The 62,707-nt window shown below is 40.4% G+C and overlaps 1 protein-coding gene across 2 annotated transcripts; it reads right to left on the bottom strand.

Annotated features, from left to right (window-relative positions):
* Positions 1 to 1,959: 1,959 nt before the first annotated feature.
* PPP4R3A (protein phosphatase 4 regulatory subunit 3A) lies at positions 1,960 to 53,292 on the bottom strand. Of its 2 annotated transcripts, none has more exons than XM_023205480.3 (15): positions 52,260 to 53,035; positions 34,626 to 34,681; positions 29,524 to 29,622; positions 25,426 to 26,043; positions 20,766 to 20,843; positions 20,254 to 20,370; positions 19,650 to 19,805; positions 17,042 to 17,173; positions 16,836 to 16,938; positions 14,716 to 14,874; positions 9,162 to 9,331; positions 6,600 to 6,742; positions 5,918 to 6,108; positions 5,249 to 5,475; positions 1,960 to 3,210 (listed from the first exon to the last, which is right to left on the bottom strand). In XM_023205480.3, exons 1-15 carry the CDS (start codon positions 52,399 to 52,401, stop codon positions 3,100 to 3,102), a joined length of 2,502 nt encoding a protein of 833 aa, XP_023061248.1. In that variant the 5' UTR covers positions 52,402 to 53,035; the 3' UTR covers positions 1,960 to 3,099. The 2 variants fall into 2 exon arrangements, with proteins under 2 accessions (XP_023061248.1, XP_023061249.1); XM_023205481.3 differs by having other exon boundaries at positions 1,962 to 3,210; positions 19,689 to 19,805; positions 52,260 to 53,292.
* Positions 53,293 to 62,707: the final 9,415 nt, after the last annotated feature.

The raw sequence follows: 62,707 nt of genomic DNA, 5'->3' as shown, positions 1-62,707 counted from the left end.
GGCCGACCAATTGTTAAATTAATTAAGAACAAATAGTAGGGAATGTTTTCCCCTGCTCCATGCCTCCCCTGTGTTTCCAAATTCAAAAAGATTGACTTGCGAATTCGAGTTCTGGGAAAAATTAGATGCAAGATCTGAGTATAATTGGGCAGAAAAAAAAAAAAGGCACATCATTCTATTAAAAAGATGTCAAAGTGTTTCCTGCAATAATTATAAATCCTTTTCAGAAACTGTGGAGTTCACTCTGGGAGGTGAAAATGTTTTCATTTTAAATACTGCAAAATGACCAAAAGTACCAATTGGTGTCATTAAGGTGGAGAATAAACTACATTCATGTCAGTTACCAAGAGAGTATCTATGATTAAGGGTTTAGACTTTTGGTCAGGCACGATGGCTCACACCTGTAATCTGAGCACTTTGGGAGGCCAAGGCAAGGAGGACCACTTGAGACCAGGACAACATAGGGAGATCCTGTTTCTACCAAAAAAAACCAGTTAGCTAGGCGTGGTGGTGTCCCTTTGGTCCCAGCTACTTGGGAGGCTGAGACAGGAGGATCAGTTAAGCCTGGGACATCAAAACTGCAGTGAGCCATGGTCATACCACTGCACTCCAGACTGAGTGACAGAGTAAAACAAAGTATGGACTTTTAAATTATATGGGACTGTGTGAAGTGTTGTATTTCTAGCAATTTCTTTCTAACAGTATTCCTTCATGAGATGACAAGCTATTTCTAACCTCATTTCTCCTTGTGTCAGGTTTCTATTCCAGTAACCATAATCACTAATAACTAAGGGAACACAAAAGTCCATCAATGAAAAGTCATCTCTTAACTATGGAAGGCCAGCAGTTAATATACTGGACCACAAAGTGAAAGCAAGTGATGCTTCTTCCCTCAATCTAAGAACCTGCAGAATACCAAGGTAAGTGTTTCAAGAATCCCAGAAAGGTCAGTTTTAAACTGTATGTTTAAGGCAGAAACATTACTTGACATGGGGCTTTCTAGGTAAAAAAGGAAGACATAATATAATTGGCTTAGATCCTAAGAGTTTTTCTTCTCTTTATTTGCAAGATAAGTTGATTAGGCCGGGCGTGGTGGCTCAAGCCTGTAATCCCAGCACTTTGGGAGGCCGAGACGGGTGGATCACGAGGTCAGGAGATCGAGACCATCTTGGCTAATACGGTGAAACCCCGTCTCTACTAAAAAATACAAAAAACTAGCCGGGCGACGAGGCGGGCGCCTGTAGTCCCAGCTACTCGGGAGGCTGAGGCAGGAGAATGGCGTGAACCCGGGAGGCGGAGGTTGCAGTGAGCTGAGATCCGGCCACTGCACTCCAGCCTGGGCAGCAGAGCAAGACTCCGTCTCAAAAAAAAAAAAAAAAAAAAAAAAGATACGTTGATTAACTTCAATTATTAATAACCAAAACTTGCACCTCTGAATTAGATCTATACTCTAGTGAGATATCTCATAATTATGCACCCAACGTTTTTGTTGTTAAAAAAAATTAGCCAATAATAAAACTTTTAATGACTGTAGCAAGTTGACACTTTCTGGTTTTCTATCCAACTATTCAATATAGTCTTGTTTTTGGTACCACCATTAGAATTTACTGAGGAATAAACAAGACAAGATAGAGAAGCACACAGTGCTTGCTAGATACTCAGTTTTAAAGTATATGATACTTAAAATAGCATCCTTTCCAGGATATGAAGTTTTACTCACATTTGAAAATATATTCTTAAGTTCTAAACTCTTTACTTTAAAAAGTGAGGGTAAGTAGAGTTATTTTCATTTTCCTTGAAAGAATTTGATCAAATCTAAGACAACAAAAAGAACCTATTTAAAGGGTGATGGTCCTCTGGCCAGGTATTTATTTAGAAACCACCACTTACAAGTCAAACTGGTATTCCAAAGGGAGTAGTTAAAAACAAAAACAAGAAACATACAACTAATACAATTTCTCTTACTCTTCACTTTTCTTTTTATTATTCAAAAGTCAAATGTTTTTAAATCATCCATCCTCAATTTTGATTTAATGTACCGTCATTTCCCCAAGAAAAGAAATTTCAGAATCTCTTTGGAATACTAATTTCATGTTTCTAGATTTAACAAAACTGTTGAAGTTTTAAATTCCACTCTATTTCCCTGAATTCTCAAGACAGCTGCTGATGTAAATTTTAATATAAAATATTTAGTCACAAAATAGTATTGCTTTTGTATGCACATAGTTGTAAGATTACTTTGCTTTTGTCAATAAAAACTATACCATCTTTCATAAAACTCTAAACAAATTAAGAACTGTGATGTAGAACAAAAATTACACATGGTAAAACAGGTACCAGCACAACGTTAGGTTATATTACATCAAAAAAAGTTTTAATGGTCCCAAATATATATACTCAACAACTAAGCATACACTCAGGGGAGGAAAAAAAAATCAAGAACAAAACAAAAAAATTATGACACAAATGACCACATCTAGAATTCCACTCAATCTTTAATCAAGTAGGGAGAAATCCCCACTTAAAAAAAAAAAAAAATCTGCAGTTTGAAGGGCAAAGGGAACAGATAAAAAAGAGGAAAACTTTATATTTGCCCCTCCCCCACAGAGGTTTTCCAAACCTGTTGTAGTTTGACTAAAATGTTCAGAATGTATGATTTTAAAGGCAGGTCTCTTTATACAAAGAAACTGCTGGCATTCTTAACTAGTGAAGAATTATGGCAGAAAAGCCCATTCTTCTGAGTCTCAAACATGGTCCAAGAAAGCGTATTCTGATTGTAGCAACTGACCAGTCAATCCAGAGTTCCACTTACAAAACCCCTGCCCTGTTGGCTTTTTGTTTCCATTTCCTTCCCTGAGAAAAGGGCAATGTGTGGTCCAAGCTGGAGAGCTCAAAGGCTTAAGTCTTTCCCCTAAATGTATGATATCCCCTCCTCCTGCTCCATTGAATTGGCACTTGATGAGCAGAAGTCAAGTGTAAGAGGCTGATCTGTGTCAGTCATTCACAAGAGACCACTGCGCGTTGTTGTGGATTTTGTATGGGGGAGGGGTGGAGAATCAGTTTTTTTCAACAGGTACTGATCCTAGGCCGTTGCCATTATTATGAATCAAATTTTGCTTTCTTTGACAATGGTAACGTATCTTCCTTATCTTCATCCTCATCATCATCTTCATCATCATCAGGATAATCTACCAGACCCACGAGGCCTCCCTGTTCAGAAATAAGGATTAAAGAACAGAAAACAAAACATTAAAAACACCGGTGTTTTATGGCTGGAGAAAGAAAACAGATCCTACCAACACAGTATTTTTTTTTTTTCAAAGTCGGAGTCTCGCTTTGTCGCCCAGGCTGGAGTGCAGTGAAGTGCAGGAATCCACCTCCTGGGTTCAAGCAATTCTCCCTGCCTCAGCCTCCCGAGTAGCTGGGATTACAGGCACCCACAACCACGCCTGGCTGATTTTTGTATTTTTACTAGAGACAAGGTTTTGTCATGTTGGCCAGCCCGGTCTTGAACTCCTGACCTTGGGTGATCCACCCGCCTTGGCCTCCCAAAGTGCTGGGATTACAGGTATGAGCCACTGCACCCAACCTAAAGCCAAAACATTTAAGTAGTTTATAATCCTAGCAAATTACCCAGGAGTTAGAAAATGAATGAAAAATATTTCAAGACTTAATAGCACATTAAAAATTTTTTGAACATAAAGTCTAAAATAGTATAAAAATGAGACTGAGCGTGGTGATGCATGCCTATAATTCCAGCACTTTGGGAGGCTGAGGCAGAGGGATCACATGAGGACAGGAGTTCGAGACCAGCCTGGCCTGTTAATTAATATGCTGGAACTCTGTCTCTAATAAAATTACAAAAATTAGCCAGGCATGGTGGTGCACATCTGTAATCCCAGCTACTTGGGAGGCTGAAGCACAAGAATCGCTTTAATCCGGAAGGTGAAGATTGCAGTGAGCCAAGATCACGCCACTGCACTCCAGCCTGGGTGACAGACAGAGACTCTGTCTCAAGAAAAGGAGAAAAAAAAAAGTACTAAAATGAAAGCTGCAGCAGATAAAGAGACCACCAGAAATGAGGGTAGACAGGCCATTCTATTAGAAGTTAGGAAAGCAGTTCTACCTTGACTCTTCCTCATCATTTCATCTGGGTGTCCTTTTGGCCCTGCTCCTTCACCAGAAACCACTGCCCCTTGCTTTATTTAGATGCTAAGGGAAAAATTCACATTGCTCTGCTCTCAAGCATGTCTCAGATTCACTTCTTAGCCATTAGGACTCTACAGCTCACGCCAGAAAAAAAAAGACTGAATGGGCATTACATGTCTGATTTAGATCAGTGATTCCCAAATGCCAGTCTTTTAACTGATAGTCTGCTAGCCCAATATCAATATATTATGGTCTCAAAAGAAAAGGGTGGTTGGCATAAGGAGCCCCCAAAACTGGTTTTATTCGGAGACTGCATGTTCTCTACATTTTTCTTATTAAGATTTTGTTCTTTTTTTTTGAGACGGAGTCTCTTTCTGTTGCACAGGCTGGAGTTCCATGGCGCTGATCTCAGCTCACTGCAAGCTCCGCCTCCCAGGTTCACTCCATTCTTCTGCCTCAGCCTCCAGAGTAGCTGGGACTACAAGAGCCCGCCACCACGCCCTGCTAAATTTTTGTATTTTTAGTAGAGACGGGGTTTCACTGTGTTAGCCAAAATTGTCTTGATCTCCTGACCTCGTGACCCGCCCGCCTCGGCCTCCCAAAGTGCTGGGCCCTTATGAGCCACAGCACCTGGCCTTGTTCTTTTCTTATATGAAATGTTAGTGACAGTAAATGTTTAAGTTTTCTTAAAAAAATAAACCATAACTGTCAAGTCAGAAGTATTCAGATACTTAGATTATTATTTCCCCACAAAGGCTTTATCTCGGTATTAGTTAGGAAAATTTATTCAAGAATAACTGAAAACCTTAAACATTTCTGTAAATGTTCTGACATACAAATTTGAAGTTGCAGTTCTAAAATGCAAAATACCCAAGTGAGAATTCACACTATATTCAGACTTTTGCATTGGTCATAAAAAAGCTTTCAGAAATTTCTCAACATTTATGTAAGTTCAAGTGGTGGGGGGGACTCATCCTCTAGTTCACAAATGTTAAATCAGTTCTAGGTGGCAGTAACCAAAGGGAATCTTAGTAAAAATTATTGTTGAGAAAGCTTAAATTGGGGAAAAAAGGGGGCAAAATGGGAGTCAAAAATGTACCTTTGTAGTAATAGCTGCCGTCTGAGATGTACTTTTAGGTACGGATCCAGGAGAGCCTGGAGATCCTGGGGATCCAGGTGATCCCGGAGAACCAGGCAGATTTGTTGTAGATGACTGGCTGGTGAGGTTAGTCTTCGTTCCACTGGACAGGGAAAGCTTGAAACTTGGGCTCTGCCGTCCAGAAAGATTTGTTTTCAGAAGCACTTCCTTTTCCTCACTTTCTTTTACTAAAAATGAGAATACTGTCAATAGTTGTCCCCCATACTCATTTTTTTTAAAAATTTCCCCAAAAGAGGTAACACTAAAATACATTTAACTAGCTTACTCCACTGGGTAGAAACACTGAAGTTCAATTTATAAATGAAGCTCACCAAAACACTAAACAAAATTCCATTCACTGGATCTTACTCCAGAGAAACCCTCAGAATCATATTCAGTATCGCTACCCTTCCTGAAATAGTATATTCCTTATTCAACTCAAATTAAGAAAACTTAGTCTATGTCTGCACAACACTGCCATTCAGTCACATCCCATAAAGCAATGGAGTCTTTAAAACTTATGCCATCACACATTCCAAGCAAATATTAACTAATCATTTTGTCAAGAAGTAAGAATAAATCTAGAGTGAGAAAGCCTTAATTTTCTCTTGCCCATTTTTTTCAACATACATTTCTTCCTTTCCATGAATTTACTTATTGGATCCATAATATCATCATCATTTTTAGTTTTGTCAGATGGAGACACTACAGCTTCTCCATCTTCCATGTCATCTTCATCTGTGTTAAACCACATCTCTTCTTCATCTTCTAGTGTTCTGGCATCTCTTCGATATCTATGATTCCTCAAAATGGAACGCATACTACGAGCAGAGAAGAAAGAGTAAATACAATCATATATGGACTTAATTGTACTGTTACAGATCACTTATTAAACTTAACATAGGGATTAACAAGAAATTTACAAATATTAAAATATCAATGTAAATCCAGGTATTTAGATTAATGTACACAATTTTAAAGAATAATTTGTAACCTTAGTAACTTGTAAATTCAAAGCAAGTAATATAATGCTCTGATTTTATTTTGAACACATGAAGCCTCACTGCCACTGTCTGGTCTTTTTGTTTTTTTTTTCATTATCTAGCTTGATACATGCCTGAGGTATTATACTAACAACCAGCTAAATCTTCAGGGAAACATTTATGCTGACCCTTACAGGAAGCTACAATTTCTATTTGCTATCTGCTGATTTCCCAGTTCCTTGTCAAGCCAAATAATATCAAATAAACAATAAAGCCACTACCACACAACTTGATGTTGAACGAATATGTTTAAATGTATGGTAATTTACCTGTCAAGTTTGGGATTATCTTGCCTTTCTCTTTGTTGTTCAAATCTCAGTTTTAATCCTTTAAATGTCTGTACATAATCTACATCTTCCAGTGCTTTCCAGTAATTTTCAATTACATGAGCAGTTAATGATTTTATATCTTCCTACAGAAAAGAATAGTAATGAAAAAATGATAGGAAAATGTCATTTTAGCAAGATGAGGCTTAAATTCATACCCACCAAAAGTAGCTTAATTTCAAAAAATTACATAATCTTAGAGATAGCCAAACAATAAAAAATGGGAATAACATACATTGGCTACTATAATAGTCCCCAATTTATCTATGGGTCTTTTTTTTTTTTTTTTAGATGGAGTTTTGCTCTTGTTGCCCAGGCTGGAGTGCGATGGTGTGATCTCGGCTCACTGCAACCTCTGCCTCCTAGATTCAAGCGATTCTCCTGCCTCAGCCTCCCAAGTAGCTGGGATTACATGCATGCACCACCATGCCTGGCTAATTTTGTGTTTTTAGTAGAGATGGGGTTTCTCCATGTTGGTCAGGCTGATCTCAAACTCCTGACCTCAGGTGATCCACCCGCCTCTGCCTCCCAAAGTGCTAGGATTACAGGTGTGAGCCACTGCGCCCAGCTATCTATGGGTCTTTACAAAGTAAATGCCCAGGTCTTGCCCTAGGTGATTCTGATTCTGATGTGTAGGCTGGGTATGTGTATTTTATTTTTTTAAGAGATGGGGTCTCGCTCTGGCACCCAGGTTGAGATATAGTGGTATGATCATAGCTCACTGCAGCCTTGAACTCCTGGGCTCAAGCAATCCTTCCACCTCAGCCTCCCGAGCAGCTAGGACTATAGACATGCACCACTATACAGGGCTAAGTTTTAAAGAAAAAATTTTGTAGAGATGGGGCCTTGATATGTTGCCCAAGTTAGTCTCTAACTCCTGGCCTCAAGCAATCTGCCTTGGCCTACCAAAGTGCTGGGATTACAGGCATAAGCCACTATCCCTGGCCATGGACATTTATGTTTTATTAATCAATTTTATTTTAGGTTCAGGGGTCCATGTGTGTATTTGTTATATGGGTAAACTGCCTGTCACAGGGGTTTGGTGTATAGGTTATTTCATCACCCAGGTAGTAAGCACAGTACCCAATAGGTAGTTTTTCTATGCTCACCTTCTCCCACTCTCTACCCTCAAGTGGCCCTAGTATCTGCTGTTGTTCCCTTCTTTACTTCCATGTGTACTCAAAGTTTAGTTCCCACTTCCAAGTAAGCACACACAGTAGCCATGCGTATTTTAAAAGCATGTCACAGGCTGGGTGAAGAGGCTCATGCCTGTAATCCCAGCACTTTGGGAGGCCGAGGTGGGCAGATCACCTGAGGTCAGGAGGTCAAGACCAGCCTGGCCAACATAGTGAAACCCTATCTCTATTAAAAATACAAAAATTAGCCAGGTGTGGTGGTGCATGTCTGTAATCCCAGCTACTCGAGAGGCTGAAGCACAAGAATCGCATGAACCTGGGAGGTGGAACGTGCAGTGAGTCACGATCATGGCACTGCACTTCAGCCTGGGTAATAGAGACTCTGTCCCCACGCCCCAAAAAGAGCAAGTTACAGAAAAGTTCTGGAGACGGATAATAGTGATGGCTGCACAACAATGTGAATGTATACTTTAAAATGGTTAAAATAGCAAGTTTAATGTTATGTATTATTTTATCCCAACTTTTAAAAAAGCATGACATCCACGTACTATGGTATGCATCTACAGTCTCAAATTACTTGTGAGGCTGAGATGGGAGGATCATTTGAGCCCAGCTGGGCAACATAGCAAAACCCTGTCTCTAAAAAAAACAAAACAAAAACCCATGCCAGATAAATTTGCACAGCATCAATGAGAACCACTAGCTGATTACATTACTAGAGAATAAGGAGCATTATGAAATTGGTCTTTAGAAATGTGTAAGCTAAGAAAAATACCAAATGCTTATCTGTCAAGTGTAGTTTTGCTTTCTTAAAATGATTACTGAGACCATCCTACAAAGCAGCAGTCCCTAACATTTTTGGTTTCATGAAAGACAATTTTTCCACAAACTGGGGTCAGGGTGGGGGGCGCATGGTTTCGGAGATGAAATTGTTCCACCTCACAGTTAACCACAGGGTTCATGCTCCGAGGAGAATCTAATGCTGTTGCTGATCTGACAGGAGGTGGAACTCAGGCAGTAATGCCTGCTTGCCTGCAGCTTACTTCCTGCTGTGCAGCCTGGTTCCTAACAGGTTATGGACTGGTCCACCGCCAAGCGGTTGAGGACCCCTGCTATAAAAGATTTGTAGCTGCTGAGAGGTAAGACGTAGCTTGAATCAAATCTCTCACAGGCTGTTGGTACTGTTGTTTTTTTTAAAAAAAACTCTCCAAATATTATATAAGGAAGCTTATATATTATATGAGGAAAATTATTATAAGGAAGCAAATATTATATAAGGAATATTATATAAATAAGCCAAAATACTAGGTAATGCATATTCAATTTTCTCAATTAAAACGAAAATTCTAATTAAAAATACAGAACCTACCACTCTAATAAATTCAAACATCTCTATTATGGCAGAGTTCATCAGATTGTAGCGGGATCCATTGTTGAGAAATGCTTTGACTACTGGTTCAAACAAAAAACTTTTCATTATATAGCGGTTGTAAAACTCATCTTTTAATCCAATAATCTTTCTCTTAAAACGAAGGGCACCTGAAACACAGAGGCATTGGTGTTTAAATCACATACCACGCTTCCATACTTTAGACTTACCAAACAAAACAAACCATCAAACCAAGAAAAACTATTTAACACTATCAACAATTATTTGTGATGTTTGTACGTCTGGAACTGTGAACCTGAAGATAAGGATTATGAAAGTGTTATCAGAAAAATGTCTTCTAAAAGTAGTATATGTCATCATAGAACACAAGTCTTAGAAAGCCAGAAAAATCCTGAAAATAAACCAGTTACTAATGACCAAAATGTAATTTACATCTAAAATAAGAGCTAAGACAAACGAATGAACCTATCACACTACTTAAGATGAAAAAATTCAACATGACCTTTTATATCCACCTTAATAGAAAAAACCAGTGTTTTATTAGGGCAATCCACTAATAATTTGATCTTCAATATTTCTGGACACTCTTATTATTTTGCATCGTAGTTCATGGAAATTTTATTTATTTGTAGATGTGGCTGTCGAAAGGCCATAAACCCACAAAAATCTGCATGACCCAAAATTTAAAATTTGCCTTGCCATAGTTTAGAAATAAATTTAGAGGATATTATTTAAAATGTGGTCCTCTATGCTTATTGTAGCGAGTATGCTTTTTAATTTTTTTCTAGTTTTCATTTTCATAATTAATTAGGCTTTAACTTACAGATTAAAAGGTATATTTACATCTTGAGGTATGGGGAGTTACTTAAGTCACCATTCGTCAAGACACAAATATACTCAGACAGCTAGACTTCAACAAAGCCCTCTTTACCTAAATGGAATTATCAGTAAGTTAATGCCCCAGTTATTGTAAACAGTGCAAAAAAGCATACTCACTTCATGCAGTCACATCGTCTTCGGTTGGCAAGATTAAATATTGTGTTTGTATTTTGGTTTCTTTGGAGATCATGGAAGTGGCTCGTTAAATTGCCAATTTGCTATTAATCAAGTCCTTCATGAGCAGGTAGCCAGGCAACCATGCTGACACGGTTTCTGGGTGGGAAGGCAGAGGAGTAAAGCAGCTCAATTTTTCTTTAGTTGGCAGAAAAGAGGTCCACAAGTGAATGCCCAATTAGGTACAGTTATTAACTGCCTTAACAATGCAACTTATTTAAGAGTGTATCTTTCTTAAGAAACACTCTGGGCAGGGAGTTTCTAAATAGTTTATAGAATAATAATTGCATTTTATTTTTTAAACTACTGAATATTTTTAAAAACATAATCATGGTGAACTAAGACATTTTAAACACTAAGAGGCATCTTTCTGTGTGATAAGTCAAAGCCGAACAAGGGTTTATTTTCCCAAAACAATATTTTCAGTTTGTATTTTTAAGTTTATTTGACAAAGGAACTTACTGAGGCATTTTCATTTGTTAGGAATAAAAATCAGTACTTTAGAGCTCATGCTAACAGACCACATTTTAAACTTGTAGTAACTGAGGCAGGAGTATTACTATTTTAAGAATTTGTACTCCAACTTTGCGGGCTTTGTGGAGACTTGTGTCCTACCATAACACACACACAAACGCACACACTGATCCCTCTTGTCTGATTGTAATTCCTAGGTGACTGAAAAACTCTTTTCCTGAAATTCACTAAGACAAGGGAATGCAGATGGGCACCACCGCACTTCTTTAAGAGCACTTCTATCCAGAAACTGCTGGTGTAGATAGAATGAGGTTCTAGTGGTCTTTTTGTTTTGGTCCTTATTTCCATTTGCGCTTACATTTTTATATCAAGAAGTTTGTATTATTACCACTCAAATCCATCCCTTAAACCTGCATCAAAAATATCCAACCACTATTCTTTGCTGTTGAGTAAAAAGCTGCTTTCAAAATTTTACCAGTAAGATCTAGGAAGTCAAGTCACTCCAAGTAGAGTGGAGAAAGCTTTCAGGACAGGCCAAGTTGGCATTGCCACTGGATTTTCAATGTAAAGCACATTCTGCTTCCACTCACATCTCTAACCTTCATTAACATTTCCAGGAACCTCATGTGCTTAGTTTCAACCATCTCAAAAAAACATTATTTATCTGTACTTTATAAAACGTGAGATTCCATGTAATGAATTTGTGACTTTTTACTTTGTAACTAACGATAGAATAAATGCCTCTACAATAAAGCTTTATTTCATTCCTTTTTAAGATTTCCATGTTTTTAATAAGAACAACAAAACACCCTCAAACAACATAAAAGTATGAGCTAAAGGGCTATAATGTAAGATCCAAGGAACTTAATAAGGCCAAGGAAATTGACAGATCTGATACTTAGCCTATAAAGACTGAGTTTAGAAAGGATTGCTAGACACACCCACATACTTAAGTAGCTGTCTTCAAATATGACAAAGTATACTAATTAAGCAGGAGCAAATATAAAAAAAATTAAAAGCTCCCTAAATTCCCAAACTGTTACATTTAACTGCTCATTACTGTCTGCATTTATGTATGTGCATCTAAACTTAAATATCAATAAACTCTCCCTTAAAAAATACTACACCTAATACTTCAAAGTACACTTTTTTCAGAAGAACCACAAATATCTTAAATTTTCTCAAATTTATTTTAGTTCTTAGATAGCTTTGATAAAAACTCCTATTGCATACTATAAAGCCAGTTCTAAAAAGCTTGTTCCTAATGACAGGCATCTCTGTTAGGAAGATACTTATGTATCAACCCTGGGAAGAGAGGTACACCAAGAAGTCATTTCAAAGAGTTAGGTTTAACGATAACCTGACTTGGTTTGGAAAATATCAACAATGAAACGTAACTAAGATTTTGCTAACATAGTTTCGAACAATAAACTTTCATTTACTTAAAAGATTCTCTCCATAGTTCTCATTAGATTATGAGAAATTTTCTTTGTAATACTGCAAGCAGAATAATGAAATGAGGAACTGAACTAAGAAAAGTTCTTTCCTTTCAGCTGCATTGTCCTGACTCTCTTTAAAAATGACCAAGTAGGCTAGGCGCGGTGGCTCACGCCTGAATCCCAGCACTTTGGGAGGCCGAGGCAGGCGGATCACGAAGTCAGGAGTTCAAGACCAGCCTGACCAACATGGTGAAACCCCATCTCTATTAAAAATACAAAAATTAGCTGGGCGTGGTGGTGTGCTTCTGTAATCCCAGCTACTCAAGAGGCTGAGGCAGGAGAATCGCTTGAACCTGGGGGGCGGAGGTTGCAGTGAGCTGAGATCGTGCCATTGCACTCCAGCCAAGACGACAGAGTGAGACTCTGTCTCAAAAATAAAAAGAAAAAAGAAAAAAAAAGACCAAATATACTTTGTCCACACTTTTTTTATCCAACTAACGTCTTAACTGTGTATTCAACCAAGAATGCAACACTCTCCCATGACCAAGACACAACTCAAGTTACCACTTGGGTGAAATTTTTCATCTGCCTCATTAAATTATAACGAATTATTTCCACTATGCATCCAAACACCCTCAATATAGTGCTTATTACTGTTGCATTTTGATTTTCACATGACTCTCTCCTCCTAATGAACTGATTCCGTTGATGGCCAAGTCCAGGTCATAACCATCTTCATTTTCCTAGTACACCAGATGTAAGACAGTAATCAAATCTAAGATGCCACTGATTGAGCTACCAATTATAATGACATGCCATGAACCCATTTATGCTAGAGGTTGCAAATTTTTTTTTTTTGTAAAAAAAAAAAAAAAAATCAGACCTGGGTGATGACCTTGAGCAGGATATAAGTAACTCCCACAAGCTTAGCATTCCAATAATGGAACACTAGGCATAAATAGGTTAATTGTAAGACTCATCTTGATTTCAGAAATAACATGTAAAAATGCACATTTTTTGAATCAATGAAATATAGTAGTGTTTAATATGTTCGGTAAAATGAAACTAAATTTATTCATTTATTCAGTTTTTCCCATTCTGTTCTCAAATTCCCTTTTCCACACTTGAACAAAACTCTACTGTCAACATAAAAGAACAAGTCAAAGAGCTATAAGCTCCCCCTATAACCTTGGCCTTGGTGTTCTCACTTTTTCTGTGATAGGTATATGAGAAAAATGAATATAATATTGCCCTGATAGGAAGTTTAATGCATTTTAAAAGAAATCAACGTTGCTTTTATAAAATTTATTATTATTTTTCTTGGGTAGGGGGACAGTCTCTCTCTCTTGCCCAGACTGGAGTGCAATGGCGCAATCTCAGCTCACCGCCACATCCGCCTCCCAGGTTCAAGCGATCCTCCTGCCTCAGCCTCCCGAGTAGTTGGGACTACAGGCATGCACCACCACACCCAGCTTTGTATTTTTAGTAGAGACGGGGTTTCACCATGTTACCCAGGCGGGCCTCGAACTCCTGACCTCAGGTGATCTGCCAGCCTCGTCCTCCCAAAGTGCTGAGATTAGACATGAGCCACTGCGCCTGGCCATTTATTTATTTATATATTTTAAATACATTTTAATTTATAATTATTTTAATAATATGTAATTATATGATTTAAGGATTTTAAAAAAATCAATTAAGCAAAACAATTAGAAATGAAGATTAGCAAAAACGGATATATATTCAGGCCTCTAATTAGTGCATGACTATGACTGCTTAAAACAATAACAAAAAACACTCAAACTTACCTTTAAAAACCAAAAGGCAAAAATTAAATTACCAGCAGAAATCTCTTACAGAATCTCTAGGGTGCCCCTAAATTTGGTCTAACAACTTACCAATAAGGACCACTTACATACGGAAACTCATTACCTGAGATGTCTGACTGCTGCTTGATAAAGAACATTCTGAATTAACCTATTTTCAATTCAGAAACATAGTTTTCTCTAACAAACTAGGGTCTTAAGAACACTGTGAAAGTCAATTTTTGAAAAATTTATGTCTAAGAACAATCTTATTATGAGACTATATTGCTCTAAAAGAGTCTACAAATGTTTTCACAAATGTCCACCTAGTACATATTTTAGGCTTTGTGGGCCACATATGGTCTCTGTAGCATATTCATTTCCCTCTTCTCAGGTCACCTTTTAAAAACATAAACATGTTTCAGCTTGTAGGCCGTACAATCATAGGCCACAGCTGCATCTGGCCTCAGCTGTAGTCTGCCACCCCTGCTACAAAATATCCAAGGTAAAATGATCAATGGTACTGTTTTAGTAATGGAATATAACACTGTAGATACATTCTACTCCCTTACTGTATACTGAGTAAGAAGAGAGTCAAGAAAAACACCTGCTCAGTGTGGCAAACCTGCATAATCAGCAGCAGAGCTAGTATTACGACCCAGATCTCCTGACTTGTAATCAGTGGTCTTTTCATTTGGGCAATAAGATGTAAAAATACCAACAACATGACAATATACAAAGATGATAAATAATTCTAACACTTACATAATGCCAAGAAAGCATGCTTCGAGGCCATAAGAACTAGCACTCTCCGGAGGATATCCTTATTAATAATGTAGTTCTTTATGTGGTAGGTGTGGTGCTCCACACAAAATGTTAACAATTCCAATACAAGTGCCAATAGTTGGGCAGTCTGAAAATCATCTAAAAGAAACCAAACACAACTAATTATATTTAATGACTAACATTTTTCCTTTTAAAATATAAGAACTCAAATTCTAATCAAGTAAAATCCCTTCTATTAACCAAAATATATTAATTTTAGGGAGGAGGAAATCAGCATTTACCAAATTCCTAACATGTGCCAGGAATGGTGCTTTACTTTTTTTTATTTAATTTTAACAACCCTACAGGGAATTGGTTTCACATTATGAGCCTATTAAACTACCTAGACCCAAGTTGGAAAAGTTAGTAAGGCAGAGTTAGGATACACATCTAGAGTATCTGCCTTATTTCAAAATTCAAGGACCCTCTACCAAGTATCTCAGCATGTTCTCCAACAGATACACTATATGAGGTTCTGCCAGACACCGTGTCATCTTTGGTGCAATGACTCTGTCTCCCTGTTCCCTTGATTCCACAGTGTGTTTTGTGCCTCCTTTACTACTTGTAATGAGTCTATACTGAACTATAATAATTGAATTATCTTTACTCCTCACCAGGCAGCAAGCCTCTGAAAGGCTTTTTGTTCATTCCCCCACATTTGGATTATAACACAGTCCTTCCACAAAATCACCATGAGTTCTCATCTTAATAAAGGTTGGAGGAATAGAACATGTGGTTTGGAAAGAAGCCTCAAGCTTTACCCTAATATGAATAGAACAGGTAAGAAAAATGGACATTCACATTTCATGAACTTGATTCTGGAGTTACACAAAAAGTAAATTTAACATGTATTTTATGTGAGTGCTATAAGTTAATTATGCTATATTAAGAATTCAAGGCTGGGCGTGGTGGCTCACACCCATAATCCCAGCACTTTGGGAGGCCAAGGCAGGCAGATCACTTGAGGCCAGGAGTTTGAGACCAGCTTGGTCAACATGGTGATAACCCCGCCTCTACTAAAAATACAAAAAATTAGCCAGGCATGTAATCCCAACTACTCAGAAGGCTGGGGCAGGAGAATTGCTTGAACCTGGGAGGCAGAGGCTGCAGTGAGCCGAGATCACGCCACCGCACTCCAGCCTGGGCAGCAAGATTCGGCTCCAAAAAAAAAAAAAAAAAAATTTCAAACAACAAAATAATATCTTTATTCCTAAAGCTTAACTAACCAATTTCCGAATGAAGACCTAAAACTACCTCCTAAATTAAACACACACATATATGCGTTAAAGCTCTAATGAATAAAATGCAAAAATAACAAACCTTAACATATCTTTAATATAAATAAAAGTAGCTTAATACTGTGCAAAAATCCTAGCTCTGTCTATACATCTGGAATATAATTTAAAATGAATTTTTTCATACCTACTGCCTTCTATTTCACCAGTGTAGATGCAAACTGAATACAAATATTGTTCAACAAAAAATTATCTTATTTCTTTTACATGTTTCTGTTACCTGATTACAGTACTTTTAGGGAAAAAATTTTTTTTTTGAGACGGAGTCTCGCTCTGTCGCCCAGGCTGGAGTGCAGTGGCGCGATCTCGGCTCACTGCAAGCTCCATCTCCCAGGTTCACGCCATTCTCCTGGGACTACAGGTGCCCACCACCACGCCTACCTAATTTTTTTTTGTATTTTTTTAGTAGAGATGGGGTTTCACCATGTTAGCCAGGATGGTCTCAACCTCCTGACCTCATGATCCATCTGCCTAGGTCTCCCAAAGTGCTGGAATTACAGGCCTTTTAGGGAAATTTTTATCATGAACCTTTCTTTTCAAAATACATTATTAACACTCCAGGTTGTTTTTGATAAAAACAAACAAATTATTAAGACCTCTATGTTAACCTGATGGTTTGAACTTTTAAAGACTACGACTTTTTAAAAGGTGTGTCCTCCCAGCCTCTACCTCCCGCTAACTGCCTCCTAACAAGATTACTTAACACCAATTTTGAATTCAGCATTCAAGAACAGAGAACTTAACTACCAACCTGAATTATCTTACCTTTACTAGGTTTGTCTTCTGTTGTATTCGCTAGTAAAGGAGCAGTGAGAACATGCATACAGTGCTTGTAGAAGAAACCCAGAAATTCAGTCTTTTCTGTTTTCTAAGGAATCAAAAACATTTCCATGAACTTCAACCGCACTGGTTCCCACCAGCAATACACAACATACTAGCTATGGAAAAGAAGAAAAATGCTCATGGCTTACATTGGCAGTGGCTAGCATATTCTCCGGGTCAACTAAAGTTCGAAGCAGGCCCATAAGTTGGACTGCTCCTCCAAGTTCAGGATCTGTATCACAAATCATATGTTCTATAATGAGGTTGATGAGCAAAATATCCTGGAGAGAAAAAACAGATATACTCAGAATCACTTATTATGAGAGACTGGAAAAAGCAAAAACTAAGACACATACCACAGCATTATACCTAGGCTCAAGGTGTTTTGTTAATTGGAAAGTGAAATATTTAACTCAGTTACCTGATAGGACATATGACTGTTTCATTCCCCAAAGTGTGGTACAGGGACATAGCCCTAAATATAAATTTCTTGTCTATTATCTTTAAATTCCTCTGATTAAAGCAAAAGCAAGGTTTTAGTTTGGTGATAACAGATCTTTATAACTTTTTAATAACGTAATCTACCTTTTGAAGAAAGCCAGTGGGTTTTATGACCATAGCTTTAACAGTAAGAATATTTAGGTAGGATTTACAACATCATTCTACTTTCATTGCTTTTATTTTTATTTTATCTTATTTTATTTTGAGACGGAGTTTCGCTCTTATTGCCTAGGTTGGTGTGCAATGGCTCAATCTCGGCTCACTACAACCTCCACCTCCTGGGTTCAAGCGATTCTCCTGCCTCAGCCCCCCTAGTGGCTGAGATTACAGGCATGCGCCACCACGCCCAGCTAATTTTGTACTTTTAGTAGGGACGGGGTTTCTCCATGTTGGTCAGGCTGGTCTTGAACTCCCTACCTCAGGTGATCCACCCACCTGGGCCTCCCAAAGTGCTGGGATTACAGGCGTGAGCCACCGTGCCCAGTCTATTGCTTTTATCTTTATAGAGTCCTTCTATTTATGGCCAATGATATATGTTCTCCATTTGTAAAAGTGACATAAAATTTCCTTTTAAAATAAATTTAGGAAAAAATTATCTGAATGTCTGAAATTGGAGAAAATGAGACTATGGTATTTAGAGAGTGCAGAGAACAAATGGATTATACACATTCTAAATATCAAAGAAAATAGATGGCTGGTTTTCCTGAGGTCCTATTATGACTGGTATTCCTCACCTAAGTAGTAAGTAAGCTCGAGAGGGATTCAGTGAGAAAATCCCTGCTCCTGCCTATGTGTATGCAAAGGCAGGATGGACAAGGGATAGAGAAAATGGAGACAGTAGACTGAAATGATGATCAAGAAGAGTGGGAATCAAGAGTCCTATTGACTGAAATGTTATTCTGCTGCAAAACAGAAAAAAAAAAAGAGTCCTACTGTGTGTAAGTATTTTGAGGTATATCCATATATGTTCCCATGTTCAGCTCATGGGTTAAGGGGACCAACAAAAGCCTTTATTTTCAATAATAGAGATACTTTGGTTCTAGCACAATTTTTTTTTTTTTTTTTTGAGATGGGGTCTGGCTTTGTCACCCAGACTGGAGTACAGTGGAGCAATCATGGCTCACTGCAGTCAAACTCCTGGTCTTAAGAGACCCTTCCTTCTCATCTTCCTGAGTATCTGGGACTATAGGTGCATGCCACCATACCTAAGTTTTAAAAATTACTTTTGTAGTAAAGGAGGGTCTTGCTATGTTGCTGAGGCTGACATTAATATTTTATAAAAGAAAAACATGACATAACATTCAACAGTTCGAACTGGTGCTTTTTTGCACCTATCCTGCACTATGCTTTAAAAATAAAAATTTAAACGTAACAGTTACATGGCATTCCATTTTTTTGACATCACAATACATAAAATAGGATCTTTTCAAAAAGTAAGACAGTCTATTTTCTTATTTTGTAAAAATACCACAGGCTGGAATTCTAAACAGATTTTTTTTTTCCTTAAGGGTGCTTTTTTCCCCTCCTCCCTTAAGAAGGACCTAAAGGCAGAATATCTTATTCATTCTTATGTAAAAAGTTGCTTCCAAATTGTTACAGGGGAAGCAGAAAAACAGCAGAATCATTGGTTCAATTATTTTAAAATAAAGGAGAAGAACACACACATTTAGTGCTCCGAAATGTCATGCACTACGTGATCCAGGTGCTCCCTTCACATTACCAGGATATATTCTCTATCACTTTAAAATATGGTATATCTCAGATGCTAACATGTGAGTGTTTGTGAACAACTAACAGCTTGTTCTCTATGGCAAGGCAGTAAAGAAACAGCACCCTACACATTTTAAGGGACTGTGTTACATTTCTTCATTCTTGATGATTTTGAGAATCTACCCTAAAGTCCATGTTTTCCTAGGTAACTTACTCATAATTCCCCAGATACAAGAACTGATTGACTAAATGATTTAAGTAAGACAACATAGCAAGTTGACTTCAGAATTAAAAAAAAAAAAAAAAAAAAAAACCAAAAAAAAGGTGACATTAACATTTTAAAAGGCAATTTAAACGAACATAAATAATTTCTGTAGGACAAATTGATAAACTGAGACAGGAACAAATTTAGGGGAACAATAACTCATCTGATATTATGGCTACACTTTTCCCAAACAGCAACAATTTAAATCTTAAAAGTGAAGAATAAAAACAGTTATAGCTTCCTATGTATAAATACTTACTATTAGTACAAATAATATTTACCTTGCTGGTTATTTTTTGCTCTGTTAACTTCTTACTTACATCATCATTCTGTTGTGCCTCCTGCATGACAAACTCTCGTACCATGGATGGATTATATTCAACCAAGTATGAGAATATATCAGTAGCAGCACTTCGCACCTGTGTATCATCCATGCCCTGTAGACAAAAAGCATTTATTTCTCCTATAATTATAAAAATATGGAACCTATAGCTATGTAAATATCTAAACCTAACAAAACATACGAAAAAACTGCAATGTAAAAGAAAGGTCAAAGAAATTCTTCTGCATATAAAACTCTTATCGTATGGATAAAACTGTATTTTCTAAATCATGTATTTTTGTTTGCCTTTCTATTTTAACATTTCAGCTAATAAGCTGCAAAGCTGACAAATTATCATTAAATTATGGAAAATTCCTTTAACTGCATTCTTTTAATACTGTGTGAAAACTGTCTAACATTGCAATTTTATAGCTTCATTAACATAATGAACTACCCAGCTAACATTAAATATTGGCTATAATAGAATATTTGCATGTTACATTAAAAATATTAATTTTGGGATTAAAAAACGGTAATTAAAAATGAGGAGACACAAAACTTACAAGGATGACTTCTAAAGCTGGTAATATGCCCATATTTGACAAAGTCTTGAAAAAAGCATCTCTGTTTTGAGGCTGTAGCGTTTGGGAAAACGCACAAAATTCTTTTAAAAAGTTAACCTGAAATTAGAAAAAAGGATAAGTGACATAAAAAGTTTTATTTATATATATATATATATATTTATTTATTTAGACGGAGTCTTGCTCTTGTCGCCCACACTGGAGTACAACGGCACGACCTTTGCTCACTGCAACCTCTGCCTACCAGGTTCAAGTGATTCTCCTGCCTCAGCCTTCTGAGTAGCTAGGACTACAGGCGCCTGCCACCATTCTTGGCTAATTTTTGTACTTTTTAGTAGAGACGGGGTTTTGCCATGTTCGCCAGGCTGGTCTCAAACTCCTGACCTCGTGATCCACCCACCTTGGCCTCCCAAAGTGCTGGGATCACAGGCGTGAGCCATCAAACCCGGCCAGTGGTTTTATTTTTATGCCTTTCATATTATCTAGTTTCTTACCAATTCCTGTCTTTTTTCCTCATCTGTTGCTTCATCTGTTAGTTGTGCAAACAAATCCGTCAAAAATTTCTCATCTTCCTGTGAAACAAAGGACAAATGCAATTATGTTAATGCTAAGATTGTACTAAAATATAATTTCAGGACACTTTAATATAAATGGCAATAACTGAAAAAAGGAAGGTATTGGCAATGCTGTCTTTTTATTTTCTAAAAAGAAAGAAAAACCACACTATTAAAGTACAAAATTCTGTCAAGGTTCTATTTTCTAAGCCTATTTAAAGGCCAGGTAGTAAATATTTTGAGCTTTGTGGCCCATGTGATCTCTACTACGAGTACTCAAACCCTGGTCCAGTAGTACGAAAGTAGTCACAGACAACTGTAAATGAATGGATATGGCTGTATTGCAATAAAATATTATTTACAAAAATAGCAGGATGAACACTTGCTGACTAATTTTCATAGGTTTTATAACGTTAACTTTTAAAGGGTAGGTTCTACAACCTCTCAAATGAGAATGAAAATGAAGACAAAGCTACTTTAGTGTTTTAAAGATACAGAGAATGACTCAATTATTTAAAAAGCAAAATTTAGAACTTTTTGTTTTACTTCATTTTATAATTGAGACTTGGATTTTAAAATTTACCCAAGCCCAGTTAAGGTGGTAGAGCCTTCATGATTGCCCGGTCAATGCTTCTCACCTCTATTTTTTCATCGAGATCCTGGCTTTTGTTTTGTTTTGCTTTTTGAGACAAAGTCTTGCTCTGTCACCCAGGCAGAGCACAGTGGTGCCATCTCGGCTCACTGCAACCTCCGCCTCCCAGGTTTAAGCAATTCTCCTGTCTCAGACTCCTTAGTAGCTGGCACTACAGGCACACACCACTATGCCCAGATAATTTTTGTATTTGTAGCAGAGGCGGGGTTCTGTCATGTTGGCCAGTCTGGTCTTGAACTCCTGGCCTCAAGCAATCCGCTGGCCTGGGCCTCCTGAAGTGCTGGGATTACAGACATGAACCACCATGCTCGACTAAGATTTTATTTAAATTACATACTACCTCAGCTAGTGGAAGTAGATTCAATACCACTCTATCCCTAGAAATGCCTCACTCTAAATACACATACACATGGATGTGTATAGAAGCTCCCACTAGATTACTAGCTCCGGAATTCACTGTTGTGAGTGCTCCAGAAAAACCTTCTGTGGCACTAAGTTAGTTTGGTTATTCCCACCTTTACTTTTTCTAAAATGTCGAAACAGGTCATACCTCACTAAATGATCCTGACCATGTTTGTTACCCAAATGGCATCCAATTTCAAGACACATCCCCAATACACTATATTCTACCAAATGGATATCAAATGGTTAAAAAAGATATTCTCTGAACTGCTGCAGTTGGGGGTACAGAAGTAGAGAAAATAAGAATGTTTATGGTACTACAAAGGAAGCAGTCAATGTTAAGAGGGCGTGATATTATGTGTGCATGGGGCTACACAAAGTGGGCAGGAACCTGCATTAAACTATACCTCAATCACTTCTTGCCAAAACATTTGTAAAATGCTACAGCCTTCACAGCAGCACTTTGGATAGAAATGTCCAGCATCAAGAGAAACAGACGTATTGGCAGCCAATATTTTACAGAGCATATTGCAGGGAAGCAAAGATTTAACAACTTGAAATTATTCATACTTAATGATAAAACTGGCATTTTACATGTACGAAGACCAAGAAAACACAGAAGTGACAAATCCCCACATAACAAAAACAGAACCATATGGAGATGAAGAAAAGGATCAGGAGAACTCAGTATTTTAATTCATACTTTTCCTTTTTTTGGCTATCACTAGCTAATACTTTAGAAATACAAAATTTTCTAAACTGGAACAGACATATGATTAAACATACTGCCTTATATGTAATGTGTGCTATCAAGCAGCTCTTACTACATTTATTGTCTTCCTTTCTATACTTAACAAATGCAGGTTTCAAATAATTATTTTACTTATACACCTGAGGTAAAGTCTTAAAAGATCTTCCAAGTCATATTACACTTATCTGCAGCGGTGCGACCTTGGCTCAATGCAACCTCTGCCTCCCAGGTGCAAGTGATTCTCCTGTCTTAGCCTCTGGAGTAACGGGGATTATAGGCATGTGCCTCTGCATCCCAGATTCAAGCAATTCTCCTGCCTCATTCTCCTGAGCAGCTGGGATTACAGGTGTCCACCACCACGCCTGGCTAATTTTTGTTTAGTAGAGATGAGATTTCGCCATATTGGTCAGGCTGGTCTCGAGCCTCCCGACCTCAAGTGATCTGCCCATCTCAGCCTCCCAAAGATCTGTTATTCTTACAATATCATAGGCATCAAAGAATAAAAAACAACATGGGTGTGTGTGTGTGTGTACGCATGCAAATAACAATTCTTTCTTTGTACTACATAAACTTATTGCTTTGTTGAGATAGGGTCTCACTCTGTTGCCCAGGCTTGAGTGCGGTGGCATGATCATTGCTCACTGCAGACTCAAACTCCTGGGCTCAAGCGATTCTCCCAACTCAGCTCCCCAAGTGGCTAGGATTATAGGCATGCACCACCATATCTGGCTAATTAAAAAAAAAAACAAAAACTTTTTTTTTGAGACAGAATTTCACTCCTGTTGCCCAGGCTAGAGTGCAATGGCACGATCTCAGCTCACTGCAACCTCTGCCTCCCAGATTCAAATGATTCTCCTGCCTCAGCCTCCTGAGTAGCTGGGATTACAGGTGCCCACCATCACGTCTAGCTAACTGTTGTACTTTACTATTAGTAGAGACGGGTTTTCGCCATGTTGGCCAGGCTGGTCTTGAACTCTTGACCTCAGGTGACCCACCCACCTTGGCCTCTGAAAGTGCTGGGATTATAGGCGTGAGTCACCACACCCAGACCCAGGCTAGTCTTTAACTTCCAGGTTCAATCGGATCCTCCTGCCTTGGCTTCCCAAAGTGGTGGGATTACAGGTGTGAGCCACTAGGCCCAGCCTATGTAAACTTCTATTTCAGTTAGAATAGACCGATTCACACACTGGGATGACACAGTAAGAGGTTTTCTAACTTTGAGGGTGTTACAAATGCAAATTATTGTCTAGCTCTCAGAGACTTCCACTCTGTTTTGTGCGGAATTCACCACACTGCACCCTAGGGGATTGTGATGCAAACACCCTAAAACACCAGATCAGAGAGACTGGGCATACGATAAGAAAAAAAATCTACATTTTAATAAGCAATTATCAACAGATACTTTAAAAAATTCCCATGAATCTTACAATAAACACTTTCTTTACATGCCTGACCTCAGTTAATTTTCAGACAACTTTACAGGGTAGGCATTAATGTTACCATCCTTCAGATGGGGAAACTGAAGCTTTAAGAAGTTAAGGCTGCCCAATTCATATAGCTACTGAGAGTTTTAAGTGACAGACGGAGCTGAAACTCAAATTCACATGGGTTTAACTCACCCACAGGCACACTCCTTAGCAAAACGTGGCTTTTGGTAGGGATACATGCAGTTATAATTTGCCTCCTCTGCTACATTCCCTAGACCCTGAAACTGGACCTTTACTGTATCATTTTGTGGGATTTTTACAAATTCGCCTTAAATTTTATTTATTTGGTAGAGACAGGCCACAGCGCCTGGCCCACAATTCTCATTAGAATTTATATTCTGTATTTAGTGACATTTCTCTTGGCTTTGTGCTTCACTCTTTCCTCTTCCAATCTGTTCTATTCTATGCATAATTCATAGAGTAATAATCCCAAAGTTCAGCATTCAACCATTTCATTAATGTTATCCTCCTGTAGTTGAGTATGGTGGCTCACACCTGTAATCCCAACACTACGGGAGGCTAAGGTGGGAGAATTGCTTGAAGCCAGGAGTTTGAGACCAGCCTGGGCAACAAAGTGAGATCCATTCTTTACAAAAAAAAGTTAAAAGGTGGGTATGGTGGCATGCATCTGTAGTCTTAGCTAATTGGAAGGCTGAGGTGGGAGAATGACTCAATCCCAGGAGTTCAAGGTTGCAATGAGCTATGGCTGTGGCACTGTACTCCAGCTGGGCAACAGAGCAAGACCCCAACTTTATTTAAAAAAAAAAAAAGAAAGAAAGAAAAAAGTCAGGCTGGGTCCAGTGGCTCACATCTGTAATCCCAGCACTTTGGGAGGCTGGGTCAGGCAGACTGCTTGAACTCAGAAGTTTGGGGCCATCCTGGGCAAGTATGACAAATTCCATCTCTACAAAAAATACAAAAATTGGCTGGGGGTGGTGGTGCACACCTATGGTCTCAGCTACTCAGGAGGCTGAGGTGGGAGAATTGTTTCAGCCAGGGAAGCGGAGGTGGAGGTTGCAGTGCGCTGTACTGCCCTACAGCCTGGGCAACAGAGCAAGACCCAGTATCTAAAAAATCATCCCGTTGTACCATTTCTTCAAACTACATTTATCATACTTACCTCTCCTATCCCAGATACAGTAACCTTCTGGTCTCATAGTATTATTATATATTATAATCTCTTAAAATATCTCACAAATACTTAACTTTATACATTAACAAAATTAAAACTTAATATATGTATTTAAAAGGAGCAAATTGTTTTTGCTGCATCTCTTGAAGTATGAAAAAAGGAATGATCTAACTCACCTGCAACATACCAACAATCTCTACCTTATTGAAAAAGATAAAAGAGTGAAGTGTTGATAACATGTTTTCTTCAAAGACTGAAGGAGTTGGTAGAACCATATCTTGTATATACTGAACTCTGTATGTCTGATGAATTTTTTGTTTCAGCTCAGGATCTGATATGGGAATCACTTCTTTAAACTTGGCTGTTTTCGTTAGAAATTCCCTGTGTTTTCGTGGTTGTGATAAAGCAGGATCATATTCTAAACATCCAATGACGTCCATTATACATTCTTCAGAGAACATAACTTCAAAAAGAGCAGTTCGATTCAAGAGGAAGATGCCTTTGATAATTTCATACAAGTGGTGCAGTCCTTCAATATTTTCCAAATCCTCACACACATGAAAAAGCTCCAGGAGCTTTTTAATATAACCCTCATTTTCTAGTGCCAGTGCAAGTTTTTCACGACGAAGAGGTGAAGGTAAAGATGATGCCACAAGTTCTGCAATTTCTTCAAGGCGACTTAATTCACAAGATGGCAATTCTAAGCCTGGCGATGACATATCATCAAAACGCTCCTCTTCAGATTCATCCACAAGGTCCTGAGTGATGTCCACGGAAGGGTCCTTTCCTTGAACCTATGGAAAAAAAATTTAATTGCTGACTAAATATATAACAACTGACCAGCAAACCTAAATGATATTCTAAGATGAATACAAGAGATGTTGTAAGAAACCTATAATGATAATTTTCAAGACAAAACTCCCTATTTTTCTACATTACATTTCTCCAAATAACGTATACTTTCAATTTTAAGGAAGTTAGTCAAAGTTCAAAAACAGACTGAGCTTCCTTATAAAGCATGAGGTCTGCTGGCAAGAACAACTTTCTAGGACAGGCTAAACTAAGTGAGACTGTTATGAAACAGACCTCTGCAGACTCACAACAGAAGCCTGATACTAAAACAGCCACTAACATCTCATATCCCTGGCCCTTTTTTCCAGTAGACCAGGGCAAGTCTCAGAAACAGTCCTAGGACTGTGCTAAAGGATAGCTGCCACCACCAAGCTCTTCAATATTTAACTCTGAGGTGAAGACCAAACAAACACCAAATATCATAATGTTACGATCACAGAAAATATATATAATTATAAGCAAAAAGTAAAATACTTAACATCAATTGACTGTAGAAACCAAGGGCCAAAGAGCATGAACAAACTGGCTTTGGACCAAAGTGAGTCACTGATTTGCTATAAATACTGACAGCCCAAAAATAGGATTTAAAAAACACTAGGCAGAATACAAGAGTACCCACATAAAAATGAAGCCACGTATAAAGTAAATACAACCTATATGTATGTAGTAGGAGTTACCCCCAAAAAAGGTCTGCTGAAGGTTAAGTAACCAAACCACGAAAATATTTTCCTTTCTACACACCCTAACCTGTAGCCTTCAGGATCCCTCTAGGAGCCCGAAAATCTGTCATAAAACCCAATTTTATGCCACTGGAGGGGCTCTTATTATAAAAAGGTAACTTACATTGACTACATTTTAAAGTAAGGCATTTTTTTGTAACAAAAGGTCAAGGATAAACTTTGAAAGGAAAGAAATTTTGTTATCGTGGCACTACAATTTGAGACAGTGACCACTAAAGCAAGTAGAAGGCCAAGTAGAATGTAAAGGGATGAAAAAAATTAGACCTTGTATGAAAAAGCCAAGAAGTTTAAATTGCTTAGTGTAATGAACAGATGCATTGATAGATACTAGAAGAGATGATGACCTGGAATACTTTTCTTGAAATGTGCTGCAAGGTGATATGGTCTTGACCTCAACCAAGTGGACAGCAGCACTGAAAGGAGGCAAGTCAAGTCACATTCATGGCTTGTACCTGGCAAGGTCTCACATTGGCTCTGAATTTGTTAATTATGTAAGCTCTCATTATAATTTTAAGTTCCTAATACCCAAACTATGATTTTACCACAGAAAAATGTTAGATTTTGATTAGCAAACTGAATGAAAAGAGAGAAGTGCCCTTATTATATTAAAAATGCCATCTTTTTGAGTTCAGACAAAAATTGGTGAACATGGTTCAAGAAACAGAAAAACATTTAACATCTCAGAGACCAAAATGTAATGACTTTCTTGGATCTAGAAAATGATTGAGAAGTTCAGACAGAACCCATAGTGACTGAGAAATGACACCTTGAAAATAAACTATGTAAATGTTGAAAGGGAATACCAGAAAAGAAGATAACGCAGCTAGTGATAAAATTATTATAGAGAAAGCATGCAAGTACTACTATCTGTGCCCCAACTTTAGATGACGGAAAACTTTATGGCATTGAAGACCGAACAAAGGTAAAGATCAGACAATATTAAAGGAGAGACAGGCATGACAATGACAGATCGAGTTCAGGTTTGAGTTGCACATTGGCATAGAGGAAGACTGCATCCAGAGCGGGACTGTTTGATTCAGAAAGATGAAACAGAGGAGAACAACATTTGTCTGAATAACAGATGCTATTAACATAGCCTGAACTCATTGATGTCACCTCTCTCTCTTTGGGAGAACTCTACAAAACAAAATCTAGAGAAATGTGCTATAAATAGAATTGTTGGACAGAAAGCAAAGAAAAACTAAAAAGATGGATGGCATTCAGATATAAATGTTAGTCCTTTCATGTTTCAGAGAAGGAAAGGGACAGCTTAACAGCTTAATTTATGAAAAGCACAGCTAAGTATATAGTTGAAATAAATTCCACAAGTTAAGAAAAAACTATGCTAAGGGCACTATATCTTCTATGAATGCTATGGCTGTCAAACTTCAGGGTGCATCAGAATCACCAAAAGCAGGGGGCGACAAACTACAGCCGAATTTGGTCTGTACCTGTTTTTGTAAATAGAAGTTTTATAGAAGACGGCCCATCCATTCATTAATGTGCTGTCTACGGCTACTTCCGAACTACAATACCAGAGTTGACCTAGCTGTGACAGAGACTATATGGCCTGCAAAGCCTTAAATATTTGCCATCTTGTCCTTTAAAGAGAAAAGTCTGGCCTATAGGGCTTGTGAAAACAGAATTCCTAAGAAAGGATTTTAAAAAAACAATTCTTGGACACTACTTGCAGTTTTTGATACAGTAGGTCTAGGGTCGGCGGGAGGGGGGCTGGTCTCAGAATTTCCATTTCTGTCAGTTCCCAGGTCATGCTCGTGTAGCTGGTTTGAGGGCCACACTCAAAGGAATTAAGGAATCTGGTGAAAATTATTCTCCAGATAAAGTAAACATGGAGATGGAGAAACCTTCTCTGGAAAGAAATGGCCTAAACGAGTGTATAACAAGAGCCAATGGCTTTAGCAACGAGAGCACATACAAATGCAAATTCACAAAAGGTTGCGATTATGTCACTAAGAAACTCCAGAATAAATTAAGAACATTCAAGCCTAGAGGCAGAGTAAGGCTGAATCGTCAGCCAAGAGCCATACTGCTCAAGACAAGTACAAGGGTGGGTTTTCTTTCAAGAGTCACAAGAAGTTATAAACAAAAAAGTGATGTGATCAGACTTGCATTTTTCAAAAGATAACCTAATCACTGTAGCTAAAATGTTGATTTAGGAAGATCAATCAAGACAAAACCAATAAACCAGGCAAGAAATGATGGTGGCTTGGAAAACTACAATAGTAAAAATTAAGATAAACTAATGGATCAAGATTTATTATCGAGATAATAAATGGGGGGATTGAATGGGTAAAAGCGACGATGGAAGGATAAACATGATCCAAAGTTTCTGATTTCAGCAACTGGATGGCACTTAGAAGAAGATGGGACAGATGTATGTGGGAAGATTATGTTTGGTTTTGGAGTACTAAATTTGAGATGCTAGTGAACACACAAGGAGAAAGTTTCAAAAAGGCAGGTGGATATAAAACACTGGAGTTCAGCAAAAGTATGAGCTAGGGAGTTTAGTGTCAATAAATTATATCTTCCTTTAAATCAAGTTCAAAGCAGCAGTGAATTTAAAAGATCAATTTGAAATTTAAACTCTTGGGCATTAGTTGAAAGCATGGCGAAAAACAAACACTTAAAGAAAGCATGCTGATTTTTTATTTAAAAAATTACCTGACATATTTTCTCCCAAATTTCATCACATCCAGCTTTTTCTTGAAAGCTAAGGGCCAAGTCATAATTTTCTGCTTCAGACCACACAATCAGAGTGTCCTTGGGAAACATAAAAGGAGTCTGAATGATTAACATACACACTATCACAAACGAAAATGAACAAACAAAAGGAAATAAAACTGTGCTCATTTTTACTTCTTGCAACACTAATACTGGCAATTACCAATGTTCTTCTTTTTCAAAACAATGACTTTTTACACTTCACTTCCCCCAATCTATAAAACAAAAATAATGTTTCCTTAAGGACAACTTAAACCAATATATGGAATATATTCTTTTCATGCACTGCAAAAGATAAAAACATTGTACCAATTACACCAACACTATCCAAGCACACTGACTTGTATTTTATGCTGTCAATAAAATGTCCAAAGAGGAAATCTAAGTATAAAATAGCTAGGACATGTTAGGACGATAGGGTTAAAACAACTCTTTCTCTCTTCCCTCTATTGTCAGCAGGTGTTTTTCACCAGGGGCTTCTGAGATCCACGAAGCCCTTGAAATTATTGGCTAAATTTGTAGTATGTTAGCATTTACCTGTACATAGGTTCAAAAAAAACTTAGCGAAGTGCTATGGTTCAAGAAGCAGCAAACTCCTAGCACCTACCACACTTTCATTCCTATTCAGAACTTCTTAGTTTTTTGATGGAGGTCTTGTCATGTTGCCTAGGCTGGTCTTGAACTCCTGGCCTCAGGCCCTCCTGCCTTGGCCTCCCAAAGCACTGGGATTACAGGCATAAGCCACAGTGCCTGGCCATCTAGACAGAACTTTAATGAAAATTTAATGAATAGTTCGACAGTTTTTATTAAGATGTAATCTCAGCAAAACACTGCACATACAATACTGAGACCATTTTATATTCCTCACAGTACCAACAGCATATATTCTACGATATGCATGGTATGATAAAAATATATGGCTGGACGTGGTGGCTCACGCCTGTAATCCCAGCATTTTGGGAGGCCGAGGTGGGTGGACCACCTGAGGTCAGGAGTTTGAGGCCAGCCTGGCTAACACGGTGAAACCCCATCTCTACTAAAAATACAAAAATTAGCCGGGTGTGGTGACATGTGCCTGTAATCCCAGCTACTTGGGAGGCTGAGGCAGGAAAATTGCTTGAATCCAGGAGGCAGAGGTTGCAGTGAGCTGAGACAGCGCCACTGCAATCCAGCCTAGGCAACAGGAGCAAAACTCTGTCTCAAAAAAAATAACAAAATTAAAAAATTTAAAAAATTAAAGAGTCAAAATATTTATTAAGGCCTAATATATCCTTTTGACGCCTCTAATCCCAGCACTTTGGGAGGCCAAGGCAGGTGGATCACCTGAGGTCAGGAGTTCAAGACCAGCCTGGCCAACATGGTAAAGCCCCATTTCTACTAAAAATACAAAAAAATTTTAGCCGGGGATGATGGCGGATGCCTGTAATCCCAGCTACATGGGAGGCTGACATGGGAGAGTCACTTGAACCCAGGAGGCGGAGGTTGCAGTGATCCAAGATTGTGCCGCTGCACTCCAGCCTGGGTGACAGAGTGAGAGTCTGTCTCAAAAAAAAAAATTCCTTTCAAATCGTACTGGCAATAAATAAATATACATACTCTTTGATAGCAATCAACCATTTCAAAAAAGGGCCCTCTCATTGACAGCAATCTATAAATCATCTCATACAAGAAATTGAATGGTACTAGGGAGAGTCACATTTAATGGCTAACTTCCAAATCTGAAGGGCTATGCCACTCGGTGTTTTTTCAAGCTGGTACAAAGAGAATTTAGAAGAGTAAAGTTAGACGGATTGGAGTATGGTATAAAGAAAAAATAATTCAATCTTACTAGTAAGTAACCAAAAACAGACATGCAAAAGCTGACTGGGCATCCATCGGGATGACAATGGTTCCTGTATTGAGGAGGAAACAGGACTAGCTTAAGGTACTTTTAAGGACCTATGAATCTACTGTAGCAGTTTCTAACCTTTCTCATTAGCAAGGACTTCTGCTTTTTTTTTTTTTTGAGATGCTGTCTCCATCACTCAGGCTGCAGTGTAGTGGTACCATCATGGCTCACTGCAGCCTCTACTTCCCTGGGCTCAGGTGGTCCTTCCACCTCAGCCTCCCAATAGCTGGAACTACAGGCATGTGCCACCATGCCCAATGTTTGTATTTTCTGTAGAGGAGGAGTTATGCCATGTTGCCCAGGGTGGTCTCAAACTCCTGGGCTCTAAAAGTGCTAGTATTACAAGTGTGAGCCACCACTTCTAGCCGAGAACACTTCTCAATATAACACAAATGGATTCCATGTTTAAAAATGTGTCTAAGCGAGGCACAATGGTGTATACCTGTAGTCCCAGCTAGTTAGGAGGCTGAGGAGGGAGGATTGCTTGAGGCCAGGAGTTGGAAGCCGCAGTGCACTAAGATCACACCTGTGAACCAGTACTCCAGCCTGGGCAACATATTAAGACCCCACCTCTAAAAGAATAAAAATGAAAAATTTATCTGCTAAACTACATATTAACTCTGTTCAGTCATTTATACAACTGTCAATCAAGAGACCAGTAGTCTCAATGGACTAAAGTGCTGCCAGTCAGAAATAAATAAATGAGAATCTGATTTGGTTGTGCAGTATTACTAAGTCTATAATTTTTATTCAGAATTTTGGAAAATACCTCAAACTCCCCTTTTTACACTATCTTAAAGGACTTCCAGCTATCACAGACCCCAGGCAGGCAATCTGATCCAGACTGAGTAGCAGTTCAGGCTCAAAACTATTAACATTCTAAGATCAACATGCCAAAAATTAGTAAGGTTTCATTTTTAGTTTACCTTTATAATTCACCAGAACAGAACAACGGGTAGAAGAATTTGCAGTTGATCTATAATTCTGGCAGCCTAAATACTTTACAAGGTTATCTGCTCAATAGATACTGAGCATTTATTATAAGTCTCCATGTAAGACAAAATTAAATTACATTATTTTCCCTCAAAATAGCATGGAATGAAAATACTAAGAAATTTAGGAGGTACAGAGGCCACAGTATAAATTCTAATACCACCATCTATGTAGCAGGTGATGCTTAGAAAGTTAGGTAACCTTTCTGAGCCTCAGTTTCCTCATGATCAGGATGGGAAAGATACATCCTGTTATGAAAACTAGTCATAATATAGATACTACTTTTTTTTTGAGTCGGAGTCTTGCTCTGTCACCCAGGCGGGAGTGCAGTGGCACCATCTAGGCTCACTGCAAGCTCCGCCTCCCAGGTTCCCGCCATTCTCCTGCCTCAGCCTCCCAAGTAGCTGGTACTACAGGTGCCCGCCACCATGCCCAGCTAATTTTTTTTGTATTTTTAGTAGAGTCGGGGTTTCACTGTGTTAGCCAGGATGGTCTCGATCCCCTGACCTTGTGACCTGCCCGCCTCGGCCTCCCAAAGTGATGGGATTACAGGCATGAGCCACCGTGCCCAGTTGGTACTACTTCTTAGTGATGAAAACAAAGCTGGGGGAAAATAACAATCATCTTGGGGGTGCGGGGAACAACTTGCCCAAATTAGATGGCTCCTAAAACTCTGATAAATACTTAAGATTATCAGCTCAATAAAGACTACTAGGATAAGCATAAAGCTAATAACACATTCTGCTGTAATATATTCAGAATCATTTGGAGGCTGATGCTTAAGTCAGGGTATAGCCAGACATATGCTCTTAATTACCCATTTGACAAATCTAGCAAGTTTATAAAATTTTAGAAACTGCTCGTTTTCCTTGAAGATTCCAAATATTACAGCAACTTTTCTCCAAATTATCTTATCACCCAACAACCTATAGGCTGAGACACATGAATTTGTTCACTAATTCTCAAAAGTTTCAATCTTTCCTTTTTCTTAAAATGTGCTTTTACTCTTCAGCTGAATACAACTTCAAAATTGCATTTTGTATTGTATTTTGTATTTCAAAATACATTCAAAATATGAATTTAATGTATTTAAGTATGGAAGATGAAAACCAAAGATTCCAGGCTCTCAATTTTTCCATCAAACTTAAGTTTTCTTAAGAACACTAAATGCAACACAGTATTATATCAGACTATCAAATTATCAAGAAAATATATTGTATGAATGTTTGGTGGACAAATAAATCACAACTAAAGATATTTAGGAGTTGATACCAGCATTCCTATCCACTATTTGGGTGACGTCAAACAAGTCACGACCTTTACACATCACCTAATGGGAAAAATAAAAACAATTCCAACTTCTTTCTAGTATTTTCAAGATCAATGATGAAGCAAAGCACTTTATGAACAAGCTGGTAATCTTCTTTCTTTTAAATTAACTATTTTGTATCTGCATTTTCTGGGCAATGAGGGAACTGATTTTGACTTCATTGGCTATATAGAGCACTCATCTTGTATGTGTGTGGGTGGACATGAAGCGCAGGTGCGTGTGTACTGAATGAATACCATTTAATAACAGCACTAGTTGATACTAAGTGAAAGATTTACTTTCTGATATTTCATTGCATATCAGAAAGGCTTAAGAAACAGTGTATTTTGAGTACACTGTACTGTTAAGTACAGTTATCTTCAAAACTGTAATATCATAAGACTCTATTCAGGAATCTGTAAAAGAAATCAGATAATCAGATTCATATGACAGAGTCTTATCTACACAGTACTGCTGTAGAGAGAGATACTAATGTTCTTTCTGCATTATCATCTACAACAGCAAAAGAAGGAATTTTCGCACTTAACTGTGTTAGTAGCAGCCTATCACATCAATGGTCACCTTTTTATTAAGGTAAAAACAAGTAAATTTTAGGGCTCAGTTGCTATAATAGGTGGAACACAAACTCCATTTTAACTTGTGGCAAGCTTTTTAAATTTAAAATTATTGTGTTAAACACTATAGGAACTGGCAGAAATCCTATTTTAGAATTTCACTGGCAAACTGTTGTAATCTGTTCTAAATTTTTCACTATAAGCAATCAGATTATAAACTTTCATTTACTCAAAAGGAAAATACGCAAGATAAAACACAACATCTTCAAAATTGTACCTGTTGTTTCTGGTATGCGGTGTTAGGATTTATTTTGGACTCTAAAAGTAGAGAACCTAGGAAATAGAAAAAGACATTCCATTATGTTACTATAAAACAGCAAAATTATATTCCCTTACATACATACATATTTCCTCAAATTTTTTTTTTTGTTTTTGAGATAAGCCTTCCCCCCAGACTGGAGTGCAGTGGAACGATCTCAGCTCACTGCAACCTCCGCCTCCCATGCTCAAGCGATTCTCCTGCCTCACCCTCCCAAGGAGCTGGGATTACAGGTGTGTGCCATCACACCAGGCTAATGTTTTGTATTTTTGGTAGAGATGGGGTTTCACCATGTTAGTCAGGCTGGTCTCGAACTCCTGACCTCAGGTGATCCACCAGCCTTGGCCTCCCAAGGTGCTGGCATTACACCTGTGAGCCACTGCGCTTGGCCTCAAAAAATATTTTTTAAATTTTTTTCATTTTTTGTAGAGACAGAGTCTCGCTACGTTGCCTAGGCTGGTCTCCAACTCCTGGGCTCAAGTGATCTTCCCACTGCTCCCTCCTCCCAAAGTGCTGGCACTGCAGGTGCAAGCCACTGTGCCTGGCCATATTTCCTTTTTTGAACATTTGATGCACACTCAACTTCAGTTATAGAAAAACTATTATTATTTGAGACGGCGTCTCACTCTGTTGCCTTGGCTGGAGTGCAGTGGCATGATCTCAGCTCACTGCTACCTCCGCCTTCCGGGTTTGATTCTCCTGCCTCAGCCTCCTGAGAAGCTGGGACTACAGGCATGCGCCACCACGCCCAGCTAATTTTTGTTTTTTAGTAGAGACGGGGTTTCACCATGTTGGCCAGGATGGTCTCAATCTCTTGACCTTGTGATCCGCCCACCTCAGCCTCCCAAAGTGCTGGGATTACAGGTGTAAGCCATTGCGCCTGGCCTAGAAAAATTATTTTTAAAACAATGTAAGTTTAATTACAGTAACTTGTAACCTAAGAAATGTTTTTCTGAGACAGGGTCTCGGCTCTGTTGTAGTTGTGCGATCTCAGCTCACTGCAACCTCCACCTTCTGGGTAGCTGGGATTACAGGGGCCAGCTACCATGCTTGGTTAATCTGACGAGTAAGGACTGGGTAACAATAGAAATCTACCAATTTATGGACAGCAGAAGGTAATCAAACAGCACAGTGTGAAGTCAGATGATCTGGGTTAAAATCTCTGATATATTGTATGACTTCCCATACCCCTCTTCTCTTATCAACCAGTTCTAGTTTATACCTGCAAGTACTACCTGAAGACAAACTCTGGCCCAAAAATATTTGAGAAAAAGCAGTTTTCTCTGCAACCATCTCTCACACGGAGCTTTCATTTCTTCTCCTATTACACTTAACAATTGCTTTACCCATTCCAAATAGTGGCTAAATGGCTAAGAGTGCTCTTAACATTTCTAAATTTAGTTTGCTTTTTCATCAAAATTCATTTGTTTTACGATACTGTCCAATATTAATGATTTACTGACCATTCACTACTGTGTGCTCAGAACAGTACCAAATAATACCGAACACAGTAAATTAACCAGGCTCTGATAACTCAATTTGTGTATGTCCTATGCACATAAACAGCTTTCCACTTCACACCAATCCTCCCACTATGTCTAGGACAGGTGACCTAATTAATCCAAAATCTCTTTCTTATCCTTTGAGTACTTAAGGTAACCAAACATTCTCCATATTATTTTTTTCCACCTGTATTCCCTACAAACCCCATTTCTTTTAGTTTTCTTTCTTTACAAAAACTGGTTTTGGCTTAGGAGGCTCAGATAAGCATTCTCACGTTTTAGACAAAATACTATTTTAATCTTCTTCCTCTTTTTCCAACTTTTGCCAGATTAATCAAAACACATTTTCCAGTGCCCCTTCAATTCTCTTTATGCTCAATTTTCAAGATTTCATCCATAACAAGAAAAAGCAGCAGGTGGCCAGGTACGGTGGCTCATGCCTATAACCCAGCACTTTGGGAAGCTAAGGTGGGAAGATTGCCCGAGGCCAGGAGTTTGAGAACAACTTGGCCAATAAAGGGGGACCTTGCCTCTGCAAAAATAAAATAACAATAAAATAAAATAAAAATAAGAAAAAGTAGGCCAGGCTTGGTGGCTCACGCCTGTAATCCCAGCATTTTGAAAGGCTGAGGTGGGCAGATCACTTGAGGTCAGGAGTTTGAGACCAGCCTGGCTAACATGGTTAAATCCCATCCGTACTAGAAGTACAAAAATTAGCCAGGCATGGTTGCAGTGAGCTGAGATTGCATCACTGCAATCCAGCCTGGTCAACAGAGACTCTGCCTCAAAAAAAAAAAGAAAAAAAAAAAATTAGCTGGATGAGGTGGTGGTGCATGCCTATAGTTCTAGATACTCAAGAGACAGGCAGGAGGATTGCCTGAGCCCAGGATCTCAAGACTACAGTGAGCCATGATTGTATCACTACACTCTAGACTGGGTGATAAGAGATCCTGTCTCAAAAAACAAAGGGAAGGTGCAGTGGCTCATGCCTGTAATCCTAGCACTTTGAGAGGCCAAGATGGGAGGATTGCTTGAGGCTAGCCTAGTCTCAACAGTGAGACCCCATCCTATATATTTTTAATATAAAATTTTAAAAAAAGTATAAACATCTCCAACTATCTTTGTAGTCTTTCATTATTTTAATTACTAGAATAAAAATGGCATTCTGCTATTCTCCACGGAAATAATAAAGTATACACAGTACATTATGGATCAATATCACTTTTATTTTTTTTTTTGAGACGAAGTTTCACTCTTGTTGCCCAGGCTGGAGTGCAATGGTACGATCCCGGCTCACCACAACTTCTGCCTCCTGGGTTCAAGTGATTGTCCTGCCTCAGCCTCCTGAGTAGCTGGGATTACAGGCAAGTGCCACCATGCCTGGCTAATTTTGTATTTTTAGTAGAGACAGGGTTTCTCCATATTGGTCAGGCTGGTGTTGAACTCCCGACCTCAGATGATCCGCCTGCCTTGGCGGGCAGGTGGGTCACTTGAGGTCAGGAGTTCGAGACCAGCCTGGCCAACATGGTGAAACCCCGTCTCTACTAAAGACACACAAAAAATTAGCTGGGCATGGTTGTGCAAGTATTTAAACCCAGCTACTCGGGAGGCTGAGGCAGGAGAATCACTTTAACCTCAGAGGCGGAGGCTGCAGTGAGCTGGGATTACACCACTGCACTCCAGCCTGGGCAACACAGACTCTGCCTCAAATGAAAACAAAAACCAAAACCACAAATGAGATACCATTAAGTACCCACTAGAATGTCTACGATCAAAGACAAGACAATAACAAATGGTGACAAGGCGGTAGAGAAATGGGAAGTTTCATACATTGCTTCTGGGAATATAAAATGAGGCATCGATTTTGGAAAAGTTTGACAGTTCCTCAAAAAGTTAAGCAGAGTTACCTTGCAATTTCCCTCCTCGGTATATATCCAAGATAAATTAATACATGCCCAGACAAAAACATGTACATTTATATTCATAGCAAGGTTATTTACAACAGCAAAAAATGAACAGATAAATTCAATGTGGCACATACTCAGCTACACGGAGTAATGAAAACCTAACACATTACAATTCGTATAAACCTTGAAAACATATGAAATTAAAGAAGCCCATCACAAAATACCACATGTCCAGATAGGTAAAGTTACATATATACACACACACACACACATATATACACACACACACACACATATATATATATATTTTAGACGGAGTCTCACTCTGTCGCCCAGGCTGGAGTGCAGTGGTGTGATCTGAGCTCACTGCAGCCTCTGCCTCCCGGGTTCAAGCAATTCTCCTGCCTCAGCCACCTGAATAGCTGGGACTACAGGCATGGACCACCACGCCTGACTAATTTTTGTATTTTTAGTAGAGACCGGGTTTTACCATCTTGGCCAGGCTGGTCTCAAACTTCTGACCTCAAGTGATATACGCCTGCCTCGGCCTCCCAAAGTGCTGGGATTACAGGCGTGAGCCACCGTTCCCAGTCCAGACAGGTAAATTTAGAGACGGAAAACAGATTAGTGGTTGTTTAGAGCTGGGAGGAAGTGAAAGTGGGTAGTAATTGCTAATGGGCACATGATTTTTTTCAGAGGAGACAAAATGTTCTAAAATTAGATTGTGGTGATGGTTGCAAACCTGTGATTATATTAAAAAACAATGAACTGTACACTTTGAATGGGTGATTTGTATAGTATACAAATGCTGTTTTAAAAAACCAAACAAACAGGTAATGTGCAGCCTAGGCAATATAGTGAGACCTTGTCTCTACAAAAAAAATTTTAAAAATTAGCCAAGTGTGGCAGCGCATGCCTTTAATCCCAGCTGCTCAGGAGGCGGAGGTAGGAGGATTGCCTAAACCTAGGAAATGCAGGTTGCAGTGAGCTGAGATTATGCCACTGAACTCCAGCCTAGGCAACAGAGCAAGACCCAGTCTCAAACAAAACAAAACAAACACACAAAAAAAGTTAAACTATAAAGTATAAATATTCATACAATGGATACCACGAACAATGTGGCAAAATTAACCTATCATTAGGCTAGCAGTTTTCTCTGGGTAGGATCGTGACCGGGGAGGAACATGAAGCAGCTTCTAGAGTACTGGTTATGTTGTTTCTTCAATGGTGTACTGGTTATTTTTTGAAAATTCATCAAATTGAATACTTATGATTTGTGTACCTTTTTGATGGATTATACTGCAATTCAAAAGATTTTTCTAAGTTTAAGAAGTCAAAAACACATAGCACAGGGGATTGAGGTTGTTATTCAAGTTGTGCTTTCAAGAAACATACGCCTGACTTTTACAGTCACTAAAACAAAAAACACGGCAGCGTGGTGGTATGACATTGTCAGTCACCTAATACCTAATAGCAATTATTTCTCAAGTACCAGTCTCTTTTACATTTTCTTCAAAACTCTCTTAGTAGTGTTTACAGGATCAGGATAATTAGAAAGGGGGGGGGGGGAGATTTGACGTATTTCCTTCCAAAGTTCTGGCTACAACAAGGACACACTAGAAGTTTCTGGGGTTGGGAAATGTTTTTCTGGACCATTCAGGATATTAGAGGAAAGTATCCCCTGAAACTCTCTTTTCAATCATATCACATGGTTTTGGTCTAGGAAGTCCAGCTCTGATTCCCAATACCATATTCCCAAAGAGATAAGTAGGCTGTAGATGCTAGAACATGGGAAACAGTCTTTTAACTTGAGGGCTCAGTAAGACAATAAATAAAAGACACAATACTATATTTACTCCTAGTCTATCAGGTTTCCCTCCATCATCTAATAGGTTTTATTGAGCCAAGTTATACACTGCACCAATCAACTATAAAAGATCCAGTTCAGTGTTAATATCAATTAACACAATCCTTCCCCCCAACAAGTTTGTTTGTATTTTGTTGCTATAGCTACAGTATTAGGCACAGTAATTCTATCCTACTAATGTATGGGTATGGATGGGGTATAGAGTTCAACTTTAGGAGAGGGATTTATTAAATAACATGGTAGCAGAGATGACAGGGGAGAAATGATGATCCTTAGCAGAAGATCTCAGCAACATTAAGGGGAGGTAGAGAAGGTTCTAAGAACAACACATGTTTCTGATAACAGTTACGTCTAGTGGAACTCAGTAACTGAAGCACACACTCAAGACAGACCCCATTCACCCCAACTCATTTGAGAAACACATCTATCCTGTCTCCAATGAAACAGATTCCCTTATCTCCCAAGAGGTATCTTTTACTTACACACACACACACACACACACACACACACACACACACACACACACACGATACCTTTTCCCACACATCTGAGAAAGACATTGTAACAAAGACCAAGGAAAGGACATCCTACACTCCAATTCAAGAAAACTCCAATACTGAGACTTGAGAAAGATCTCCCCACTTCCAACCTGAACTATGAGAAAGGAAATACAGAGAAAAATGAAAATCAGGAGTGCTCAAGCCGAGCGGAATGCATCAGTATTTCTAATTAAATCTGTCACTGTGGAAGCTATCATTCCTAACAAATTCTCATGTCTACTAATTGATATATGCACTTGGACTTTCTCAAAAACATAAGTCCTAAATACTCACTTAGCAGTACAAAGACTGAAAATTGAATCATCTTCACCTATCCAACTTTTAAACACATACTACTCTTTGGGCCAACCATTCTTCTTCTAGGAAATTACCCTACACCCTCGGGTAAGTGCCAAGGTATATGGATAAAGATTTCATTAGCAGAGTCTGTAATGGCAACACACTAAAAACAATCCATACCAGCCATTCTCAAAATGTGATTTGGGGACACTATGGGGCCTGCAAAGTCAAAATTATTTTCAAAATGATATAAGGTTATACGCCTTTTCCACCATTAATTCTCTGAGTCTACACTGATACTGCCAAAGATTCAATGCAGAAGCAGATGAGAATCTTCCTGGTTTTTTAAAAATTAGGCCAGATGTTGCAATTCATAAAAACAGGCCAGGCATGGTGGCTCACACCTGTAATCCCAGCACTTCAGGAGGCTGAGGCAGGTGAATCACTTGAGGTCAGGAATTCGAGATAAGCCTGGCCAACATGGTGAAACCCCGTCTCTACTAAAAATACAAAAATTAGCCGCGTGTGGTGGCCCATGTCTGTAATTCCAGCTACTTGGGAGGCTGAAGCAGGAGAACTGCTTGAACCCGGGAGGCAGAGGTTGCAGTGAGCCGAGATTGTGCCACTGCACAGTGAGACTCTGTCTCAAAAAAAAGAAAAAAAAAAAAAGATACTCTTCTCATTAAACTCTTATTTTAGAAAAGTTATTTTTTCCTTAATGTTATTTTGTTAACATGCTATGTTAAAATATCATTTTTTAAACATTATTTTTATTTTAAACATTAAACATTATTTTTAAGTGATTTTTTCCCAAAAGTCTGTTTTAATTTCTAATATGGTAAATATTGATAAAAACAATTCAAATGAACATTTGGGGAATCCTCAATTTAACAGTATAAAGGGATCTATCTGGGTGTGGTGGCAAAGGCCAATGACTCCAGGTACTTGGGAGTCTGCTAAAGGAGGGTCACTTAAGCCCGGCTAATTTTTGTATTTTTGTTTTTTTTAGTAGAGACGGAGTTTCACCATGTTGGCCAGGATGGTCTCGATCTCTTGACCTCATCCACCCACCTTGGCCTCCCAAAGTGCTGGGATTACAGGTATGAGCCACCACCTCCAGCTGAGACCCCCATCTCTCCAAAAAAAAAAAAAAAAAAAAAAAAATTGCCAGGTATGGTGGTGCAGGCCCATAGTTCCAGTTGCGTGGGAGGATTGCTTGAGGTCAGTAGGTTGAGGCTACAGTGAGCTCTGACCACACCACTGCACTTCAGCCTGGGCGACAGAGCAAGACCCTGTCCGAAAAAAACAAAATAAAAAATAAAAATGAAAACAAAACAAAGAAAAAAGGAGTCTAAAGGCATCCTGAGAAAAAAAGTTCGAGGAACGCTACACTGTGCCACCAAGAAGATACCGTGTGAATAAGTACAGTGGAATACTACGCTACTTTTAAATGAGATCTATGTATCCTGACATTAATTGATGTCCCAAATATACTGATAAGGTGTTTACAATTAGGAAATGGGAAAACAATGTCAAAAAGAGAAATGCCGCTCAGAACATCACCAAGACAACTGGCAGGTAGAAACTGACCAATAGCAAGAAAAAATATAATGAAGGCCGAGGCAGGAGGATCACGAGGTCAGGAGTTCAAGACCATCCTGGCCAACATGGTGAAACCCCATCTCTACTAAAAATACAAAAATTATCTGGGCACAGTGGCGTGTGCCTGTAATCCCAGCTACTCGGGAGGCTGAGGCAGGAGAATCGCTTGAACCCGGGAGGCAGAAGTTGCAGTGAGCCGAGATTGCACCACTGCACTCCAACCTGGGTGACAGAGGGAGACTCTGTCTCAAAAAAAAAAAAAAAAAAAAAAAGGTCCCTCCCTGCTTCACATCTTGGTTCCTCCTATAAAATGAAATGTGAGGGCCTTTCTTGTAGGGTATTGCCAACCCCCAGCAAAACACAACACAACACTACACTCTGGGGATTAGAGGTAATGATGGCTGGTAGGACAGAGTAAGGTATCCTTCTAACGAAGTCTACATTAGAGAGAACTCAGCAAATATTTTTAAAAGGAAAGATTTTGCATAAAAATTATAGATTTCTTGCTGGGTGCAAGTTAATACAGCAAGATTTATAGTTTTTTTTTTAAAAAAATACCTACCTCACAGGGCTGCCACGAGCATTAACTGAAATTTTTTATTAAAGTGCCTGTCCCAATATATAGTACATAACCAGCACTCAATACTTTTTTTTTTGTTTTTGAGACGGAGTTTCGCTCTTGTCACCCAGGCTGGAGTGCAGCGGCACGATCTCAGCTCACTGCTAACTACACCTCACAGGTTCAAGCGATTCTTCTGACTCAGCCTCCACAGTAGCTGGGACTACAGGTGTGCACCACCACACCAGGCTAATTTTTTCTATTTTTAGTAGAGACGGGGTTTCACCATATTGGCCAAGATGTTCTCGATCTCCTGACCTCGTGATCCACCTGCCTTGGCCTCCCAAAGTGCTTGGGATTACAGGCGTGAGCCACCACACCCAGGCTCAATATTTGTATTTTTAGGGCACCATCATATAATCTTCACTGGTAACACTGTACTGTTGTACAGCAGGAAAACGAGTATTAATAATGACCCATAAACACATTATGAATAAGAGGTTAACCAATATATTCATTTACTGTTTAGGAAAAACATTCTAGTACACATTTAGTCAACATTCCATAAAAAAATTACTGATTTTTAAAACTTATGGTAGGCCAGGCATAGTGGCTCATTACTGTAATCCCAGCACTTTGGAAAGCTGAGGTGGGTGATCACTCGAGGCCAAGAATTGGAGACCAACTCAAGACCAGTCTAGGCAACATGGCAAACCCTGTCTCTACAAAAAATGCAAAAATTAGCCGGGCATGGTGGTATGTGCCTGTAGTACCAGCTACTTGGGAAGCTGAGGCAGGAGGACTGCTTGAACCCAGAATATTGATGCTGCAATGAGCTATGATTGCGCCACTGCACTCCAGCCTGGGTGAAAGATCGAGACCCTGTCTCTAAAATTTAAAAACAAAAAAACCCAAAAACACCTTCTGGTAAACAGTTTTTATTCATCTGGAAAATTCACTTGTTTAGAAGATTTACTTCCTGTCACTGAAGAAATGAGATAGTACAGACAATTCCTGTAATTTTTATGGTTTTATCTTCACTATCAACCAATTAGACTCAGGTAGCAGGAAAGTAATATGGGAGTGTTTGGGTTTGGGTTTAAGTAACTTCGTTCTTCGCCACAGCCCTGATTTGGATAAATACTGAGGGATTTCAGAATGAACAGCTACACCATTGTCACTCTTAAGTAAGCAGCTCAACTCAACAGCTTCTAGAGTATATTGTCCTTATCAATATTCAAAGCTTAAGGCAGGGACTTATGTACTATGCTTCATTAGTAGAGAGAAAGCACCATCAAAAATGAGTTAATGCCAGCCTGGGCAACATAAGGTGACCCCGTCTCTACAAAAATAGTAGAAAAAAATTAGCCAGGCCTGGTGGTGTACACCTGTGGTCCCAGCTACTAGGGACGCTGAGGTAAGAGGCTTACTGGAGCCTGGTGGTTAAGACTGCAGCAAGCCCTGATCACTGCACTCCAGCATGGGCAACAGAGTGAGACCCCACCTCAAAAAAACGAAAAGTCAGTGGGGTCCAAAATCTTATGTAGGTGGGAGACTAAAGTATGCTTTAAACCTCTAACAGGCATATGCTCCAAGTCCTTTTTTCCTGATTTTTTTGGAAAAAAATTTAAATGCCTCATTACACAATGGTATTTAAAAACTAAAATGGGCCAGGTGTGGTAGTTCACAGCTATAATCCTGGCTACTCAGGAGGGCGAGGCAGGATTGCTTGAGGCCGGAAATTCAAGATTAGTCTGGGCAACACAGTAAGATCCCACCTCCCCTCAAAAAATTTAAAAATAAATCAACTGCGTGTGGTGGCATGTGCCTATAGTCCCAGCTACTTGGGAGGCTAAGGCAGGAGGATCACTTGAGTCTAAGAGTTTGAGGCTGCAGTGAGCTATGATCGTGGCACTGCACTCCAGCCTGGGTGACAGAGCAAGACCTTGTCTCTAAATAAACAAACACTTTTCAAAGTTAAATACTTACCCTTGTACCGAAACTGAGCTCTTCTTGGTAAATATACAGAATGCTTGGCATATACAAAATTCTATACTACTGACTTAACTTTTCATTTCTCTCACAGCCCTCACCGCCAAAAGCTTTTCCACCCTATGTGTTCTGACCTCCTTTTCTAATTATAGTAGGGGTAGAGGCAGACCCACCTACAACGAACATGGAGTTCTATCAAGTGGCAGAAACAGCACAGAATCCCAGTTTCACCGTTCGCTAGCAGTGCTGTCTTGAACAAAAACATTTCTCCATGTCTCATTTTCTTCATGCCTTAAGTATCAGTGAGAATTTAACCTGTTTAACTCTGTAAGATGTGAGTCAGAGAACAGATAAAACTATTTTGAAATGTAAATAATACTTTATAAAATTCAAGGTAAAAGCTCAATGTAAGCACACTATTCTGGATGCCTTGGCAAGTAATTCATAATAAAGAGCACAAATATGATTATGGCCAAAGACACTCTTCAGTGTGTGGAGGAATTCCAACTTCCTTACATTTCTTTCTTTTAAAAATTTGTTTTTAGAAATAGGGTCTTACTCTGTCACACAAGCTGGAGTGCAGTAGCACGACCATAGTTCATGGCAGCCTCAAACTCCTGGGCTCAAGCAATTCTCTGGCTTCAGCCTCCTGAGTAGCTGAGACTACAAGTATGTGCCATGTGACCGGCTAATTTTCCAACTTTTTGTGGAGACAGGGTCTTGCTATGTTGCTCAGGCTGGTCTCTAACTTCTGGCCTTGAGCAATCCTCCCCCAGTTTGGCTTCCCAAAGTGCTGGGATTACAGGTGTGGGCCACTGTGCCCGGGCTCTCTCTCTCTACATATATTTATATATATATACATACATATAAATACACACACACACATATATATTTTTTTCCTGATACAGGGTCTTTCTTCATCAGTCAGGCTGGAGTACAGTGGCTCAGTCACAGCTTACTGTAGCCTCAACCTCTGGGCTCAAGCAATCCTCTTGCCTCAGCCCCAAGCAGCCAGAACTACAGGTGTTTACCACCACACTTGGCTAATTTTAAAATGTTTATTTTGTAGAGATGGGGGCCTCACTTTGTTCCCCAGTCTTACATTTATCAACTGTAAAACTGGCAGGTGGATGTGGTAAAAATCATAATGCTGAAAAGTAGTACAGTAGGGCAGAGGGAGAGAGGGTATCAGGAAGAATAGCTAATGGATGCTGGGCTTAATACCTAGGTGATGGGTTGATCTGTGCAGCAAACCACCATGGCACACATTTACCTATGTAACAAACCTGCACATGTACCCCGGAATTTAAAATAAAAGTTGAAGAGAGAAAAGCAGTATAATGATTTGATCACAAAGGGAGAGGACAAATAAGGTATGAAATTATTATCCTTACTTCAAGTCAACAGACACGGCATACACTGAAATAATTAAAAATAAAAACAAAATTATCTGAAATGGAAGATGGAACTTTGCAGGTACATGGCTATCATAAAAACTGAGAGAAAATAAGGTAACCTATCTTCATTAAAGAAAAGCACGGGCCAGGTGCGCGGTAATCCTAGTACTTTAGGCAGCCAGGTGGGAAGGATCACTTCAGACCTGCAGTTTGAGACCATGCTGGGCAACACAGTGAGAACCTCTCAAAAAAATTCAAAAACTGGGCCGGGCACAGTGGCTCACGCCTCAGCCCAAGAGTTCAACACTATCCTGGGTGACAAAGACCCACCCCCTTCCATCTCTTACAAAAAAAAAAAATTTTTTTTTAATTACCTAGGTGCAGTGGTGGGCACCTGTAATCCCAGCTAGGCAGGAAGATCAACTGATCCCAGGAGTTTGAGGTTACAGTGAGCTATGATCCTGCCACTGCACTACAGCATGGGCAACAGAGCTCTTAAAAATAAAAATTAATAATAAAAAAAAAAAAGGGCAGGGCGTGGTGGCTCACCTGAGGTCAGGAGGAGTTCGAGATCAGCCTGGCCAACATGGTGAAACCCTCTCTCTACTAAACACACAAAAATTCACCAGGAGTGGTGGCAGGCACCTGTAATTCCAGCTATTCATAAGGCTGAGGCAGGAGAATCACTTGAACCTGGGAGGCGGAGGTTGCAGTGAGCCGAGATTGTGCCATTGCACTCCAGCCTGGGTGACAACAGCGAAACTGTCTCAAAAAAAAAAAAAAAAAAAAAAAAAAAAAAAAAAAAAACCAGAAAAAACAAAAAACAAAAGGGATGTGTTCTTCCAACCAATTTTGCCAGCAGAAACCTGCTGGATAAGGATGTAATCCAAGAAATGGGCCCAGAAGCTTAGTGGGACATCCCTTTTCCTCTAAAGCAATTTAGGCTGAGTGCCAAGTTTACTCAGTTTTGGAAGGGAAGGGCATACAGTACTTACCCAGACAGATCTGCTCTGTAACATGAAGGCCACAAGTACTTCCATTTAGAAATTCCCTTCTGTGATTTTTAGATGAGCATATAAGCTCCCCTAACAGGAACTGAGCCTACAGTTGAGATAGCATTATCATAGCTTCCCCTTCTACAAAGGTAGACCCAATAATGAGAAAATTTTAAAACTACCCAGGCTTTCTATAACCATGCTAAAACTATATATATTACAAAATTCCCAAACACTTTGTCATTACTAAGTAGTGTTTACAGTTTAAAACGAATTGCCTGAATTTGAATCCCAACTCATACCATCTTAATAGATGAATGACTTTGGACATGTTGTCATCCTTTCCAAGAGAACTTACTAAAAAAAAAAAAGAAATGAGGCCAGGTGTGGTGGCTCACACCTGTAATCCCGGCACTTTGGGAGGCTGAGGAGGGTGAATCATCTGAGGTCAGGAGTTCAAGATCAGCCTGGCCAACATGGTGAAACCCCCATCTCTACTAAAAACACAAAAATTAGCCATGCATGATGGCGGACGCCTGTAATCCCAGGCTTGAGGCTTGAAGCATGAGAATCCCTTGAACCCGTAAGGTGGAGGTTGCAATGAACCGAGATCATGCCACTGCACTCCAGCCAGGGTGAGATTCTGTTAAAAAAACAAAAACAAACAAAAAAACCCATCATTTATTTCACAGATATGCAAAAGCCCCTATCACCCTATCTCTAGCACTGACCAGTTTCTCACCAAATTAGCTGACAGCCTATTTCTAAGGTAGATGATTAACACATCACAAAAACTTAATTTTATAGAACATAAAATATTGCAAAAGTGTTAAGAATCAAGTATTTGTTTTGTTTTAAAGAAATAATCTGAAAATCAAAAGATTTTTTTGGGGAAAAGCTACAAATAATTTAGAAAAAAAACTTCAACACAACCATGACTAGGTCAAGCCCAAGCACGGAAAAGCGCAATAATTTTAAGTTTCTATTGGGCAAATGACTCAGTTTATGGAAAATCAGAAATACTTTCCACTTTGCTCATGACAATAAAAAGAAAATATCAATCATCCTATGATAGAGAATGGAGCAAGCACACAGTAATGGCTGACCCCAACTAGCAGTTAACACAAAAACATTCATGTAAAGCTTGTAGATAAACTACAATTGAGATTTTTGTTTTTTGTTTTTTGAGAATAAGTCTCACTCTGTTGCTCAGGCTGGAGTGCAGTGGCACTGATCTTAGTTCACTGCAAGCTCTGCCTCCTGGGTTCACGCCATTTTCCTGCCTCAGCCTCCTGAGCAGCTGCAACTACAGGCGCCCACCACCACACCCAGCTAATTTTTTGTATGTTTTTAGTAGAGATGGGGTTTCACTGTATTAGCCAGGATGGTCTCAATCTCCTGACCTTGTGATCTGTCCGCCTCGGCCTCCCTAAGTGCTGGGATTACAGGCATAAGCCACCGTGCCTGGCAGAAAATATCTTTAGGCTAAAAGTTATTTTCATTTTCTTTAAAATACAACTTCAGGCTAATAGAGCAGCAAATGCAAGCAGACAGCAACATGGGGGTTTAATAGGGCTAACAGCACTAAATCAGAGCACTGTTGTGAGAATTATGTAAGTCAATGTAAGTAAATTGCTTAGAGTTTGGCACACAGAAGGTACTCACTAAATTTTGACTTATTATCCCTACTTAGATATTAGAAATGTTAACCATCAAACTAAAGATTACTGACAATATCTCACAAGTATCCTGGAATTTTTTCTAAGTCCAGGGTGAGTGTGTATGTGTGCGCGTGTGTGCGTATGACAGGGTCTCCCTCTGTCACCCAGTGCAGTGGCATGATCGTAACTCACTGCAGCCTCCACCTCCTGGGCTCAAGTGATCCTCCCCCATCAGCCTCCAGAGCAGCTAGGATTACAGGCCCCTGCCACTGCACAAGCTAACGTTTGTACATTTTGTAGAGATGGGGTTTTGCCATGTTGCCCAGGCTGGTCTTGAACTCCCAAGCCCACGAAATCTGTATGCCTCAGCCTCCCAAAGTGCTGGGATTATAGGCGTGAGCCACCGCACCCAGCCTAAGTCCATTATTTGGATTCAGTTTTCCTTACAGCCTAAACTTAGAAAGGCACATCAGTAATTGAGTTAAACTATCTCCCTGCTAGATAAAAACTAAAGTCATTTTGTTTTAGTCATTTAACTTCCAACCTGCGAAATGGAGGAAGAGAGACTTGTGGCTATTTCCAAAATGGTAAAAATATAAATGGAGGTTGGGCGCAGTGGCTCACACCTGTAATCCTAGCACTTTGGGAAGCCGAGGCGGGTGGATCACCTGAGGCAAGGAGTTCGAGATCAGACTGGCCAAAACGGTGAAACCCCATCTCTACTAAAAATACAAAAAAATTAGCCAGGCATAGTGGCACATGCCTGTAGTCCCAGATACTAAGGAGGCTGAGGTAGGAGAATTGCCTGAACCCAGGAGGTGGAGGTTGCAGTGAGCCGAGATCATGCCATTGCACTCCAGCCTGGGCGACAAGAGCAAAACTCCATCTCAAAAAATATATATATGTATATGTCTATGTATATATTATATATATGTACTATATACCATATGTACTACATATTATATATACAAGTAGTATACACTATATGTACTACATAATATATACTATATATGTACTACATGCTATATGTACTATGCATTATATATACTCTATTATACACACATACGGAAAAAAGTTTCTTATATTAACATATAATTATATTAACATAGAATTATGCAGAAGAGCATATTTCTGATAGTATGACATTAACCTTTTATGCTTAAAAATATCTTAAGGGATTTTTTGTATAATGAATCAAATTAAACACATGATGTGAAGGTTATATGTATTATTTTTAATATGGAGTTCAAAGAATTGATCTCAAATCTACACATGCTTTCGGCTGGGATGGTGGCTCATGCCCGTAGTCTAACACTCCGGGAGGACTAGGCGGGTGGATTGCATGACGTCAGGCGTTCCAGGATCAGCCTTGGCAACAGGACAAAATCCTGTCTTTATTTTTATTTTTTTGAAAGTAAAAAATTAAGAAGAAATCTATAGATAAATCTACTAAAAGCCCATACCTTCTAACATACTATGTAAAGTTTTCCAAATGTGTGAAAGACCTAGAGTAGGTTATTACGTGAGTCACATACAAAATTACACTAACACTTGACATTCAAATTGTATTTTAAGAAGCCAATAATAGGCCGGGCGCAGTGGCTCAAGCCTGTAATCCCAGCACTTTGGGAGGCCGAGACGGGCGGATCACGAGGTCAGCAGATCAAGACCATCCTGGCTAACACGGTGAAACCCCGTCTCTACTAAAAAATACAAAAAACTAGCCGGGTGAGGTGGCAGGCGCCTGTAGTCCCAGCTACTCGGGAGGCTGAGGCAGGAGAATGGCGTGAACCCGGGAGGCGGAGCTTGCAGTGAGCTGATATCCGGCCACTGCACTCCAGCCTGGGCGGCAGAGCAAGACTCCGTCTCAAAAAAAAAAAAAAAAAAAAAAAAAAAAGCCAGTAATAACTCAGGCCCAGAAAAATATACCCAACATTCAAAAAATTTTAAATGCCCCCAAAAGGAAATAATTTCTCTCCAGATTTAAGTCATTTTGGGTAACCTTATAACCTGTGGGCAATATACTCCAGATTACCACTTTCAATCTAAATAGAACATCAATGTTCCCAGAGTCTTCAACTACAGAAGGGCTAGTCTCGTTGGTTTTTCATGGAATTGGAATTCTGGGTAGAGTCCAATTGAAGAAAATTCCTTGAAATTAGTTTGTAATAATTCAGACACAGAATCACTACAATCATAATAAACTGACCTCGTTAGCAATTGTAAACTATAAACCAATGTACCAAGAGAGGTGGAAGAGAATTTACTTTCACGTTTGGAAGTAACAATTTGACATCAGTTTTACCCCTCTTGAATATTTTAAGTGAAATTCACTGTATATCTCCAAAAACAGTGGCAATCCCTAGAGAGAATAAGTCTTTTAAAATATGAAACACTCAGAAAATGTGGAAAAAAGAAAAAAAGGGAAACATTTTCAAACAACTTAGTCTTTGAACCTTGAGGGTTGTTTCAAAATGTGTGAAGCATAAACACTAGGGAAGATCCGAAAGGTTTTAAAAATTCTCTGCCAACTTCTCTGCACCTGTTAACGAAATTATGAACACCCATTTAAGCAATCAAAAAAAAAAAAACTCATATAAAATTATTCCAAACTTGCAAGATGTTTACACAGCGAGCTACACACAAAATTCTGCATTACTATAAAAAAGACAACCAACACTGGTGAACAAAAATCTCTATCTTCTCAAGGTAAAGCGTTTTCTCTTAGTGTAGAGTTGCCAGATTCAGTGTTGCCAACCTCCAACGGGATCAGAAACATGTAGCAAAAAGATGTTTAAAAAGAAAAAGAAAGAAATCACAGCAAAACGTTCTTCAGAGTATGAAAGGTCCAAGAACTTTCTTAGATCCAAGCAAAGTTTCATGCCTGCTTTACAGATGGGTGAACTAAGGCAAAAGATCGGATTAATCAGTGTCTTTCTCAAGGTCACTCTAGTGCAAAAGAACAGTACACTCCGGACTCCCCATCTCAGGTCCTCGACCTCTCTACACTCCAGGGCGGCACAGCTCAACACGCTTGGCTCTCTTCGTACCCAAAATGCCACCAGGCACTCAGAGAAAGGAAACATTTCAAGCGCTCTCCGGGGAGCTCCCGCAGGACTGGGGTACCTGGGGCCCGCCCTCCCCCGGGGTGGCTGCCGTCCCCAGCCGTCCCTCCGTTTTCGTGGAGCGAGCGCCATGTCCCGCAAGAACAAGGGAGGCGGCCCAGGGCCGTGGGGGCTGCCAAGGTCCCGCCGCGACGGGTTTCACTTACCGTCGCTCTCAGCCCTGACAAGCAGGGACATGCCCTTCAGCCGCTCCACGTAGCCAGACGACACATGCCCGGTGCCCCGGTCGTCCCACTGCCGGTCCTCGTTGAGCGTGTACACCTTCACCCGCCGCCGGGTGTCGGTCATCGTGCCGCCCGGGAACCGGGGCGGGGGTCCCGCCAGCAGACGCCCAGGAAAGGGGTCCTGGAGAGGCGCGGGGCGAGGCGTGAGGGCGCCCGCGAGCGGAGGGCTCCCCGGCCTCACTGCCGCCGCTGGGCGCCGCGGGGCCGCGCCGCCGCCTGCATGGCCCGCTCCCGGGACCGAGTTCTGGGCCGCCGCCTTTTCTCGCCCCCGGCTCCCCGGCGCTATTGTCCAGGCCCGGCGAGCCCGGCGCCCGGCAGCCCCGAGGGGGCCGCGCAGCGCTTCGTAGCCTCCCGCCCCGCAGCGCTAGGAACTCGGGGCTCCCGTCACTGCCCTGCTCCCGCCTCCGCCATGATCTCCGCGAAGCAGCTTCCCGCGCCGCCGCCGCCTCCTCAGGCCGCTGCCGCCGCCGCCATATTTTCCTTCCTTATACCTGGCCCTGCCACCGCGGCCAGTGGCTCCCTTCCGCTCCCTGCTTCAAACGTCAGAAGCCGACAGGCGCCTGATTCTTCTGCAAATGCTACCACTGCCCGGGAGACACTGAAGGTCCCCGGCCGTCCGACCGCCCCAGGCCAGTGGAAGTCGGTTTCCCTCCGCCACCGCCTCTTCCGTCTTCCTCACACAGCCAAAACCGCCGCCATCTTGGTTCGCCCCTCAAAAGCAGCGCGCGGGGCCACCCAGGGAGCAGCTGCAGGGGCGGCTCGTAGCCCCACCATTTAAAGAGACAGCAGCGAGACCGGGAACCTTACTGCGGTGGAGGCTTCCGATGGAGGCGGGAGGCGGGCGCGGAGTTGCCGAGGTGGCGGGAGCGCAGGGAGCGGAGGAGGCGGGACGCTGACTGCGCCGGTGACAGCCCGAGGCTCCCTCGCGCCTCCCTGCACGCACCGTCGTGCGAGCGCGGGGCGGTGTGTGCGTCCGTCGCGCCCTGTGTTCGTCATCAGCCCCGCTCCAGGATGCGCGAGGGGCGTGGATCCGTCTGCGGCCTCTGCGCGCGGGCCCCGGCGTCTCGGCCTCGGGTCCGCCTGCCGCCGCCTTCCCTTGTTCCTTCCCCTATCTCTGCCCCTGGCCTGCGGACGGCGGGCGGCGTGGGCCTGGGCCCCTACCCACTTCCGAGAACGTTTTCCCGGGGCCGCCTTTGCGGCTGAGTCGGGCGCTCGGGACCCACCCGGCCCCTTGCGGACTTGAAGGAATGAAATGGAAACGCTTCCGGGGAAGGTCGCGGGTGTGGGCGGCTAGATTGGCGCAGCCTTGGGAGCCGCCATGGGTCGCGGACTGGCGTGGCCAGTGTGGAAACTTGGGACTGTTTGCGTTTTCTGGGCGTGGGACCGAGTCCGAAGTGACAATTCTAAAACTTCACCTTACAGCCTAGGCAGGCCCCAAGTGCTCCATTCCTTCATCCCTATCAGAACTGTCTGCAAGCCTTGTCGGAAAAGGAACTTAAGGCGCTCCCAAAAAGAAATGCGACACTGCATAATCGGGAGGGGTTATTCTCAGCATTAGGTAGTCCTGTGCTTTGAAGACCTACTTGATGTCAAGTATTGCTAATCTTCACAGAGGAGTAACATTCTCTTTCCTATCATGCATCTCATATGCCACTATTTTGGTGGCTTTTACCATTTGCCAGGCCTAGTAGGTCGGGCTTGTCCGCTAGGAATATAATGCGAGCCACACACGTAACTTTGAACTTTGCCGTAGCCACAAAAAGCACTGATGAAATTAGTGTTAACGTTTCAGTGCGGTATTTTCAACATGTTATTTCAATAATCAAATTGTTAAAGATATACGTTCCTTATTAACCGTACGATGTCTTTAAAATGTGATATATTTTGTCCTTCCAGCAAGTCTCTGTTGGGATACTAAATTTTCATCAGAAATATCTGTGTTTAGATTTTATTGAAAAAAAAATTGTTTTTGAGACGGTCTCTGTCACCCACCCTGGAGTGCAGTGGCTCAGTCTCGGCTCACTGCCGCTTCAACCTCCTGGGCTCAAGGGATTCTCCCACCTCAGCCTCCCAAGTAGCTGGGACCACAGGTGCGTACCACCACTCCCAGTTAATTAATAAAGTTTTTTTTTTTTTTTTCCAGTAGAGACGGGTTTCACTGTCGCCCGGGCTGGTAGAGTGTATTAAATTTACAGTTGAGAATGTAGATTCACATATTCTGTTATTCCAATCATAGTTAAGTTTTCCAAAAGCTGAATCAAGTATCAATTTTTAAATTTAGCTGGGCGCGGTCGCTCACGAGGTCAGGAATTCAAGACCAGCCTGGCTGACATAGTGAAACCCCATCTGTACAAAAAAATACTAATTAGCCGGTCATGGTGGTGGTGCGTGCCTGTAGTCCCAGCTACTTGGGACGCTGAGGCAGGAGGATCTCTTGAACCCGGGAGGCAGAGGTTGCAGTAAGCTGAGATTGTGCCACTGCACTCCAGCCTGGGCAACAGAGTGAGACTCTGTCTCAAAAAATAAAATAATAATTTACATTTAAAAATTAAGTAAAAAAAATTCAGCTTGTGAGTCGCACCAGCCAGAATTTGAAGGCCCGGTAGCCACATGTGTCTAGTGGCTACAGTTTTGGAAGATTCGAGTGCTTGACATTGCCAGGAATCTTTTAAATCTGCAATGTAGCCGGCCGCGGTGGCTCACACCTGTAATCCCAGCACCTTGGGAGGCCAAGGCAGGCGGATTGCTTGAGGCCAAGAGTTCGAGACCAGCTTGGCCAACATAGCAAAACCCTGTCTCAACTAAAAATACAAAAATTAGCCAGGCATGGTCCCAGCTCCTTGACTCTGAGGTATAAGAATCACTTGAACCTGGGGAGGCGGAGAGTGCAGTGAGCCGAGATTGTGCCGCTGCACTCTAGCCTGGGTGTCAGAGCAAGACTCTCTCTTTACAAAAAAGAAAAAAAAAATAAATAAACCTGTAAAGTATTGGTGTTAGTATACCCATCTATTAGGAAGGAAGCTAATAGCATGAACAGGGCTGAGGGGTTTCTAGGATACAGGACTTTCAGTTTTAAAATCCTTTAGAAGTTGGGACCTTCCTCCCCAACAACTTAAAATATAAAGATATAAACAGGGCGTGGTGACTCACAGTTGTAATCGCAGCACTTTGGGAATCCGAGGCTGGCGGATAACGAGGTCAGGAGTTCGAGACCAGCCTGTTCAACATGGTGAAAACCCCGTCTCTACTAAACATACAAAAATTAGCAGGGCGCAGTAGCACGAGCCTGTAATGCCAGCTACTCAGGAGGTTGAGGCAGAAGAATTGCTTGAACCCGGGAGGCAGAGGTTGTGGTGAGCCAAGATCACGCCATTGCACTCCAGCCTGGGCAACAAGAGTGAAACTCTGTCTCAAAAAAAAAAAAAAAAAAAAGTTATAAACTAGTGCTTGAAAGACCAGTCGGAAACTCACTGTTCACAAACGGGAAAATTATGAAAACAAAGCAATAAAGCAATCGCTTTTTCTTAAAAAAAAAAAAAAAAGGCAACAATTTGTTCGTTTGTTTGTTTGTTTATTTATTTATTTTGAGAGAGAATCTCCCTCTGTTGCCCAGGCTGGAGTACAGTGGCGCGATCTTGGCTCACTGCAACCTCCACCTCCCAGGTTCAAGTGATTCTACTGCCTCAGACTCCCACGTAGCTGGGATTACAGGCGCCTGCCACCATGCCCGGCTAATTTTTGTATTTTTGGTGGAGACAGGGTTTCACCATGTTGGCCAGGCTGGTCTCGAACTCCTGACCTCAAGTGATCCATCCGCCTCAGCCTCCCAAAGTGCAGGAATTACACGTGTGAGCCACCACGCCTGGCCAACAATTTCACGTATTAGGGCATGAGAGCAGTTTTGTCAATTTTTGATGCAATTATGTCATTGGTAAATTTATTCATATGCTAATACTTATTTGATCCCCAAACCAAACATGAAATACTTTGTAGAAAATAATAAATGAAAAAGAAAGTAATAAATAGAATAAGGTTAAAAATTATAGTTTATGGAACATACCATAAAATATTAGATTTAAATGAAATTTAATACAATACAATCTTAACAGTTCTATCAGTCTGGATTCTACCAGAGAAACAACCAGTAGAATACATCTACACAAAGATGGAGAGAGTTATCTCAAGACATTTGTTTACATAATACTGCAGTCTGGGTAGGCAAGTCTAAAATATGTAGGACAGGTCAGCTGCAGAGAGGAAACTGAGGCAGAAGCTGACACTGCCGTCAACAAATTCTACCTCAGAGAAACATATTAGCTCCTTTTTTTTTTTTGAGACAGAGTCTCACTCTGTCACTCAGGTTGGAGTGCAGTAGCACAATCGCAGCCCAGTGCAACCTCCGCCTCCCAAGGTTCAAGCAATTCTCATGCCTCAGCCTCCCAAGCAGCTGGAACTATAGGCCTGTGCCACCATGACCTGCTAATTTTTGTATTTTTAGTAGAGATGGGGTTTCACCAAGTTGGCCAGGCTGGTCTCGAACTCCTGACCTCAAGTGATCTGCCTGCCTCAGATTCCCAAAGTGCTGGGATTACAGGCTTGAGCAACAACACCCAGTCCTGATTTGCTTTTAAGGCCTTTAACTGATTGGATCAGACCCACCGAGATAACCTGGGATAATTTTCCTTTAAAGTCAACTGGTTGTGGATGTTTAATCACATCTACAAGTACTCCCACAGCAATGTCTAGATTAGTGTGTGTTTGAATAACTGGGTACTATAGCCTAGCCAAATTGCCAGAAAGGCTGGGTGCGGTTGTTCATACCCATAATCCTCACATTTTGGGAGGCTAAGTGGGAGGATTGCTTGAGGCCAGGAGTTCGAGACCAGCCTGGGAAACAGCGAGACCCTATCTCTACAGAAAATACAAAAATTAGCCAGTTATGGTGGCGTGTGCCTGTAATTCCAGCTAGTCAGGAGGCTGAGGCAGGAGGATCCCTTGAGTCCAGGAGGTAGAGGCTGCAGTGAGCCAAGATCATGCCACTGCACTCTAGCCTTGATGACAGAGTGAAACTCTGTCACTAAGAAAAACAAACACATGCAAAAAAATAAATTGCCACAAAACTAACTTATAATAACTTAATCATATTCTATGCACAAATCGTGATACGGTTAAGAAAATACCTAATGGAATTCAATAAGGGAGGTTGCAAATCACAAAAGGCTGAGATACGCTGTCTTAGTGGTCAAGCATGTGGAGGATGGATCACCAGTCCAGGTCCTGCCTCTTAGCAGTTGTGTGACATTTCCAAGCATCTTCAGCTCTCTCTACGTCAGTTTCCTCATTTGTAAGATAGGAATAATGTTAATTTCTAGGGTCGTAAGAAATAAGAAACTGATTCTTCATTCTTCCTGTGCTGTAAATATAAAGCTTTCCCACTGAACCTTTGTACCTTCACCTACACGCATAACATAGATTTGTAAAGTATGTACTGGAAGGAGCCTGTTCAGTACATAGTATCTGTACCTGTTTATGTTACTTACCTTGATCCATGTTGCATTCATCATTTTATAATGTTGCCAGCCTTAGGTTTAAAATCCTGGAAAGGTCAGCAACAAGGCTGCTGGCTTGTATGCCGTCCATATCCAGAAGGTGCCACCCACGTAGATGACCTCTATGTTTGCCAGTGAAGATAATGGTGTCTGTATGGTGGAAAGGGCATACCACCAGAAGTTAGAGGAGTTGAGTCCTTATTTTGGTTCAGCCACTAAGTTGGTGGTCTAGGATAAGAACTTGGCCTTTTCTGGCCTTAGTTTTATCATCCTGATAAGATGACTTAAATTTTTTTAAAATTTATTTTTATTTCATAAATATATTTTTTATTGACACATATTTGTAAATATGAGGTACAGGTGATATTTTGTTACATGCATAGAATGTGTAATGATCAAGTCAGGGTATTTAGAATATCTGTCACCATGAGCATGTATCAATTCTGTGTGTTGAGAACATTTCAAGTCCTCACATGTAGCTATTTTGAAATGTACAATACATTGTTGTTAGCTATAGTTACCCTACTGTGCTACAGAACATTGTAACTTATTCCTTCTGAAACCACCTTTGCAAAATTATGAGAGTAAAAGAAATCTGGCATAGTCGACTCCATCTTGCGTCTGACCCCCAAGCTGCCCTTGGCCATTCCTGGACATAGGCCAAACTAGCTTTGGAAGGAATTCAGTGTATAGTTTAATTTGAAAACAAGGACAATAACAATTCCTCCCTAAAACTAACCCCTTCCTTGCTCAGGGACAGAAAACTGCATTTTTAAGACTAATGAAAGGCCACAAGAATAGCATTATGGGAGGGGCATGAACTCTGCTAAAATGTAGGCAAAATTTCCATAACCCATTACTGCTCAGGAGTCCTGTGGCCAGAGGTCACAAGACTTGTGACCTTTCCAATTGCTCCTATAGATCGCAACAGTATTGTTGAACCTAAGATTGTTTTTTCTAAGATGTTTTTCAGACTGACCCCACCTAGACTCATGACTCATGACTCAACTGGTCCTGTGACCCCACCCAGAGGCGGACTTAGCACACACCTTTATGATTTCATCTTCAAGCAGTCAGCAGCACCCATTCCCTAGTCTCCTGCCCACCAAATTGTCCATAAAAACCCTAGCCTCTGAGCCTTCAGGGAAACTGATCTGAGTGATACCTCCAGTTCTCACAAGTGGATGGCCTCTAGTCAATTACACTCTTTCTTTACTGCAGTACTGTGGTCTCAGTGGATAGATTTTGTCTGTGCAGCAGGCAGGAAGAATCCCTTGGGCGATTACATTTCTGTTTATTATAACTTCATGGTTTGCATGTTTGTATCCCCTATTTTTTCTTTTAGACAGAGTCTCACTCTGTCATCCAGGATGGAGCGCAGTGGTGTGATTTCAATCACTGCCTCAGCCTCCTGAGTAGCTGGGAGCACAGGTGATCGCCACCATGCCCAGCTAATTTTTGTAATTTTTATAGACACGGGGTTTCTCCATGTTGCCCAGGCTGATCTCAAACTCTCGAACTTAAGCAATCTTCCCACCTTGGCCTCCCAAAGGGCTGGGATTACAGGCGTGAGTCACTGTGCCTGGCTGTTTGTACCCATTAATTAGCCACTCTTTGTCCTAACCCTCAACATCCTTCCCAGACTCTGGTAACTATCGTTTTACCCTGTACCTCTATGAGATCAGCTTTTTTAGCTCCCACACCAGTGAGTGCTTGTGATATTTGTCTTTTTGTGTCTGGCTTATTTCACTTAATTTAATGATCTCCAGTTCCGTCCATGTGGCTGCAAATGACATGATTTCATTCTTTTTTATGGCTGAAAAATACTCCATTGTGTAAATATACCACATTTTCTTTATCCATTCTTCTGATGATGGACAATGTTGTGAAGAATGCTGTAATAAACATGGGGATGCATGTATCCCTTTGAAATTGTGATTTCCTTTCCTTTGGTTGTATGCCCAGTAGTGGGATTGCTATATCGTTTGGTAATTCTATTTTTAGTTTTTGGAGAAATCTCCATGCTGTTCTCCGTGGTGTCTGTACTAATTTACATTCCAACCGCAGCGTATGAGAGTTCCCTTTCTTCTGAATCCTTCCCAGCTTCTGTTATTTTTCTGAAATGATGATGATTTTTAAGGACACTTCTGGCTCAGATTCTGTTAAGTGTGCAATGATGGTTGTAAGAACAAGAGAAATCACTAAATTCTCCCCATAAAGGTGGATGTCAATCTGACCACACATGAGCATTTTTATGACATTCGTTAGAATCTTACTACAAAGCACCATGCTATATATATATATATGAAAATAATCACCAGAGAAAATACTTAACAAAATATGTATTCCAACAATCATCTCACCCATTTTTGTCCTATTTTCTTTTTTTTCTTTGAGATGGAGTTTTACTCTTGTTGCCCAGGCTGGAGTGCAATGGCACGATCTTGGCTCACTGCAACCTCTGCCTCCTGGGCTCAAGCGATTCTCCTGCCTCAGCCTCCCAAGTTGCTGGGATTACAGGTGCCCGCCACCACGTCAGGCTAATTTTTTGTATTTTTAGTAGAGATGGGGTTTCACCATGTTGGCCAGGCTGGTCTTGAATTCCTGACCTCAGGTAATCCACCTGCCTCAGCCTCTCAAAGTGCTGGGATTACAGGTGTGAGCCACCGTGCCTGGCCTTTTGTCCTATTTTCATAAGTTATGTACATACTTAGTTTACAATGTAATATTTGTAATAAAATTATTAAAGAAAAATTCATGACACTATTAAACGTGATAAGGCAGACTTTATTCAAAGGGAGGCATGGTGATAGATATAGGGACGATTGCAATGGGGTCTCACAGTTGGGGAAAGAGATTGGACTCAACTGTGTCTCCAACAAGGACAAGTGAGGATTTATCACCAAGGAGCGAGGTGGGAGTGGGTGGAAAATTACTAAGAAGAAACATGAAGGATAAGGGGTTTCTGGCTAAACCAATTTGATAGGATTATTGCTAAAGGCAGATCAGCGTGATAAGATGTGGAGGCTGGTCAGATATAAGCGTGGAAGATTTTTCACTAAACCAATTTATCAGGATTCTTGCTCAAACTGAATTCAGTAAGGACAGAGAGAGAAGCCCAAGACTGAGCCTAGTGCAGGGAGGACTCAGAGGAGCCTGACTGAGGTTTTGGTCAAAGGAGAGTCTTTGTCAAATGTTGAAGTTTCCCTTATCCTACCCTTAACATAATGACATTGGGAACAAATCAGAAAAGAAACATAATTTTAGATAAAAGCTGGAGCAGCCACAAACTAACAGCTTAGAACTCACTACCATTCACAATTTATTCCTTTGTACATAAAAACAACATCACAACGTGCTGATAGGCAAGCCTTCCTAGTTAACAATAATCAAAACAAATGGGAAATATATTTGTAAAGACTAAAGCGAATTAAAGAAATTCCTTAAGTCTGTCTGTCATTCAGCTAGCATGCTTGGGAATTATTCAAAATACTGCTAGGCTTGGTGCAGTTGTCCGTGCCTATAATCCCAGCACTTTGGGAGGCCAAGGCAGGAGGATCACTGCTTAAGCCCAGGCATTTGAAAGCAGTCTGGGCAACAAAGTAAGATCCTGTCTCTATTAAAGTAATAATAATAATAAATATATAAAATGCTTCTGGGGGGCTGGGCATGGTGGCTCACGCCTATAATCCCAGCACTTTGGGAGGCCAAGGTGGGTGGATCGCTTGAGATTAGGAGTTTGAGACCAGCCTAGCCAACAAAGCCAAACCCCATCTCTACTAAAAATACAACAATTAGCTGGGCATGGTGGCATGTGCCTGTAACCTCAGCTACTTGGGAAGCTGAGGCAGGAGAATCGCTTGAACCCAGGAGGCAGAGGTTGCAGTGAGCCGGGATCATGCCATTGTACTCCCACGCTCCAGCCTGGGTGACAGAGCAAGACTGTCTTTTTTTCTTTTCTTTTTTTGGTAGAGACGGGGTCTTACTTTGTCTTGAACTCCTGGACTTAAGTGATCCTTTTGCCTTACCCTCCCAAAGTTTTAGGATTATAGGCATGAACCACTGTGCCTGGCCTAAAATGGCAAATTTTATGGTAAGTATGTTTTACCATGATAAAAGAAGTCTACACTTTAGAAGCTGAATTCTGGTGGTGATATTGAAGACAGACTGAAGAAAGTCAAGAATGGAGTCCGGGAGGCCTGCTTGGACATGATGTCCTAGCCAGCAAGAGATTCTCAGGAGGGCTTGCACCAGCACCAGGGCAGAGTTTTGGAAACAGAATGGTGATGACAGAGCTATTTTAGATGTACAGTCAAGAAGAATTAGACACTCACTGACCATCGAGGTGGGGAGGAGTCATAGATTTCTGATATTTCCTAGTCACATGACAGAAAGAATATGGGAAAGGGAACACAAAAGAAAATTTGATAGAAATAAGTATAATTTACAAAATAAAAAATACGAAAGAGGTTTTAATTAAAGGATTGTGAAGCAATCGTTGCCTCTCTATCTAGGTGCAGTGTAGTCAACTCTGTTCTGTATTATTTGCAGGACCAAAGTTCATTAGTGGGGCTAAGAGCAAAGTTCCAGATTCAGATTGCACTTTGCCATGCTTTGTTCTTTTTTTCCAGAGACAGAGTCTTGCTCTATCCCCCAGGCTGGAGTGCAGTGGTACGATCTTGGCCCATTGCAACCTCCGCCTCCCTGGTTCAAGCAATTCTTGTGCCCCAGCCTCCCAAATAGCTGGGATTACAGGTGCCCACCACCACGCCTGTCTAATTTTTGTATTTTGAGTAGAGACGGGGTTTCACCATGTTGCCC

The sequence above is a fragment of the Piliocolobus tephrosceles genome, chromosome 6 (assembly GCF_002776525.5).
Source record: "Piliocolobus tephrosceles isolate RC106 chromosome 6, ASM277652v3, whole genome shotgun sequence".
Lineage (NCBI taxonomy): Eukaryota > Metazoa > Chordata > Mammalia > Primates > Cercopithecidae > Piliocolobus > Piliocolobus tephrosceles.
The sequence above is the reverse complement of the archived record's forward strand: the minus strand, read 5'-3'. Positions and strand labels throughout refer to the sequence as shown.

Bases quoted from the DNA above. Each gene is read 5' to 3' on its own strand.
- PPP4R3A (XM_023205480.3), bottom strand. From the start codon at position 52,401: ATGACCGACACCCGGCGGCGGGTGAAGGTGTACACGCTCAACGAGGAC. The intron at 29,623-34,625 runs GTACAATTTTGA...ATGTTTCCCAAG, and splicing joins CCGCATACCAGAAACAACAG to GACACTCTGATTGTGTGGTC. The intron at 6,109-6,599 runs GTAAATTACCAT...CTCTGCTCGTAG, and splicing joins GATAATCCCAAACTTGACAG to TATGCGTTCCATTTTGAGGA.